A 72,089-nucleotide genomic window follows, 5' to 3' on the forward strand; every position below is an offset into this window, starting at 1 on the left:
CCAGAGAGTTCTTTGCCACGAGGTTGAACTTCCAGTGACCAGTATGAGAGAGAGGGCGATAACACCAGATTTAACACACCTGCTCCCCATTCACACCTGACACCTTGTAACAATAACGAGTCACATGACACCGGGGAGGGAAAATGGCTAATTGGGCCCAATTTGGACATTTTCACTTAAGGGTGTACTCACTTTTGTTGCCAGCGATTTAGACATTAATGCCTGTGTGTTGAGTTATTTTGAGGGGACAGCAAATTTACACTGTTATACAAGCTGTACACTCACTACTTTACATTGTAGCAAAGTGTAGCAAAGCAATACCTCCCAACTTTTTGAGATGGGAACGAGGAACACCTATTAGCAAAAAGTATGTAGGCATAGGACACACCCCCTGCAACGCCCCTTTAAGGGTGAATTAAACAAAAAAAAAATTGTTAAAGCGGAGTTCTGCTTAAAAAAAAATAACGTCAGCAGCTACAAATACTGCAGCTACTGACTTTTAATAATCGGACACTTACCTGTCCCAGGGTCCAGCGATGCGGGGGGGGGGGGCGAAGCCCCGCTTGTCTCTCCCTCTTCTCTGCAGGGCCAGCATTGTAACTGTGCACGCCCGGCTGTGGCTTCACAGCCAGGCACCCACTGCACATGCGCAAGCTGCGCTGCGTGCCGTGACTGGCCGGGCAATCATCTGGGACCTGTGACATGTCCCAGATGATTGCCGAGAGGGAGGGATGAGAGGTGACCTCCCTTCTGGCGTCATGGTGCGCCGGGAAAAAGTGGGATCTGGGACTCTCTAAAAAAGAGGGTATCCGCTCCCCCCCAAAAAAAAGACATGCCAAATGTGGCATGTCAGGGGGTCACCTCCCTTAAAGCGGAAGTTCCATTTTTGGGTGGAACTCCACTTTAAACCCACAAGTGCTTTTTTTTAACCACTACTATTCATTTATACCGGCTTTAAAATTTACAAATGCAGCAATTTAGAAACTGGATGAAAGGTTTAGCACTGGGAAACACTTTTTAAAAGATAAAAAGTGTATTTTTTATAAACTTAATAGATCAGACCAAAATAAGGGACAAAGGGACTTTGTTCCAAATCAGGAACAGTCCCTTGAAATCAGGGACAGTTGGGAGCTATGGCTAAGCCTATTTCTGACATTTGTTGCTTACAAGTTAAAATCCATATTTTTTTGCTAGAAAATTACTTAGAACCCCCAAACATTAACAGTAAAGTTAGCCCAATTTTTTTGTATAATGTGAAAGATGATGTTATGCCGAGTAAATAGATACCTAACATGCCATGCTTTGAAATTGCGCACACTCGTGGAATGGCGTCAAACTATGGTACCTAAAAATCTCCATAGGTGACACTTTAGAAAAAAATAATGGTTACAAGGTTAGAGTTACAGAGGAGGTCTAGTGCTAGAATAATTGCTGATTTGAACACTGTTTACATATAAGGGCACGACTTACGCATGCGTTTGCTTTGCTGTGCGAGCTCGTGGGGACGGGGACGCTTTAAACATTTTTTTTCTTATTTCTTTTATTTTTTTAAATTTTTTTACATTGTCTCTTTAAAAAAAATAAATAAATAAATTGATCACTTTTATTGCTGTCACAAGCAATGTAAACATCCCTTGTGACAGTAATAGGTGGTGACAGGTACTCTTTATGGAGGGATCGGGGGGTTAAAAGACCCCAAATCCCTCCTTTGCACTTCAAAGTATTCAGAGGTTAACGTCATTGACTGCACTGGAGACTTGGAGGGGGTTACCTCTGGCTGGCAGTGGAAGCACCAATCTCTGAATTATGATACACAGACTGGCGCATCAACTGCAAGCCAACCGGGGTATTTTTATGGATAAAATCTTGTAGCGGGTGAGATTAGGCCGGTGGGCTGGAGTTTGGGGCTACTGCTATAATATTAGAGCAACTTTTTTTCGGGCACTGACATGCAAAATCCATGTAAAAATAGGTAGAATAACTCAGCTTGATGTACATTATATATATGCTGGCTTATACAAAAAAGGCACAAAAATGCATGCCCTAATACAAAATGTGAATTTGGTCTTCAAAGGGCCTTATGTTGTGAACTTTGGAGAGATTCTCTGTAATGTAGCACTCACTTGGTCTGTTGCTCACAGTGGTCAGAAATACAATTGTTTGCCTTCCTGGGAATATAATGTGCTGCTATGTATACCAGTCTGTAGAATACTTATGACCTATGACTAGACCATGTTGCTAAATATAACCCATTGTATACATGCCAGGAAATGTACCGTATTTGCAAAAGCTGTCAAATGCCTCTGATTCAACAGAGTTCATACTGTGCCCTCTATTATTGTGGTGAAAGCTTATCTGAATACCAAAAACAAGTGGAAGTTGTATCTATTACTGTTTTCTGTAATGTCAAGTTTTTAAAGGTTGAAAAGATTTTGTTTTAGTTTCCACATGCTGTGTTATAGCGCTTCTAATGATGGCATACTATACAGTGGGGCAAAAAGTATTTAGTCAGCCACCAATTGTGCAAGTTCTCCCACTTAAAAAGATGAGAGAGGCCTGTAATTGTCATCATAGGTATACCTCAACTATGAGAGACAAAATGTTGAAACAAATCCAGACAATCACTTTGTCTGATTTTTGAAATAATTTATTTGCAAATCATGGTGGAAAATAAGTATTTGGTCACAAACAAGCAAGATTTCTGACTCTCACAGACCTGTATCTTCTTCTTTAAGAGTCTCGTCTGTCCTCCACTCATTACCTGTATTAATGGCACCTGTTTGAACTTGTTATCAGTATAAAAGACACCTGTCCACAACCTCAAACAGTCACACTCCAAACTCCACTATGGTGAAGACCAAAGAGCTGTCAAAGGACACCAGAAACAAAACTGTAGACCTGCACCAGGCTGGGAAGACTGAATCTGCAATAGGCAAGCAGCTTGGTGTGAAGAAATCAACTGTAGGAGCAATAATTAGAAAATGGAAGACATACAAGACCACTGATAATCTCTCTCGATCTGGGGCTCCGTGCAAGATCTCACCCCGTGGGGTTAAAATGATCACAAGAACGGTGAGCAAAAATCCCAGAACCACATGGGGGGACCTAGTGAATGACCTGAAGAGAGCTGGGACCAACGTAACAAAGGCTACCATCAGTAACACACTACGCCACCAGGGACTCAGATCCTGCAGTGCCAGACGTGTCCCCCTGCTTAAGCCAGTACATGTCCGGGCCCATCTAAGGTTTGCTAGAGAGCATTTGGATGATCCAGAAGAGGGTTGGGTGAATGTCATATGGTCAGATGAAACCAAAGTAGAACTGTTTGGTAGAAAAACAACTTGTCGTGTTTGGAGGAGAGAGAGTGCTGAGTTGCAACCAAAGAACACCATACCTACTGTGAAGCATGGGGGTGGCAACATCATGCTTTGGGGCTGTTTTTCTGCAAAGGGAACAGGATGACTGATCCATGTACATGAAAGAATGAATGGGGCCATGTATCGTGAGATTTTGAGTGCAAACCTCCTCCCATCAGCAAGGGCATTGAAGATGAAACGTGGCTGGGTCTTTCAGCATGACAATGATCCAAAACACACCGCCCAGGCAACAAAGGAGTGGCTTCGTAAGAAGCATTTCAAAGTCCTGGAGTGGCCTAGCCAGTCTCTAGATCTCAACCCCATAGAAAACCTTTGGAGGGAGTTGAAAGTCTGTGTTGCTCAGCGACAGCCCCAAAACATCACTGCTCTAGAGGAGATCTGCATGGAGGAATGGGCCAACATACTAGCAACAGTGTGTGACAACCTTGTGAAGACTTACAGAAAACGTTTGGCCTCTGTCATTGCCAACAAAGGATATATAACAAAGTATTGAGATTAACTTTTGATATTGACCAAATACTTATTTTCCACCATAATTTGCAAATAAATTCTTTCAAAAATAAGACAATGTGATTGTCTGGAATTGTTTCCACATTTTGTCTCTCATAGTTGAGGTATACCTATGATGACAATTACAGGCCTCTCTCATCTTTTTAAGTGGGAAAACTTGCACAATTGGTGGCTGACTAAATACTTTTTTGCCACTGTATATTATTTAGCTCATGTCCTTGTTGCCAGGTGCTTGGCTAGAAGATAGGACACTGTGCTGCAGATGCTCTCTGTCCTCCTGGGATCATCAGCCTGAATTGGTTAACATTGCACCTCCACTCAGCAGGGGGAGCTGGTGAGTAAAGGAGCTTAAGGGACTTAGATGCTGACCGCATTGAACTGTGGAAGTTGAAGTCCAGGATAGGGGTTGTGTCCTGGGAGTCTATGGACCAGTGGTGGCCCATACATTAAGGGCACAGGGGCTAATCCATGCGTACGGCCCCTAATCTAGGGCCGTAGGACGCTGGATGCATGGATTTCAAGGGGTTTTTTTTTTTTCGAAGCACATGATTAAAGCCTGAAGCTCTAATTGGCTTAAAAAAGGGTGGGCTTGGGGCGCAGAGCACTGCACCCTATGCCCACCCAGTTGTGTGACAATAGTGAATTAATATTCACTATTGTCTTCCTGATTCTCCTCCCAGCCAATCAGGAAGGGGGTCTTAAGACCCGATTGGCCTAGAGGAGAAGCGATCGTATTGGCCGCCAAGGGAAGGCGGAAGGAAGCCACCGAGGACAAAGCTGCCGTGAAGCCGGAGACGCAGGGTGAAGCCACAAAGGAGGAAGATGCCACAGAGGAGGAGGAGACGCAGGAAGGAGCCAAAGCTGCTAGATGGGGTAAGTGCTGATGGTGGAACAGTTGACCGACCGAGGGGGGTGGCAACAGGTGTCTTGTTTGCAGCCCCTCCCCCACAACTCCCAAGAGAGCCAGGCAGAAGGGAGAGGAAAAAGCCGTGCTTTCCCAGCAAACAAAGCGTGGCACCCGGTGATGACGTCACATTAGTGTGACGCGTTTCAGAATCGGCTTGCCATTGATGGTAGAATGGCCGCATTCCTTTATCAAGCATAGGGGATGAGAAAGACTCACTGGGTTTAAATAGTCCGGGGGGGGGCGGGCAGGGGGCGGGCCAGGAAGTCCAAGAGACATGCAGAATATACGTATTGGGCAGCATTTAACAACAGGGGGAATAAAGACCTTACAGCAACATAATAAAAAGACCATTATTACAGCAAGCACCAATAGAGGTGAAAGGATAATCATTATAGAGCAGGGTAAATGGATGAAACAATAAAAAATATATAATCAGTAAAAATAAACATTAATGGGCATGAAAACCAAGTATATAATAAAATAAAAGTATCATGCGATAATTAAAGGGCAACTAGAAAAGAAAATACATGATTCATTAAATGGAAAATCATTATTACTGGTAGGCTGTATATGATATATAATATAGTATGTTTAGACAATAGGTTGACCTTAGAATGTGTAAGTATAATAAATATGCAAATAAATAATAAATAGGGGGGCTTGAACATGAAAAATAAAAAAGGGGGGGGGGGAGGGGGGAGGTTTTAAAGAATTGTATGTTGTGTATCTACACACGCACGGGTGCAAACGCATGCGTGGGCAGGTACGCATGCGTGCGCAGCCATATGAGGAATGTATAAAAGTGCAGAAATTGTGTGTGTGTGTATTCATGCACACACAGACAAATTGAATGGGTGGAAGATAGGGGAGGGGAGGGGGAAGGAGAAAAACAGGGGAAAGGAGGGGTTGGGTCGGGGGGGTAGGGGTAGGGAAGGTAAATGGGGGGAAGGAAAAAGGGGGGGGGACACAGTTGTCAATCGAGCCCACCACCCCCAAGATTAGAATAGAGAAATAGAACCTGCGGTAAACAATAGTGGTAAAGTTATATGAACGTGTATATGTGTGAAAGAAAAAACATCAACAAGGGATATAAAAATGGGTTATTCGTATAAATAGTACCCCTATATTTATATACGAACACGTTAGTAAACAAGCAACAACAATTAAAGGCAGCTACATACGTATGTGTATATGCTCACCAATAAGGTGTGTGAAAATCATGATGACTTTTTATTATTAAGAGGATAGATTTTAAGACAGTGGATATCTCTATCCCTTCGTTTAATCCGCCAGGTGAGAGTACATCGAGGGAATATATCCAAAAAGTCTCTCTGGCGCATAGCTTTTTGAAGCGTTCAGCTTCTGACATGTGTTTGGGGATTTGCTCTATAACCCATACTGATAGGCCCATAGTAGACTTGTTGTGGTGTTCGGCAAAATGCCGAGGGGCGCTATGTTTGTCCTTTCCACCCTCAATGAGCCGTCGATGCTGGCCGAAACGCTGCCTCAGTGGGCAGATGGTTCGCCCAACATAGATTAACCCACAGGGGCAAGTAAGGCAATATATAACAAAATTGGATGAGCAATTGTAGAAATGTTCTAATGTAAAGGTTCTGCCTTTAGTTTGGAAAGATTTTTTGCCGTGTTCGACAAACATACAGGTTTTGCAGCGAACTTTTTTGCACTGATACATACCAATCAGTGGTATCAGGGTGGTGAAATTGGAGATGGACATGTCCACAGGCAGTTTGCTCGGGGCAATCTTATTTTCAAGACTAGGGGCCTTACGATAAGTGATTTTTGGTATAGGTGGGAGGGAGTTTTTGAGAAGTGGGTCCTGCAGTAGAATAGTCCAATGTTTTTTAAGTATATTTTCCATTTTTTTGTACTGGAAATTGAAGGTGGTTAAGAACCTGGTAGAGTGATCTGTTCTCTCTTTTTCTTTTTTGGCTGGTTTGCCTTTGGCATAATAATTAAATGCTTCGTCTACTAAGTCTTCTTCTAATGCAACTTCTCCTACCCTCATGTGAGTGGATATTGCTGTTTTTAATAAAATTTGTTTGTGATATATATTCAGAGGCGCTCCTTTCCTTGTTATTGTTCTAGCTTGCTGGATCCCGCTTTTGGCTCCATCGGTGGCTGCCCTGACTGACCTTCATTCATATACTCCTAACATATATGCATGAACATTTGCATGCATCTTTCCCGTTTATTTTAAGTTTCTGGACTAATCGGTTTTTTTGAAGGTAATTGTGCTCTGCACATTTTTACTTGTTTTATCCTCTTTGTAGAAGCTTTTAGTGCTGCGTGCACAATCACCATAAAATTATACATCTTTGTATTTTTTACCGTGTCCACCACTATAAAATCTGTGTCACTTTGCCATTACTATATATTTTATTTTTTAAACTGTAATTTTAATTATTTTCATCTATGTATGTATCTTCAACAATTGGTTCCTTGTTGTATACCCTATATTGAAACTGCACGTGTATATCTGGTTATAATGTAAACTGCTCTTGTTTTTACTATTATCCCCACAGATATATTTGCAAGTGCTCTTTTTTGTGTTCCCTTCCCCTGTTTCATTGTTCATTTTTCCTTTACATATAAACCTACAGCACTGTCTATAACCGTACACTATGAACCTTCTCAAAGATATAGAGACATACAGACACCATGTTCTAGAGGATATGTACATGATTCTTCCACCTACTATTTTTTCCAACAATGTCAAACTAACAGGCGTTACTAGATATACGCTTTGCGGTAAATTTAAACACCTGGAAAGAATAATAAAAAACCTCAATCAACAATGGTGGGATAAATTTTTCCTGGAAAAATACATCTCGACCAAAATTTCCCCTCGAGGCCTTAGAAACCAAAGATTGCCCTTTTTTAAATACCACCAACAAAAAAGAATGGGAAACAATTTCTGAATTCTGTACGTCCAAATGGATGGAAATACTCATTGAGCATAGACTACATCTCTTTGAGAAACTCAAATCTGAAGCCACCATCTTGGCCACAGAAATCATAGACCGAAAGGCCACAGTCCCACTTTCTTGGCTTGATATCCTCAAAAAGAACACCAAATCTGATGAGGATTATATGATTAAAACCAAACTAGGTAAATTTAAAAGAGACTTAGATGATTTCAATACCAATAAAGTTTTCAATTGGAAACTCAAATCATCACCTCCTTTACCCGAAACTCCATCACCCCATTCCCATCACAAACTCCCACCTCGGTCCACTTCTCACCATCCCCCCTACCCCCGCCCATTACCCCCCATCTTACCCTTCTCTCTACATCATCCGCCCCCACCCCTTATGAGCATTTCCATGCCACATAGGAATTCTTCATCTGGTTCCCTCCCCACGACCCGCTCTAGTCATCCGACTAATAGAATTTCTACTACTAAAACCAATAAATTACTTGGTGATCTTAGTAACTTCTATAACAGACCTTCCTATGCTGGAAGGGGACATGCTAACATCAAAAAGAACACTGCTCTTGTGCCCAAATCAGCTTCCCAACTGACGTTAGCATCCAACTCAGTCATGATACCACATGACCCAACCATGAATGTCCAACCCATTGATAACACCTTTGCCCCCATCCTGGATAACCCTGACTCTACCTGTCCTTCTAGTAGTCATCCCATTGCCATTTCTGACCCCATCATCTTCCCTTCACATACACTTTCCACTGATGCTTCCATATCTAAAGATTCCTCCGCCACCATCAACAACAAACCTTTTTTAGTCTCCAGTCCTCCTCGAGCCAATCGGAGAAAACGAAAATTCACCGGAGAGGCTGCAGAGGAGGACGAAAGAACTCCCGACATCAACCTAACAAAGCTCCGCAAACTGTAAAAATCTTCAATTTATCATCCCTCGAACTTTCCGCTGTGGACATCAGCCTATTAAGTAGAGGTTTGAATTTTGCCCCTATAAATAAGCCCAACCCTTTTCTCTTATTTAAAGATTTAAATAGATACATTCGGAATCTTACTCTCAAAAGGTTTTTCTGTTCCAAACAGAATAAACCTAGTGAAGTTTGCCCAGACCCTTCTTCCATCATCCCTCCCACAGATATGTTTGAATATGATGGTGACATCATAGACATACTAGATACGCTAACTAATGAAGGAGACACTCTAAGTCTCTTTACTCAACATCTTGCCACCTCTCCACCCATTATACACTCATCACTTAAACCCAAGTCTATTTTCTACCCTGCCCAGTCCAAAGGCCCCTACCTTGAAAGTTTCTACAGGGTAGTATATGCCGATTTCTTGAAACTTTGTCAAACATCTACTACGATACCCCCTCACATACACAATCTATCTGCCTCTGAAACTCGTGCCCTTGACTCCTTAATACATTCACCTGAAATTATTATCAAATCAGCGGACAAAAGGGGGTGGTATTGTCCTACAAAACAGGGTGGACTATATCAACGAAGCCCACAGACTCCTCTCGGACGAAACCACCTATAAAAAGCTCTCCAAAGACCCTACCACCGAATTTGTGGCTGAGGTAAACGTTTTGTCCTACATTAGAGATGGCTCACACTTGTTGGAACTACTCGCACCATATAAATGGGAATCCTCCTATCTTTGGTTATCCCTAGATGTCACGTCACTTTACACCTCAATTCCACACTCATTTGGCCTACTCGCGTTAGAATCTTTTCTCGCACAGGACCCCTTGATCAATCCTAGGCAAGCCGCATTCATCTTGGAGGCAACCAAGTTTTGCCTTACTCATAACTATTTTGATTTTAATGGCGACTTTTATTTACAAACTAAGGGAACAGCGATGGGAGCCAACTTCGCTCCATCGTACGCTAATTTGGCCATGGGATACTGGGAGAAGAATTTCATCACACACAACAATCCCTACTGTGCCAACATCATATTTTTTGGTCGCTATATTGATGACATAATCATTATTTGGGATGGCCCCATTGATCTGGTCCCCCGTTTTGTTGAACATTGCAACTCCAACCCATACAGCTTGTCCTTCACTCACGTCTCTGATCATATCAACCTGGCCTTTTTAGATTTAGATCTTGGTCATACAGGCGATACGATTATTGCTAAAAACCATACCAAACCTACTGCCGGCAACTCCTATTTGCATTTTAGAAGTTGCCACTATCCAAAATGGATATAAAAATATACCGAAAGGACAGTTCTGACGCTTACGACAGAATTGTACCCTAGACAGTGACTATGATACCTTAAGTATACAACTGAAAAAGAAATTTGCCGACAAGGATTATCCTGAAGACTTAGTAGACGAAGCATTTAATTATTATGCCAAAGGCAAACCAGCCAAAAAAGAAAAAGAGAGAACAGATCACTCTACCAGGTTCTTAACCACCTTCAATTTCCAGTACAAAAAAATGGAAAATATACTTAAAAAACATTGGACTATTCTACTGCAGGACCCACTTCTCAAAAACTCCCTCCCACCTATACCAAGAATCACTTATCATAAGGCCCCTAGTCTTGAAAATAAGATTGCCCCGAGCAAACTGCCTGTGGACATGCCAATCTCCAATTTTACCACCCTGATACCACTGATTGGTATGTATCAGTGCAAAAAAGTTCACTGCAAAACCTGTATGTTTGTCGAACACGGCCAAAAATCTTTCCAAACTAAAGGCAGAACCTTTACATTAGAACATTTCTACAATTGCTCATCCAATTTTGTTATATATTGCCTTACTTGCCCCTGTGGGTTAATCTATGTTGGGCGAACCATCTGCCCACTGAGGCAGCGTTTTGGCCAGCATCGACGGCTCATCGAGGGTGGAAAGGACAAACATAGCGTCCCTCGGCCGAACACCACAACAAGTCTACTACGGGCCTATCAGTATGGGTTATAGAGCAAATCCCCAAACACATGTCAGAAGCTGAACGCTTCAAAAAGCTATGCGCCAGAGAGACTTTTTGGATATATTCCCTTGATGTACTCTCACCTGGCAGCTTAAACGAAGGGATAGAGATATCCACTGTCTTATAATCTATCCTCTTAACAACAAAAAGTCATCATGATTTTCACACACCTTATTGGTGAGCATATACACATACGTATGTAGCTGCCTTTAATTGCTGTTGCTTGTTTACTAACGTGTTCGTATATAAATATAGGGGTACTATTTATACGAATAACCCATTTTTATATCCCTTGTTGATGTTTTTTTCTTTCACACATATACACGTTCATATAACTTTACCACTATTGTTTACCGCAGGTTCTATTTCTCTATTCTAATCTTGGGGGTGGTGGGCTCGATTGCTCCTGTAGTAAGTATTGACAACTATGTCCCCCCCCTCCCCCCCCCCCCTTTTTCCTTCCCCCCATTTACCTTCCCTACCCCTACCCCCTGACCCAACCCCTCCTTTCTCCTGTTTTTCTCCTTCCCCCTCCCCTATCTTCCGCCCATTCGATTTGTCTGTGTGTGCATGAATACACACACACACAATTTCTGCACTTTTATACATTCCTCATATGGCTGCGCACGCATGCGTACCTGCCCATGCATGCGTTTGCACCCGTGCGTGTGTAGATACACAACATACAATTCTTTAAAACCTCCCCCCTTTCTCTCCCCCCCTTTTTTATTTTTCATGTTCAAGCCCCCCTATTTATTATTTATTTGCATATTTATTATACTTACACATTCTAAGCTCAATCTATTGTCTAAACATACTATATTATATATCATATACAGCCTACCAGTAATAATGATTTTCCATTTAATGAATCATGTATTTTGTTTTCTAGTTGCCCTTTAATTATCGCATGATACTTTTATTTTATTATATACTTGGTTTTCATGCCCATTAATGTTTATTTTTACTGATTATATATTTTTTATTGTTTCATCCATTTACCCTGCTCTATAATGATTATTCTTTCACCTCTATTGGTGCTTGCTGTAATAATGGTCTTTTTATTATGTTGCTGTAAGGTCTTTATTCCCCCTGTTGTTAAATGCTGCCCAATACGTATATTCTGCATGTCTCTTGGACTTCCTGGCCCCGCCCCCTGCCCGCCCCCCCCAGACTATTTAAACCCAGTGAGTCTTTCCCATCCCCTATGCTTGATAAAGGAATGCGGCCATTCTACCATCAATGGCAAACCGATTCTGAAACGCGCTAATGTGACGTCATCACCGGGTGCCACGATTTGTTTGCTCTCCAAGCCTCGCTGCGATCTCCCACATGGCCGGCCGTGTTACAGCTTAGAGGCTCTCCATGCACAGCGGTGAGCGGCAGCGCGGCTGTATGGTTGCTGTGATGTCTCTCCCCCCCCCCCCTGTCTCCTGTCCTTTTTACTTGGAACCCTTATCCTGATATCCAGGAAATCGCCAGGATAAACACAGGATATGTGTTGGACTGATTACTACTAAAGTCTGCATCCGGCTGCACCAGCTTTTTCCCCATCTCTGGATCTCACATCCCCTGCAGGAACTGCTGCGACCTGTAGTTCTACTGCTCAGCCAACTGACCTGAATGCAACTTCTCCTACCCTCATGTGAGTGGATATTGCTGTTTTTAATAAAATTTGTTTGTGATATATATTCAGAGGCGCTCCTTTCCTTGTTATTGTTCTAGCTTGCTGGATCCCGCTTTTGGCTCCATCTGTGGCTGCCCTGACTGACCTTCATTCATATACTCCTAACATATATGCATGAACATTTGCATGCATCTTTCCCGTTTATTTTAAGTTTCTGGACTAATCGTTTTTTTTTAAGGTAATTGTGCTCTGCACCTTTTTACTTGTTTTATCCCATAAGAAATAATAAAAACTTAAAGGATCCCTAAAGATATTTTTTTTTCTTTTTATAAAATAACAAACATGTTATACTTACCTCCACTGTGCAGCTCGTTTTGCACAGAGTGGCCCCAAACCTGGTCTTCTGGGGTCCCTCGGCGGCTGTCTTGGCTCCCCCCAGCAAGGACTCAACACCTTCATGCTAGCTCCCTCGCATGGTGTTGAGTGCTTGCGGGCGCGCTCCCGTGATACAGCCAGCGGCCATAGCCGCTCACTGTATCACTCGGCGGCGTGCCTCGTCATTCAATGTGATTGACAGCAGCGTGAGCCAATGGCTGAGCTGCTTTCAATCCATCCACCCTAGCCAATCAACGGCCAGGCTGAGCGGCGGAGAGGATGTTGGGGGCGAGTGCGGGACTTTCGAGGGGTCAGGTAAGTAAAACGGGGGGGGCTGGGGGGGGGGGGGCGGTATTGTCAGATGTTTTTTCACCTTAATGCATAGAATGCATTAAGGAAAAAAAAAGTTTACCTTTACAACCCCTTTAAATGATTAGTTCCACAGCCATTTATTCAGAAGTCTTTCAGTTTATAGTCCATATAAAAAGATTATAGCAATGTGATAGGTTGTGTAACCATAAAATGTCCATCCACAAATGGAAGCCTTCACAAGGGGATTAGAAGCAAAATCCAGCAGGAGCTACAGAGTATACAAGAAAAGATAGGCTCCTCTAAGTGTAGCAACTCACATGGTTGATAATTAAAAGAGGCACATCTAAGTATGCAGGCATCCGGGGTAAAGCTGTCTGCAATCGTGACCGGGAAGACTACCCTGCAGTAGAGCGATCTGTAAGCGGGGCTTGAACCGCTCGTGGAGCGCAGTGTGGAAGGAACAACGTCAATGGCAGTGAGGAGCATGGTCTATGTGGACATCGTTACCCCGGATGCCTGCATACATAGATGTGCCTGTTTTAATCATCAACCATGTGAGTTGCTAAATGTTGTACCTTCATTAAATGTAACTGTATTTCTACACTTAGAGGTGCCTCTCTTCTCTCTTATACTCAGTTGTGACATGATGCTACTTGTATATCAAGACATCACTTGGATATCAAATCAAAATGTATTAAAAATGTTTGCTTGTCTTGCAAAACACTGTCAAACCAAGGTTTTACTGGAGTAACTTCTTTGTCTATACAGTTATGTTTGACTCACACGCTTCTTGTGTCTTTATGTATATATTGCCATTTACTTTAATTTGTTACAATATAACACATTTGTTCATTTCTTCTAACCAGTCTGATGTTTATTTCATGATATTGAAACAAAGTTGTGTGCAGGGTATTTATATTTGTGCTCTCAACAATATTGCAGTATCTATTTGGTTAACCTGGTGTGTCAGAGGGGCTGAGGTTGTTCACAAAGTTGAGGTAAAGGAACAGAGAAGACAACCTACCAAGCGGCTCCTGTGGGGTAGTGCTACATCATGCTACAGTAATACATATAAAACACTGAGCTTCACATAATCCAGTAGGCGGGCATTGAACTGATGTTGGTTGTCTCACTGTTTGATGCCAGAAGCAACAAGGATTTTGTCACTTCTGAGTTAGGTCTCATGTAAACAAGCAGTTACCGGCTTGTGAAAGCATATGATCGAACTACCTCAGTTTGATTTGATGCTTTGGAGGCCAGAGGAGAGATCGAGGGTCTAATAGACCCCTGATCTCTCCAAAAAGAGGACCTGTCATAGCCCATGCTATCACAAGGGATGTTGTTCATCTCTTGTGATAGTAATAAAGTTGATTTAAAAAAAATGTATTAAAATAAAATTTAAAGCGGAGTTCCACTCAAAAGTGGAACTTGCTCTCATCTGATTCCCCCCCCTCCGGTGCCACAATTAGCACCTTTCGGGGGGGGGGGGGGGGACAGGATACCTGTCTTCGACAGGTATCCTTTCCCACTTCCGGGAGCCTCAGCCACGGCTATTGACGTCACAGCTGGGGCTCCCTCCTGGGCCCCGCGCATGCGCAATAGGGTTCCTGACATGAAGCCGAAAGGCTACACTGCCGGGTACTCTTACCTGCAATGCAGTGCCGACATCGCTGGACTCCAGGACAGGTAAGTGTCCTATTATTAAAAGCCAGCAGCTGCAGTATGTGTAGCTGCTGGTTTTTATTTATTTATTTTTGGGGCAGACCTCCGCTTTAATAAATAAAAGGTACAGTGCAAGAAAATTTAGATAAAAAAATTAAAGCACCCCTCACCCATGCTCATGTGAACGTGCATTTAGGTCCCGCATGCACATGTAAATGGTGATCGCACCACACACATCACTGCGAATATTAAAGTAAGAGCAATCAATTTAGTGCCAGACCTCCTGTGTAACTATTTACTCGGTGTAACATTATCTTGAATGTTTTACCAAAAGTTGGGTATTAAATTGTGTTTTTGTTCACTAAAACTCATTACTTTCTGAAAATTTGCATTTGATAAACTGCTGAGCAAAAATTGTGCAACTATTTTATTCTCCATGGTCTCTGCCTAAGAAATATATACTGTTTGTGGGTTCTAAGTAATTTTTGTAGCAAAAAAAAAAAAAAATCAGATTTTGACATATATGACAGAAATGTTAGACCAGCATTGGAACTGGTATGATGTAGTGGTGGAAGTAGTGGCATGGGAACAGGAGGATGTGGAGGCCACTATTGCAGTGACCAAAAAAGTGAGTCTTTCTACTTGAGAAAGGAGGCCCTAGCCCACTCACCTTTGTGTCAGGACCAGTTAGACCCATCAGAGCTATCCCTGAAAGCAGCCAAAAACTTGCCTATTAGGGTAGAAGGATTCACCTGGGTGAAGATTTGGTTGTTTGACCACATGTTGGAGCAAGTGGGGGTTGTGGTCACATTAAACCCAGTAGTATCCTCGGTACCTATTGTCCTGGGCATGAATGTTATGAAAGGCTTGGACTTATCCCGTTTGTTGACAGAGGTGGAAGAGCTTTGCAGAACCAAGCACAGTTGTGGCTTATGAGCTGTCAGGTTCGAGGCGATACAAACCTACGAGGCCTACCACAAAGGAAGCAAGCACCAGACAGAATGAGTTGGGGTTGTAAGTATGCCCCCTTAGCAAAAACTGCTACTAGCCCCTCACCAATAGGTTATTTGGTCACTCACTACCCATCAGGGCTCACAAGAAACTTTAAGGGGCTATTGTCATGATTGAGTCCCACAGGGACTTGAAGTTACAGGAGAATAGTTAACAGCTCGTATCCAGTGCAAGGTTCACAGGAGTAAAGTTCTGGTCCAGCTAATAAACCTAGGAACCGCTCCCATTCTGTTGCCGAATCATATAATCATCGCAGATCTTTTTGTGGTGCCTAAACATTGCATCGTGGAATACCAAGCAGCGGTCGAAGCCAGCTGCTCCCCACTGCAAGCCACCATGTCATCCCTAGACCAACTGGTTATCCCCTTCTTGGACTATCCATTGTCCCAACAGAGACTACTCCATCAGCTATTGAAAAAGCACTTGTTAGCCTTTGCAGCTGGGCCAAAAGACTATGAATGTACTTGTAGCACCCTGATGTTTAGGCAGGGTTGCTCTTAAATTTATTTGCCAAGTGATAGTTGCCTTGGCCAATTGCTAGGGGGTCAACTGACTTCACCCTAATTCTGGAATTGCTGCACTTCTCTCTTCTGTCGCTAGGTGGCCGGGTACCTAGCGACATTAGATAAGACAAGGGCATTGCAAGGACAGATTAGGAGTATATGGGGTATCTCAGCCAATAGGCAGGGATTTTCTAGAATCCATTGGCCTGCTGCGAGAACCTATTTATTTGGGTGGAGTCAAGTGATAGGGGTTTTGTGCCACCTGGACGGCTGTCTGGGTGGATGTGTGTTGTACTCCCGGGGACATCTGGCTGCTAAGTTGTCTAAGGGCCTATCCAGAAGCAAGAGAGCAGCATAGGGTTGGGACTGCGGCTTGCAGTCCAACCAAAAGTGACAGTTCTGCCGGCCGGAGAACCTGTCGTGGTCGGAGGTAGAGGGGAAGCTGTCGCCACTAAGGGACTATCCACCTTGTTACCAGGGACCACCATAAGTAGCTGAAGCAAGTACCAGAGCAGTATTCTCACGAATCGGGGTCATTGAGGGAAAGTGGGAAACTTCAGCAGGTGTCAAGCCAGGGACCCAGCCAGCAGAGGCAACGCTTGCAGAGCAGTCTTGTGTGCCAAGCCAGGGACCGAGCAGGCCCGTGGGGTGACGCTTGAGTATCTGTGAGTGCCAAGCTAGGGACCCAGCAGGGATGCGGGGGTGACGCTTGAGGAAGATACTGTGTTTGAAGATTGTAAGAGCTCAGGGGATCCAGTGGCAGTGGATCAGAAAGTCTAGTGAGAGAGACTGGGAGCTCAGTTGAGTGAAGATCTAAAAGAGGAGATTGTAGAGGAAGTAAAGGAGTTTGTTACAACTTGTGTTGTAGAAACTGTTATAAGACATATGTTGCCATAGGAGACAGCAATCCTACTCGTGCAGATGTGGTGTCTTGCTGGATGCCTTTCTCTGCATGGCTGTCTGCCAAATTAACATTGCAACTATTAAATGGTGTCCTGGCCCTAACCCTCTCTCCCTCAGTTCTGTTTAAGAGACAATAAATCTCTTTGCATTCAAGCAGTATCTGGCACCCATGAATCTACCTTGCATTACACCCACCATGTCTCGTAACCCACTTCACATAGAAGGATGTCAGCTGTCCCTAACTCTGGAGGTCACCATTAGGCCTAGAGAGGCCTAGACTACATACTGAAGCTATAGACCATACTATACACATAGGGAGCACCCCACCTATTAAGGAAAGATATCATCACATACTGCAAGCCCTGCGTCAAATGGTTAAGGATTTGATCAACAACATGCTGCAAAGTGGAATAATCAAGTAAAGTTGTAGTCCTTGGGCTGCACCCATCGTCTTAGTGCAAAAGAAAGCTGCCACTTTACGTGTGTGACCTATAGCAAACTTAATTCTTGTACCCACAGGGATGCTTACCCATTGCCTTGGGTAGAGGAATTGCTTATGATGTTGGGCCAAGCCCGTTATTTTTTCCCAGTGTGAGAGAAGAAAAAGAAGAGGTAAAACAGCATTCATCACCCCACTAGGACTATATGGGTTTAATTGCATGCTGTTTGGGCTAACAAATGCCCCCAGTGCTTTTCAGAGAATGATGGAACGATGCCTTATAAAAGAGATTATAAGTTTGAATCCTTGTTGATCTATCTAGACGATATTATCATCTTCTCCAGGACTTTTGAAGACCACATTCAGCATCTAGACTGGGTGTTCAGTTGCCTCACCCAGCGTGGGCTGAAACTGAAGTCCAGCAAGAGCCGCCTGATGCGGCAGAAGTTTCAGTACTCAAGGGACGTCGTAGAGGCGGAGATCGGGGGTATCCCCTGATCCCACAAAATAAAGAGCGGTACAAGAATGGCATAATACCCCAAAAACTCTCACTGAGCTGGGTTTCTTTCTGGGATTAGTAGGATGCTACAGATGGTTTATCCCTAAATTCGCACATGTAGTGGCATCCCTCACCTAGCTACTTTGCGGACAACCTCCTCACCCCAAAGGAAGAACCTCACCGTCAATGGAATGACCCGCAGCAACAAGCATTTGGCGCCCTAAAGTAAGCTAGTTTTGATGTCCGCTCCCGTTTTGGCTCAGGCTAAAACTCTAATTTATAAAGCAACCCCCCTGAAGGAGCCTTTGTGCAACCATCCTACATACCCCAGATCAATAGATCACACCCTTTTTTGACCCCAGACTGCAAAGCTGAGGGTCCATTGTTTCTGGTGAGTGGGGTCACCGAAGGGGGAGTGTGGCACCTCACACTTTGCAATTTTGGAGCACTGTTGCACTTTTTTTGTTGCATATTGATTTGTATGGCACAAACATATTGATTTTTATGGCACCAGCCACTATGACACTGAATTGTTTACATTAATATATTCCATCAGCGCTGTTTCATATTTTTCTATCAGACAACCCCCATGGCCATCCTTATCTCAGGACCGTTTGAATTGACAACAATGAACTTTTTGATTGTGGCAGCTTCCTCTTCTTTCAGGTTCCATTATGCATTAGTATTTGTGGACCATTTCTCTAAATTCGTCTTAGTGGTACCCACTAAGATCCAAACGGCTGTAACCACTTGCAAATATTTCTTAAACCATGTGGTTCAGCCCTATGGGTGTTCCAAACACATCCTGTCAGACTAATAGGGCGTACACACGGTCGGACTTTGTTCGGACATTCCGACAACAAAATCCTAGGATTTTTTCCGACGGATGTTGGCTCAAACTTGTCTTGCATACACACGGTCACACAAAGTTGTCGGAAAATCCGATCGTTCTAAACGTGGTGACGTAAAACACGTCGGGTCTATAAACGGGGCAGTGGCCAATAGCTTTCATCTCTTTATTTATTCTGAGCATGCGTGGCACTTTGTCCGTCGGATTTGTGTACACACGATCGGAATTTCCGACAACGGATTTTGTTGTCGGAAAATTTTATCTCCTGCTCTCCAACTTTGTGTGTCGGAAAATCCGATGGAAAATGTCTGATGGAGCCCACACACGGTCGGAATTTCCGACAACACGCTTCGATCGGACATTTTCCATCGGAAAATCCGACCGTGTGTACGGGGCATAAGTCCCTATCCCAGGTGTTTTCTGAGTTGTGTCTCTTAAGTGGCATCTGCAAAACCCACACCACCCCCTATCACCCCCTTGGCAATGGGGTCTGTAAGTGTTTTAATTGCATGTTGTTAAGTCTGCTGCAAACCATGGAACAAGGGCACGGAGGCCATTGGCACCAATATGTGGGAGATGTCATGTGGACTTACAACAACGCAGTGCACCAGGACACACACACAGTTTTTCTCGATGTTTCGGTGCAGTCGGCAGCTCCCGGTGGACTTACTCTTGAACACTCCAGAGCATTTGGCCCCCTGCATACCCAACAAGTGGGTGCAAGAACAGTAGAAATGGCTGAGGAAAGCCACCAAAAAAATAGTCCTCGAGCGTCACCAAGATATGGTTGAAGATGCTGCCCTGGACCTACTCCCGCTGTGACTGGGTGTTAGTGAAAAATCCAAAATATGAAAGGGGAAGTAAGTTGGACCCTCAGTGGGAAACTACCCTGTATCAAGTGGAAAAGCAACTGTTCCCACCATCTCCTGTATATGACGTGGTGTTCAAAGGTTCTGTTGCTAACCTATTGAAGCCTTGTGTGTTGGTGGGGATTGTTTTGTCTGACCCCCAGCTGACTGGAAGGACTCCTATGATACAGGCCTTTCCCCTTTCCTGGAGGTTCCCATGGAATGGTATCTGCATACTGTCAATTGCAATGAAAGTCCCACTAACTCTTGATGACATTGTTATGGACCCGTGTCACTGGCCTAATTATATGTTGCATTGTTATTTCACCAAGACTGCGTCTGTGTTTACTGTAATATGACCAAACATCTCACTTGGTTGTGTTGGTCCTTTTCTACAGGCTATCCTTCCCTGCTTTTTATTCTGTTCTTTCTTCTCTCTGCAGAACCAGAAAGAAAGGAAATATAATCCCCTACCATAACAAGCAATGACTATGTAATCTTCTGTACGTAACAGTATGTATTCTCATACATACAATACTTACCTGCCATTTATGCATATCCTTCACAAGAGTTCTCTAACTGAGCTCAGGTGAGTGTCATCAGAAAAGTGATGAGATGGTCAGGAGCAGAGGTTTCTGTATCTTCTCGAGTGGGTCATGCTGAAGGATCTGTGTTTTTTTACTTTGGACCCTCCATCTTCCTTAAAATTGTTTTAAGCTAAGCTCATTTGTTGGCATCCATATTAAAGATTATAAAACATTACCATATTAAAGTTACCAAAGAATATAAGTGTAGCGCCACTCCCATAAGGGCTGCTGGAAGATGACTGTCCCCAAAGGTTGCCCTGACTTTGCAAACCTCCAAACACCTCTGACACCCTGGGTTCGGACATAATTCAAAGAGTACAACTGCAAAAAACACCAGACTGTAGCAAAGCAAATTAGTATTTTACTATGGATTCTTAAGTCAACAGAAATGAGTGTTATGAGTGAATGCAAATATCTTTCCAATTTCAAACTTTAGTGTTAGCAAGTATACAAAGCATATACAATGCAGGGAAAAAGGCCCTGAAAGAACCTATGACCCCAGGTATAAAAAATAATCCTGGTGCCACGGGCCCAAAAAGTAAACAGCACAAATTATAAGACAAAACATTGTAAAGAATGCAGTAAGCTAATCTGTTCCACATAATGCACACAGATGTTAGGAACTGAGTTCTTTATGTGTGTGGGGGGAGAATGTGTATAGGGGGGAGAAGAAGAGGAGTCCTTGTAGTGTTGATGTTCAGAATCTTCAGCTAGTTAAATAAGGGCCCAGAGAGTTTGCTGTGCCATGGTGACCAGCAATAGTGAATGGCATATACAACGTGTTTCCTGCTAGAAGGTCTTCTTCAAAAGTATCTTTGTAACATTAACTCAGGGAGTGCTTTTTCCCGCTCACCAATCCAGATGATACCAAGGCTCAAGGGAATAGGATGTCCCAGAACAGGCTCTTGAAGAATCTGCAGCCAGTGAAGGGTGCCTGGCCGTGCACCTGGTATCACTGGGATTCAGCTGATTCTGTAACAGTGACAATGAGAGTGACTCCAGATAGACACTCAGCCGACAGGGAGATTTCCCTTTTCCAATTTTGGATCTGCCTGCAGATGTATGCTCCCTGAAGACTCTCCATGCCGTCCTGGCTGCGCCGCCAGCTCACATCCTTCAGAGTGGCTGGGTCCCTGCTCTCAGCTGAAAGCCGTGGTCCCAACAGGAAGAGCTCGTCCCCAGACCAGGCTATTTATGTTCTCACCCAGCATTCTTTTCTCTCCAGCCAGCTGGAACTTGTAGTCTGCAGCAGCATTGGCTCCATGGAAACCACATGTCCCACAATCCCCTGTTTTCACTAGTGGTCACTCTCTCTCTGCCTTCAGGAAATGATGACACAATGTCCAGGCTGAACACTAGAGGGAAATAAACTCAAGGCAGCCCTTGTTAAAGATGACCCCGCGAAGACACAAGCAGACTAGTCAGCGCCTGTCTACACAAGAAATAAGCTTTAATCGTATGGGGCACTTCCATGGCCTTACTTTTTTAATAGCATATTACTTCTGATCATTGTAGCCAGGTGCTTGGTGAAGAGTGAGAGAAACACTGGCTACAGCTGCACTCTGTAGCTGCTGCCCTGCGGTGCTGGACTGGTTAACAGCTATATCAGCAAGAGGATAGAGCTGCTGAGGAAGAAGAGTTCAATAGACTGAGTCAAGCATCAATGCACGGCGGGAACTGTACTGTAGTTTCGAGGAGAAACTCTACTGTGTAATCAAGAGCTTTTGAACCCTATTCCCCCATCGCTTTTCAGTGTGCACTGTCTCTGCTGCATATTGGCGGCCTGAGCAGGATCCGGAGTGCTGAGTTTAGGGGTGCCAACAGCCAGAGTCACGTGGGTGCAGAGCAGAGAGTGGACTAAACACTGTTTATTGCTGGGACTGGTGAGCTGCTGCTGTGGGGATTTGCTATCTGCTGCTAAAGAAAGATAAGCGCTTGTGGTAACTTTCATTCAACCAGGTGTGTCAGATGGGCTGAGGTTGCTCTTGGAGTCGAGGTTCAAAACACAAAACCCAAACTACCAAGTGGCTTCTTCAAGGGTAACACTACTGAATTTTAAAATGATTTCTAGTTAAAAGATTTGTATGTGCAACATACACAGAAACATCTCCACACCATCTAATCTGTTGTTTCTGAAAGTGAAAGCAACTATTCATATGATTTGCGTAATGCAAACCATTTCATTTTATTTAGAAATTACTTCAAAATGATTCAAGAAATCAGTCTTCAACAAAAACTACTTTGTAGTAACTGCTATGCTTCATTTACTCAATAAAAATATGATCTATCCAGTAAAGCAAAAATGCCTCGCAAACAAACTGATTTTCAGGCTTTTGATATTGTATTATGGATTTTTCAGTCCTGTTGTTCTAAAGTTTCTGTGAAAAATCTCTTGCCAATTTAAAGTGCAATGTAAGGATAACTCATACCTGCCCATACTGACTTACTGTATATAGTCCTCAAATCAAAGTGTCAGTTCTTCATTTGCTTTAACCAACATATCCTTGTATTGAGTGTAATGCATACAAGGAACACACCAAACATGCCCAGGACTTCGGTTTACATGCAGGCATTGCTGTAGTGTTCACTAAAGTGTTCTTATGATACCCATGTATCATCCACGTACCTAAATCAATGAGTTGGTGTTGTTTCACTGAATTTGTTCAAGGCCCTACTCTCTACCTTCTTTATTAGCTATAACAGGGGATGCTAGTGATGCAGTTACAGAGTGTTGAATACCAGTGTTTCTCAACCACCAGGCCATGGCTCAGCGCTGGGCCACAGCTTTCCTCGTGCTGGGCCATTCACGGAGCAGTAAAGCCTAAGAGGGATATTCATCACAGGCAGTCATCTTGAGACACCCACTCCTCTGCCTAATACCCCCTAGGGGGTGACGGATTCTGGTGAGTGGGGGAGCACGGGGGGGAGCACTTGGAGTCACCAGCTTCTACATGCACGGAAGTCACCTTTTACCACTCCTTGGGCATTTGTAAATGCATGTCAACCGATCCTGACGTTTTCAATATCCTTGTCTCTAAAAATAAGACATTCTAACCCTGTTTGGGTCCATCACAGGGACTTTTTTCACAGATGTGTATTCATATTCATTACTTTTTATTTTGAGTGTCAATGGTTTGGATTTCTATTTTTATGAATTTTTTATATATGAATTTATTATATATGAATTTTGGGATTGTATCATAGAGGTCTAATGCACTTTGGTTTCACTTTATGCACAGTGCACTTTAGTCACCATATATATTAGGGATATGTGGTAACCTCACACGGATACTGCTAGCCCCCAAATAGTGTGGTTTGTCAGGGACCCCAACAATATTATAGGGGGCTACTTAATATTAATTTTTCAAAAGTTTTGGTTAGTTTGATATGATTTGATATGTTGTAAATGTGTAGTTTGCAATGGAGGTGGGGCAATTTTAACCAAACCCATATATTTTAATATTCACTTACGCAATACAGAGGTATTGCACGCTCACTTTAAAGAATCACACCTTTTCACTAATTTTATTTATCTCTGGCACAAGCGTAGGGGTACATTCACCTAGGGATACACATTTAGCTCTTTTTGTTTTATACATTTATTTATATGTTTCTATGATTTTTAATTAACATCTAATGTTAATAGGGCAGCGCCAATTCCCCAGATCTCTCCTTTTAAAAAGTAAAAAATATTGCTTTTTTTTCAAAATTGGCGCTCATTTTTTGTTTATAGCGCAAAAAATAAAAACCGCAGAGGTGATCAAATACCACCAAATAAATTTGTGGGGAAAAAAAGAAAAGAAAAATTTTGTTTGGGAGCCACGTCGCACAGCGCCATTGTCAGTTAAAGCGACGCAGTGCCGAATCGCAAAAAAATGCTCTGGTCTTTGGCCAGCCAAATGGTCCGGGGCTTAAGTGGTTTTTAAATAGTTCTCTGGGTTTGTAACAGGGCAATTGAAACTTATCCCATAGACTTATCTATTTCAAAGGAATAATACATCCAACCCGACCAGATGTTTTGAAATTTTTCCTGTTTGTCTCGTGTAGACAATATGTACAAAATAATTCTGCGCTGCCAGAGAAGAAACATGCAGCTAACACAACCAACAAGATATAAACAATAGAAAAAACAAGATAAGTGTAGCGCTATGAAATTATGAAAGAGTCCACTGTGGGAAACCTTAAACCAGCAGTTCAAGATATAATTGACAAAGAAGAGTCCTCCTTGGGAATAGAATGGGGAATCTTCAGGAGCCAGACACTTCAAATATATAAACCATCTGGAATGAGAACATGCACAACACCACCAAAAGTGAGGAGGCTTACCAGAATTGATGGACCCAACGGGGCGTACGCCGAGTAGGGTCAGATAGGCTTAGGTGGTGAGTGGCTGCAGATGGCCCGGAAGGGCAATGTTGATGGAATGGCTCACACGTTGCTGTGTCCCTCAAAATGATGCCGGAACCGGGGGGTGTGGAACAAACGACACGTTGGTTGTGTCCCTCAGAGCGATATTAAAAACCTTCCTTGGAAACGGCCTCGCTGCTGATTGGCTCCGCCGCCGTCACGTGACGTTTGTTCCACACCCCCGGTTCCGGCATCGTTTTGAGGGACACAGCAACGTGTGAGCCATTCCATCAACATTGCCCTTCAGGGCCACCTGCAGCCACTCACCACCTAAGCCTATCTGACCCTACTCGGCGTACGCCCCGTTGGGTCCATCGATTCTGGTAAGCCTCCTCACTTTTGGTGGTGTTGTGCATGTTCTCATTCCAGATGGTTTATATATTTGAAGTGTCTGGCTCCTGAAGATTCCCCATTCTATTCCCAAGGAGGACTCTTCTTTGTCAATTATATCTTGAACTGCTGGTTTAATGTTTCCCACAGTGGACTCTTTCATAATTTCATAGCGCTACATTTATCTTGTTTTTTCTATTGTCTCATGTAGACCCTTCGCTCTGATTCCATTATCTTGTCTACTTCTTTTTCCAGTCCTGGATCATAGGACAATGGTCCTGTCTTCAGAACTAGGATGTAGACTTATTGCAATGTTTAAGAGGTGTGGGGTGACAAGGTTTTTGAAAGCTTTAAAAGAGGGGAAGTCATGAAATAGATAATGCAAATGTGTAAGTTGTATAGGTCCGAGGGTAGTTTTTGAATCCATGGTGATAGCACCTTCCAGAACTTGTGTATCTTAGGGCATGATCCCCAGAGATTCACCCAACTTCCACTCCCTACCTTAAGTTCTAAATATTCCTATATCCTCCCCTGGTGGGAACCATGGAGGGGCCAAAGGTGATGTGTGTGGGCATGAGTCTCTAGTTACGTTCAATCTGTCCCATATCCTAAGCATGGCTAATATAAGTGGTCCAGCTCCATAGACATCGCTGTGATGCTGGTATCCACGGCACCTCCACTAAGCTGTGTCCTGCTATCATCTTTTCTAAGGAGAACCAGAATTTATCTGCTTTGTTATAGTGGCAAGTGAGAATTTGAACGATTGCTTTGTAATAAAGGTTAATGTCAGGGAGGCAAGGCCTCCTTTTGTTTTATGCATGCATTAGATAGAATAAGCCGCGGAAGGCTGAAATTAGATATAGATGGGGATTTCCTTTTGGATTAATAGCCACACGAGATGGGAAAACGGTGGTACTCCGTACAAAAGATGATTTAAAAAAGTTTGTGGAGATATTGGACCTCCCGTTAATTGACATTGCAGATTGGAGAAGAAACAATATAAATAGCATAATACCACGTCCTGAACCTTGGTCTCAAGTTCCAGAGAAAAGTCGACAAAGGACTTAAATAAAGAATTTAAATAGAAATGTTCCGAAGCACTGGGGAGGAGATGGAGGGGGGGTGGGGTGGGGGGAACATCCTTTTTTTTTCCCTTTCCCCCTTTTTTTTTTCTTTTTTTTTTACCCCCCCCTTTTTTTTCCCATTTCTTTCCTCCCTTTCCTCTTTCCTCCTCAGTGCCGAGCATAGAAAAATTGTAATAGAATGAAAAGAAAGCAGCTATATAAAAAGAAATTAGAAAGAATGGTCCGAGGTATAAATGAGGGAAAGGGTACCCTCAGTACAAATAGGTAGGTCCTGATGAGGGATTGGATAATCTGCATTAAGCAGAGGGGTGGGAGCATGAAGGTAGGGCAGGGAATGCCTGCAGGGATTACCCTCCTGGTAGATGGTACACCCTAAGGGTTTTATGTTGTGGTAGATGTGGATTTTTAGATTTTAGTACAAATTCCCTAATAGAAAAGGAAAAGATAATAGTTGGCAATGAGTTAAAAAAGCGCAGATTCTGTACATTTTTGGAGAAAATAAATGATGGATAACTCACTGAAGATTATGACATATAATGTAAGGGGGTTGAGTTCACCTCAAAGAAGGGGGCCGCCTATGGCAGGAGGTGCGTCACCAGGCATTGGATATAATCTACATGCAGGAGACGCACTTCATGCCGGGATTGGTTCCTAAGCTACCGTTATCTCACTATAACCAATGGTTCCATACACTATCTCCATTGGCAACAGCACCTGAAAGACCCACATTATCAAACAAAATAGCAATGTTAAACTTAAACCACTCAACGGAACAAACACTCAACTCCTTAAACAAGGCATTACTACAGACTGCGGACTCAGCGGCTCCAAAACGTAGAACACACTTCCACAAAACAACCTCTGGATGGTTTAATGGCACTCTTACTTAAATAAAGCAGGAATGCAGACAAGCTGAAAGAGCCTGGAGAAGAAACTCCACAAAGGAAAAACCACACAAACTACAAAGCACTTACGGAGAAATATCACAAAGCAATCTTCAAAGCAAAAAAGGAACATTTCTCAAACACCATCTCATCAGCCTTAAAACGCCCTCGGGAACTCTTCAAAATAGTCACCAAGACTATGAACCCTACCTGCCTAGAGCCCCCAGGAAACAAAACCCAAGAATTCTGTAACTGAACTATCAGATTTTTTTATCGATAAAATCGACAACATCCGGAAAACAATTCAACAGAAAAAAACAACCAACCAATCTCATTCAACCAAAGCAAAAAGAAAAAATCAATACGATCATCACACAAGCACCGAATTTTTCACTGATCCCAATCACCACTGACACCACCAAAAACATCATCAGAAACCTCAGAGACAGCACATCACCAAACGACATCATTCCCAAAAAACTCCTGAAAGAATGTTCCGACATCTTGGCTCCCACTATAACACACCTCATCAACCAGTCATTCAAAGAAAGGACTGTTCCAATCGCCTTCAAACATGGCATCGTCAAACCCCTCCTAAAGAAACCCAACCTTGACCCTAAGGACCCTAACTATCGCAGACCAATAACAAGCCTCAACACCATCTCCAAGATTATCGAGAAAGCAGTAGTACAACAGCTTCAACACCACCTGGACACGCACAAACTCCTGGACCCTCTGCAATCAGGCTTCCGCCCAGGCCATGGCACAGAAACGGCACTTCTCAAAATATGGGACGACGCCCTCGAAGCAGCTGATGATGGAGAATCATGTCTCCTGGTACTGTTGGACCTCAGTGCAGCGTTCGATACAGTGGACCACAATACTCTACTCATCCGCCTCACAGAAGTAGCAGGAGTCACAGATTCAGATCTACAATGGTTCGCATCGTTCTTAGGAAATCGCTCTCAGACAGTGAAACTAGGAGCTTTCACCTCTGAAACCTGCGCAATCTCTTGTGGAGTCCCTCAAGGTTCACCCTTGTCACCAGTGCTCTTCAACATCTACATCCGCCCACTCCTCAAAATCATCAGAAAATTGGACCTCTGCTTCCACTCATACGCTGATGATACCCAACTCTACCTTCGCATCACCGGAGAAAAAGACCATCATCAGCAACTAGAAAAATGCCTCACTTTGATAGATGACCGGATGACCACTAGCTCTCTTAAACTCAACGGATCAAAAACAGAGCTTCTTCTCCTACACGCAAACCAAAATTCCAAAACTAAGACCCCATGGACACCACCCACCATCTTTGGACAGACCATCTCTCCAAGCACCAAAGCCAAGAGTCTCGGAGTCATCTTTGACTCAGAAATGTCAATGGATGCACAAATAGGATCAGTAGTCCGCCAATCTCACCATCTCCTCCGCCTGCTATGTAGACTCATCCCCTTCGTCCCAGAAGAGGACAAAGCAGCAGTAGTTGGAAAAATCAACAATTCCAGACTCGACTACGCAAACTCCCTCTACATAGGACTACCCCAATATCAGCTTGCGCGCTTGCAACTCATCCAAAACACGGCGGCAAGACTGTTAACAGGAAAAAAACCCTGGGAATCCATCTCCCCTTCCCTGAGGAGCCTACATTGGCTAACCATAAAGAACCAAATCACTTTCAAGACCCTCTGCCTCACCCACAAATGTATACAAGGAAACGCTCCTCAATACCTATGCGAGAACATAAAGCACTACACACCCAATCGCAGTCCTCGATCTTCTAACCAAAACCTCCTCCTTATTCCAAAAGCCCGCTACAAAACAAAAGGAGAACGAAGATTCGCAGTCCAAGGACCACGGTTATGGAACGCTCTACCTACTCACATTCGCATGGAAGAAAACCATCAGGCCTTCAGGAAGAAACTCAAGACTTACCTCTTCTAAGAAGCTGGACAACACAGGACAGATCCAGGGCCTTGAGGCAATTCAGTTCGCATTTGCAGCGCTATACAAATCATTCATTCATTCATTCATATCTCCTATCGCAAGGGCAAGGGGCGTATCTATAGCTTTTGGGAAAACATGTCCATTGATTTACACAGCAGTACAAACAGACCCAGAGGGGAGGTTTTTATTTATTAAAGGAACTTTGTATGGGTTTTGTTATACGTTTGCTTCCTTATATGCCGCAAACAATGGCACGGTAGACTTCCTATTGAAAACATTAAGAAAGTTGGGGAAGTTCAGGGAGGGATGCGTAATTTGGGGGGGGATTTTAATATTATTCTGGACCCTGAATTAGATACTACATCAAGAAAAACAGTTTTCTCATATAAAGCACTTAAACAATTAAAAAAATATTTACGAAGTCTCCACCTGGTGGATGACTGGAGGGTCCTTAATGAGAAGTTGAAAGACTATAGCTACTACTCAAAGACCCATAAAGTATATTCTAGATTGGATCTATTCATGGTGGACCAGTATTATCTGGAATATGTTAGAGCCATGACAATAGAACCAATAACAATTTCCAATCATGCACCAGTGGTGATGAAGTTTCTTCCAGTATCTGTGAGTCAACGGGAGCGAATATGGCGATTAAATGAGTCATTGTTAGATGACGAGCAGATAGCGGAGGATATACGGAAGAAAGTGATAAGTTATTTTGAAAAAAATACAGCAGGAGAGGTATCATAACAAATGATATGGGAAGCCCACAAGGCTGTCATTAGGGGGGAGCTGATAGCTCATGGGTCGCGAGTTAAGAAAAAGAAAAGGAAGGAGATGGAGGATTTATTAAAAAATATACATGAGTTAGAGATCAAACATAAAAAAAGTCTTGACCCTGAGGGAGCTAAACAGCTGGAAACACTTAGAATAAAACTCTCCACATATCTTGATAGAAGGGATAAGGACAAATATAGATTCTTTGCACATAGATTTTATGAACATGGGAACAAATGTGGTAAACTATTAGCCAGACAATTAAAAAAACAACAAGAAATTTCCCACGTTCATAATATACGAATAGGTAATAAACAGGTAATAGACACAAAGTCCATAGCTATGGAATTTGAGCAGTTCTACAAGGGCCTATATAATATCCAACCAAATTCGTCAGGATTAGAAGAAGGGATTCAAGTGGAGGAAATTAGAAATTATAATAAAGAATCTGCATTATCACCCCTCACTTTGGAAGTGATGGAGAGGTTAGAGGAGCAGATTACGGTAGAGGAAATAAAAAATGCAATAAAAAATTTACCAATGGGGAAGAGTCCAGGGCCGGATGGTCTAACAAATGCATATTATAAAAAATGTATTAAAGCGGAAGTAAACCCATCCATAAAACAGTTACCTTTCTGGCATGTGCCGGAAATGTAACACTCCCATTGGTTGTGCTCTAAACCAAACTGTCAAACCATCCAATGGTTGGTGTCATAACTGATCACATGTGCAGCATCATGGCAGTTCTAGATTAAACAGAGGCCAAGATGGCGGCTTCCTTGGCTGAAACCGATAGGAGGGTTTACTTCCACTTTAATATCTTGACTATACCAATTTGCAATTATTTTAACCAACTTACAGATACCAACCTGTTACCCCCAGAATCTTTGCTGGCTTTTGTGACAGTAATACCAAAACCTGGGATAGACCCACAATACTGCCCAAACTATAGACCTATCTCCCTTTTGAATTCAGATACCAAATTACTAGCAAAAATTCTAAAAACTAGATTACAGGATAAAGTAATACATTTGGTACACTCTGATCAAACGGGGTTTATGATGGGACGAGAAACTAAGGATAACACCATCCGGGCCCTTCATGTTCTCCATTGGATACAGAATGGACCTAATAAAACACCAAGGGTGCTATCAATGGATGCCGAAAAGGCTTTTGATAGAGTGAATTGGATATTTATGATGGAAGTACTAAGAGGAATAGGGCTGGGGGAACAGATGATGGGGTGGGTATCAGCACTATATGCTGGACCAAGGGCAAGGGTAAAAGTTAATGGGACCCTATCAGGAGGTCTGGATATATGAAACGGTACAAGGCAAGGGTGTCCACTGTCCCCAATATTATTTGCCCTCGTGTTAGAACCTTTCCTATGCAAAATAAGGGATAATAAAGGAATAAGGGGAGTAGAAATAGGACCTAGAGAGTACAAAATATCAGCTTACGCTGACGATTTGTTATTTTTCCTTTCAAAACCCCAAGAATCCATTAAAGAAGTGATGCAGGAGGTGACAAAATATGGGAAATTATCAAACTTTAACATAAATTTGGAGAAATCGGTATTACTACCCTGTCATATGCCATCACCATTAACCTCCCTGGCGGTATGATTATTCCAGATTTTAGGTGCTGAAAGCGGTACCATTATTTTGCACAGAAATTTGGTGTTTTATATTGTAGGCCTGTAATTCTTAGGAATAATTCATTTAAATCTGTCCAAACAAGAGTCTAGAAGACATCCCGGGTATGATAAAGTTTGAAAAACGAAATAAAAAATTATAATATAATAAATAACTATAAATAATTATACCAAATAATAATATAATAATAATAAAAATTATTCAATAATGTAATCAAATCAAAAACACTGAAATTTGCTCAGTTGCAGAATTGTCGCTTTCGTTACTTTTAGTGTTTGATGACGGATTTCCCCACAAATCACTATCGCTTAATTCTGCAAGTGATTCTAATTTATTATCGCCGTTTTCTAGCTGGTCTAAAGCCACTTTTGATGTAAAGGGACAGTTTTGGTTGCTATGGACAATCTCCAGTTTCCAGTTTTTATAATATAAAACTGCATGCAGGACACTGGACAGACCACTAGGGACACAGGGGATGTGTAATTATTTGATACAGTACTGTAATCTTTAAGATTACAGTATACTGTATCTATACTGTGTGTTTTACTTTTTGAATTTGCCGTCGACCTCCGTCCCCGTGCGTCGTAACGCTCGCAGGGAACGGAGCTCGGCACTGTGAATCGAGCGAGACACGGCGGCTCGCCGATCACAGCGGGGAAACATCGCAGGATCCAGGGGACAAGGTAAGTAAACTCTTCCTGGATCCTGCGATGCAATCCCGAGTCTGGCTCGGGGATACCGCTTTTGTTATTGAAAATCTACCCCGAGCCAGACTCGGGAATACCGCCAGGTGGGTTAACTACATCTCTGCAAAACAAATACCCGTTTATCTGGAACAGGAAATCTTTGTTTTATTTGGGAGTACATATATTTGCGGATGTAAAACTACTATATGAACAAAATTATAGTCCCTTACTTGCCAAAATAACAGAGGATTTGCATAGCTGCAAAGGACATATATGTTAACAATGTTTGGGAGGATCAACACCCTTAAAATGAACATAATACCTAGATTATTATATATACTGTACACAGTACCCATACCACTCCCCCAAGTATTTTTTAAAAAGGTACGTAAAGAATTCCTATCCTTCATATGGAAGAATGGAAAAGCTAGAATAGCATATAACATCTTACGCAGAAGGAAAGAGGAGGGAGGAGTAGGGTTGCCAGACATTGCAATGTATTACAGAGCAATGACTCTAGTACGCATATTAAACTGGTGTCATGACTCTGAAAACAAAGCATGGGTGTTGATTGAAAAAAACATGGCAGAAAGGAATTTAGCGGGGGCACCATGGATACCAGCCAAGGACAGGGGACTATCTAAATGGACATCTCCATTAACTCGAAACACACTGGCAGTATGGGATCGAATAAATAAAACGGGTAAATATGCTCCTAAATTATCTCCTTTAGCCCCATTGGGGGGTTATCCATGGTTCCCCCCTGGAGAAGAAAAGGGAGCGCTAGGTCCATGGGAATCAGGAGGGAACACAATGTGCTTAAGATATGCCCCCGTAGGCACTCTTATGTCCCAAGTAGAACTGATATCATTACAAGGAGACATGAAGATGGCAGGATGGAGATATAACCAAATGCGAAACTTTAAAAAAAAAAATAGAACACCCAATAAGGCCCCAAAATACGTTAACCACATTTGAGAAGATGTGTATGAAGATATCAGAACCCAATCATTTATTGTCACAGATGTATAAACTAATGCTTAGCGAACAAGAAACCACAACACCATATTTTATTAAAGAGTGGGAAAATGAACGAAACTGTACATTTACCCCATCACAAAGAAAAAAATTAATAGAAGTAACACACTCATCATCTGTAAGTTCATTTTTTCAGGAAAATACAAATTTTTGACTAGATGGTACAGAACCCCGATGCGATTAGCACAGATATATCCAAATGCAGATATTCGTTGCCGGAGGGGATGTAAAGAAAAGGGTACATATCTTCATATTTGGTGGTCACGTGCTAAGATCAAGGTATTTTGGGAAGAAATAGCTCCATGGATCAAAAGAATGTCAAATAAATGTATAGAATTAACACCAATACATTTCCTGTTCCATGGGACTATTGGATCCACAAGATCTTATAAAAATAGTCTCACATCACATTTACTAAATGCAGCAAAGAGGTTAATACCCAGGTACTGGAAACAGGCTACATGCCCCACATTAGGAGAATGGAAAAGGGAGGTGGAGGAGATGATGGAGGCAGAAAGGTAGGTTTAGAAGACCAGAAATAAACAGGACAGATTTGAAAAAATATGAGCAAAGAGGGAAAACTGATAAGGTGTTAGACAAAATTAATTAGAAGCCATTGCCAGAAGTCAAGACAAACTCTAAAGGGGAATTTGATAATGGGGAAAAAAAAAGTAGGGAATGATCCACAACATTTCTTTTAAAACTTTTTTTTTCTGTATTTGTTGTTTGCTGATAAGACTATTAAATTAAATTAGTGATTGTGTGGCGTATGCTGATTATACGGGATGGCTCCCTCTGAGGCATTTGCTTACCACTTCCACTCTCCTCCTTCTCCCCCTTCCCTTACCCCTCCCATTTTTGTTTTTTTGTTTTCTCACGTAATAACTTAATAATATACACAAAGCACAAGCAGTTGAAAATTTTTTGAATTATTATAATATACTCATAAATGAGGGGAGGGTTTACCCCCCTATCCACCTCCCCCTTTTTTTTCTCTCACATTTAATAGGTAATAACAGAGGTAGAGCACAAGCACTTGATATTTTTGAATTTTTATATAGCCAACTAATAAATAGGGTAAGTTTTCCCCTCACCCCCTCACCCCCCCCTTCTTTTCTTTTTTTTTACTCTCCTTTTCATGTAATAAGTTAATAAGATACACAAAGCACAAGCAATTTTTTAAATTCATTTATAATTCATTTATAAACGAGGGGAGGGGAGGGTTTACCCCCCCCCCCCCTATCACTCCCCCCCCTTTTTTTTTTCACACATAACAGGTCAATAATATATATAGAGCAATAATACTTGAATAATTTAAATAAGTTTTATAACACTTTCATAAAATTGGAGTTTTTGGTTTTACTTTCTTTCACGTGTAATAAGTTAATGACACATATAGAGCACAGCACTTGAAAGAAGGTCTTTTCCCTTTCTTTCAATTTTTTTTTTTTTTTCCCCTCTCCTTTAACACGTATTAGATCGACAATGCATACAGAGTACAATATTGGAAGATCTTAAATTATTTTTATAGCACTCTTATAAAACTGGGGCTTTTTTTTAGGGTATGGGGGAGGGGGTGTAGAGGGAGCCATCCCTGTTGTTGGCGTGTATATATAAACCAGGATATTGAATATTGTCCTCTGTCTTGGGGAGATGAGCCATGTAAATGTTTATTGTAATAAGAGAAAAATGTTTAACAAAGAATGAATTATAAAAAGATAGAATAAGCCAAGTGAGGTTGCATTCCATGCCAGACAAAAGTCGTTATATATATATACAGTATACAAAATTGTTTAAAGAAGCCCGGTGGCAGTTAAATGAGCGCAGTCTGCAGCAAGTATAGGATTCTTGTTAATATTTCCATTTTAATGGTGTTTATGCAGCCCAGCCACTTGAGAGAGGGTGTTACGCCAGTGTTCAAGGTCTTTCTCTGTATTATGCAGAAGCTGTTCATAGTTACTGGTATGAAGGAGTTTAAGGTCTGCTGAAATGTGCCTAGGTAAGACAGAGTATGCTCCTTCCAAACAAAGGAGAAGTTTTAGTTCAGTTAAGACATTAGGTCAGATGGGATAGTCACTGAGAGGATTTCTGACTTCGTGAAGTTCATTCAGAAATTGGATAGATTACCGAATTGCTGTAATTCAGACATCAATATAAGCAGAGTAGTATTTGGTTGAGATATATAAAAAAGAACATCGTCTACATATGCAGACAGTTTATGTTCTCTAGAGCCCACACAGTTACTCCTGGCATTGGCATTCAATCGAATTATTTCTCAGTAAGGATTCCAATACTAAACGCAAACTTCAGAGGATATATCGGTCGCCTGTGTCTGGTGCCGTTACAAATGGATAAGGGTCCAGAAAGCGTTCCATTAACGTTTGTCCGCTGTAAGGAGATAGGATCCACATCCGCATTTTTCTCCCCAGGCCCAGTCTCCATAAGGTTTCTTCCAGGTATAGCCAGCTAACCCTGTCAAAGGCCTATTTGGTGCCTGTTGATAAGGGAGACTGCCATGATGTGCCCAATGTAGGATATTGAGAGCTTGGATTGTATTGTCTTGGGCCTCTCTGCCTAGGATAAAGCCGGTTTGATCAAGGTGAACCGTAGAAGGTATGTGATCGTGTAGTCCGGAGGCCAACAGTTTGGAGAACATTTTTATGTTGGTATTCAAAAGTAAAATGGGCCTATAGTTCTGACAGAGCGTTGGATCTTTCCCACGGTTTGAGTATCAACACTATGTGTGCCAACAACGCCCCCTGTAGGGAGGGGATTATCTGGGGTAATAGAGTTTAAATATCTACAAAATGACTCAGAGCAGTGACTATAGTAGAAAATTAATGGAGATTAATAGGGCAGTCTAATGCTCCGTACACACGGTCGGACATTGATCGGACATTCCGACAACAAAATCCATGGATTTTTTCAGACGGATGTTTGCTCAAACTTGTTTTGCATACACACAGTTGCACAAAGTTGTCGGAATTTCCCAACGCCAAGAACGCGGTGACGTACACCACGTACGACGAGACTATAAAAGGGCAGTTCGGTACCAAGGGCAGCACCCTTTGGGCTCCTTTTGCTAATCTCGTGTTAGTAAAAGTTTGGTGAGAGACGATTCGCGCTTTTTCAGACTTGTGGTTTTCAGATTGTATTTCTGCTGTTCAGTTTGTGCTTGTGGGTTTGTATCTGGTCTTCAGTGCGTGCAGCGAGTTACCATTGACTTGTCATTGTGTTCTTGTTCGTTCGTTACTGATTTTCAGGTCGCTCTTCACAGGCCTTGCTGTTTTTCAGCGTGTTATGTTACTTCGTTCTGACCAGCCGACCGTTTTCTAGCCATGTTGCATGTACGTACTCATCGTAGAGTTCGTGCTGTGCGGGGCTTGGTGTTGGGGTCCTTACTTTGACACAAGCCCAGTCCATGAACAGGGAGAGGAGGAGTTCATGGACCAAGAATTGGTTGCTCCAGCATTCTGTCACATGCCTTTGCTCTGTGAGATCCGTGAGAATAATCCTGACGATTTCAGGAACTTTCTCCGGATGACGGACCCCATAATTCACGGTTTGTTGGCTTTGTTGACCCCCTATATCAGCAGGCAGGATACCTGCATGAGGCAAGCCATCACTCCGGAGCAGAGGCTAGTTGCCACCCTGCGGTACTTGGCGACGGGGAGTCTGCAGGACCTCAAGTTCTCGACAGGCATCTCCCCCCAGGCTCTGGGGATCATTATCCCAGAGACCTGTTCTGCCATCATCCAGGTCCTGCAAAAGGAGTATATTAAGGTAAGATTTTTATCCTTTAACATCACATTTTATTGTATTTAATGTTTGATAATATATTGCATTTCTTTCCTCATTCCCTAATTACCATGATTGTAATATGCGGTGAATGTCCCCTTTGTCCTCATGCATGCTGGATTTTTATGTAATTTTTTTTGTCCTTCATACATATTTGCCTTCACTTAACTCCCCAGCATGCTCTCCTGGGCCTATATTCACCTTGTGTAGTCACTTAACAATGTATTTTGTCAGCTCCATAGTAGTGCTTTATCCTAAATACCCTCTAAAATTTGTAAAAATTTGATTTGTGCTTTAAATTCAGGCAGAGTGCCAGAGGCTTTTTTTGGGGGTCCCAAAATCATTTTGAACCTTCCCTCCCCCCAACTGCAAACTCAGCTGATACCAATCCTCTATCTGCTGACTTTGACAAACCCATACACACTATACCCACCTCTTTTGTGGTCATATTTATGGATGAATTCCCCAAAGCATGTAGTGCAAGGGCCTGCCTGAATACTTTCAAATGGTAATGTTTAATAGCAGAATGTAAAAATGTGCTAAAATGTGTACAAATATTTTTGTATTATGACACTTCTTACCTGTCCAGTGGGCTGCCAATAGTGTAAGTAACGAGGGGCTGGCCAAAGTAATACACATTTAGGCATTCATCTCTCAATGGAGAGGGTTACCTGTCCAAAACATCTCCCCCCCACATAAAATGTATAAAATGGCCCATGGGGGGGGGGGGGGGAATCTGATGGGTGGACCTTATACCTTTGTCTTTAAATACTCCCTAAAATAAATGTTATACTGATGTTGGCCAAGCATGTTTGTGTCTAATCTGCTTTCCATGTTTATGTGCAAAATGAATATTTTTTTTTTCTTGTTTGACTCCACAGTTTCCTTCCAACCCTCAGGAATGGCAGACTGTGGCCTCCCACTTTGCCCAGCAGTGGGACTTTCCTAACTGTGTTGGGGCAATTGATGGGAAACACGTCCACATCGTGCCACAACCCAACTCGGGGTCATACTATTACAACTACAAGGGGTTCAATAGTATTGTGATGTTGGCGGTGGTGTCGGCTACTTATGAGTTCCTGTATGTGGACATGGGGAAGAATGGCCGGATGTCAGATGGTGGAGTCATCGCCCACACGGAGTTCTACAGGCATCTCCAGAATGGCAGCTTAGGCTTGCCATCTCCAGAAGACAATGCGGAAGGACTCCCATTTGTCTTTGTTGCGGATGGAGCGTTTGCGCTGGGGGACCATATTATGCGGCCATTCCCTATGAGGACCCTCACCCCGGACCAGAGGGTTTTTAATTACCGGCTGGCCAGAGCCAGAAGAGTGGTGGAGAACACGTTTGGAATCATGGCCAGCCGGTTCCGCCTATTTCTTACACCGATACACATGGTGGAATATAAACTCAATCACATCATCCTGTCTTGCTGTGTTCTCCACAACTTTTTAAGGAGAAATTCTGTGAACTATGATGGCTCAGTTGGGCCTGAAGCCGGAATTAATCTCAATGAACCAACCCTGACGGCGCTTGAAGCTGGCAATCCTGGCTTGCCCCCCCGAGTGCCTGTGAGGTCCGTCTAAGATACATGGAATACTTTGCGGGTAGGGGGGCCATCAATATGCCAGACAATGTCTGAGACATTTTTTAAATAAAATAATTTTTAAAACTGAAAAAATATTTGCTTAGATTTACTGCTTGTCTTTCTTTTAGCTGACCCTGACTGAAATTTGGGGAGTCCTGAAAATGGCGTGATTGTGTAAAATTAGAAAGCACTGTTGGTGTTATTTACTAAAGAAAAATAAACTTTGCACTACAAGTGCACTTGAGGCTGCACTGAAACTGCACTTGTAGTGCAAAGTGGATTTGCCTTTAGTAAATAGCCCCCATTGCCACTGAAAACACCAATTTTACAAAAAAAAATGCTTTTGAACATTGAAAGAAAAAGCCTCACATTGTTGATTATCAATCTTTTTAATCCAAGCACAATCACATGTGCATTTATAAAAGGTTTAAAAAAAAAAAACAACATGTTTGTTGTATAACAATTTTTTAGGTCACATTGAAAGTAGAAAGTTCCTTTTAAGGTAAAACAGGCATGTTTAAAACCAACAAGAAATACACAAATCTGGAACTCACAAAGTTTCTCTTTTGTACAAATTGAAGGCAATATCAGACATGGGTATTTATAAACTGTGTTTGATATTGCGTTCAGCAGATGGCGTGAAGTCATCCCTGGAAAAGCCAAATTTTGAAGATGCACACAAATTGCTGAATGTCAACATGTGCTAGCTGCCATCATGGGGGATCAAGGGACGTGTTTTGTGGGTGCAACCCCTTCCTCTCAGCTACTTTATTATTGAGGAAGGGGTTGCACCCCCAAAACGCATACATTGATCTCCCGTGATGGCAGATAGCACATGTTGACACACTATGTACATCTTCAAAATTTGGCTTTTCGAGAATATCTCAAAAAATGTTTCAAACCTGAGCCTGTGGTGGCAGACACTCACCTGTTGTGGTGACAATTTCCACCACGTCTCCCTCCTCCTCCTCTGCTTGGCTTTGGGGGATTTCCACTTTTTCATGAGGTGGGGGGTCTGTTGTCTCCTCTGATGAGTGGTGTCCTCCAAGTCTTTTCTCCCCTATGTAAATAAAAATACGTATACTTAGCACACAGATATTTGATGGCAGAAATAGGAATATGAAACATTGCTTGGAAGTGGGGTACAATTGTCTATTTTGTCAGAGTTCCAAGATGACTAAATATTGTTTTCCTTTGTCAAGCTTGAATACTTACCTGTTTTGTACAAGCTTCACAGATGGAGACACCCCTATAGTATATACTGGAGCCCCTAATAAAAAGGGTGTTCTGGTGTCCCACACTAGTGCTCCAGCGTCCAGATGTGTAAACAGCTGCTGAGTGTCCTCTCCTTACACAGAATCTAGTTTGCATTTCATTCTAGTTACTAACTCATCTAGACACCAAAATTAATTTAAGAGAAGTAGGCCAGAAAAAATGTATTGAAATGCATCTGGACAAAACATGGTGTTTTATTGGCCGAACAAATAATGTGTCCATGAACATGAAAGTTGCAATTTTAAACTGTACAACAGTAAAGAAAAGCACATGGAGCAGCACGAACATTATAAAAATAACGATTAGGAACACAGGACAACTACTCACTTTTTTGAAGCACTCTCCTGATCCTTCTTTACTGATCGTGCGCCCTGATTTTGAGGTCCGACCACCACTTCCTCAGTTGATCCTTGAATCGTCGTACCCCAAAATTACGGTGCAGACTCTTCACAACTTTCGCCATGATCTTGGCCTTTCTGACATTGGGGTTGGGGTAAGGTCCATACTTCCCATCATAGTCGGCCCTCTTCAGTATGTCAACCATCTCCACCATCTCTACAAAGGACATATTTGATGCCTTAAATCGTCTCCTCCGGGATCGTGACGTTTCTGGCTCCGGGCTTTCCTCCTCCTCCTCCTCCTCCTCGTTGCTGTAATTAGCACGCACCTGCTCTGTCTCTGCCATGTGCTCTTCCCCACTGCGCCGAACGAGAAGGGGCGGGGAATAGACTAGAAAGAACGTCAGGGGCGGGCGGAGTTTCAAGCATGCACAGTGTGTATAAAGCGTAACACGCGTGCGTAGTACGTACGATCCGTGAGCGGAGGAAGGAGTATCGGAAGCGCCGATCGTGATAACGAAGGTAACATTTAAACTTGGGCCTATACTGCTTATAGATTGAGGCCTATATTGGAACAAGATTAGGAGACTTTAGCCTGACATTAGGGTTTGTCTTGTGTATTGCAGATAAAATGGATGGCTTCAATGACCACAACTTCCTCTCCCTGTTCATAGACAAGTACAGGGAGCTGCCCTGTCTGTGGCAGGTGAAACATCCTCATTATAATCATAAACAAAAGAGGCAGGCAGCGCTGGAGAAACTGCTGGAGTTGGTGAAGCCGGTGGTCCCCACAGCAACCATCACTTTTTTGAAAAGCCAAAATTGGTGGCCTGAGGAGCACTTATCTTAGGGAGCGCAAGAAGGTCCAGGATTCCCAGAGATCCGGAGCTGCAGAAGATGACATTTATGTCCCCAGGCTCTGGTACGATGAGAGACTGCGATTTCTGTCAGACCAGACTGAAGTCAGGGAATCCCTCTCAACCCTTCCTTCCACTCTTCCTTCCACCCTATATTCCACCCCAGCTGAGGCTTCCGATGTCCAACCTGGGACTTCCAGCCAGGAAGAAGTGGAGGAGCCCAGCTGGAGCAAGGTATAGCATTCTTCTACAGGTTTCTGGTCAATAAATAAATGATGTTTACTAGATGATATTATTGATCACTTATTGCTGATTTAATAAAGTCTTTTACATATCAATAGACAGTAGTGGGCAAAAATAATTGGGACAAGAATGAAAAATGCTGGGCTCAGAATGATAGTCTGTTATATTTATTAACATTCAATTTGCAACAGTCATGAGATGAAAATTGTGTGTGATTGATGATGAAAAATTAAAACTATGTCCCTTTTTCATACACAGGAAGACCTCAGCCAGGAGGAGGCTGGGGAATGTGGTACACAGGAGGAGGCTGTGGAATGTGGCAGCCAGGAGGAGGCGGAGGTTAGTGGCAGCCAGGGGGAGGCCGGGGTAAGTGGTAGCCAGGAGAAGGCCGGGCCCAGTAGGAGCCTCACAGAATCGCAGGTTCCTCCCCTCCGCTTTCCAAACAAAAGACCCAGGAAGGGGAGTAATGTGGAGGAGTCAGTACTCAGGCTGATTCAGGAGGCTTCTGCGTCCCTCAGAACCACCCCCACTCGTGAAGAGGCCTTTGCCTGCATGGTTGCCACAAAACTGCAGGACATGCAGGAGGGCCAACGCTTCATGTGTGAGGGACTCATTTATCAAACATTAAATAAGGGGTTGAGGGGCGAAATCACACCCAATACCCACCTGAGTGAGTTGCATCTTCCTCCTCCTCCTCCTGCCACAACTCCACCACCACAGACACAGCGTGGAAGTAAGCGTGGAAGGAAGACAAGAGAGTGAAGGCCTGGGTTCAGTCTGGTCTGACAAAAGATGCAGGCTCTTGTATGACCACAGCCTGGCGACATACATCACATCTGCTGCTGTTCATGATCTCTTGGACTCCTGGACCAGATTGTACTCCCTTATATATGAACTCCACAGGCCACCAATTTTGCGTGAAAATAATTGATGCGTGCCCTGGGGGCCGAAGGCTTCACCAATTTCTGCTGTTTCTCCAGCGTTGCCTCCCTCTTTCTTTGGTTAGGACCCCTTAATAAATTTTTGCTTTATTTCATTATACTCGCCTATGTGTGTTTTCCTTCAAAAAGGACAGTTTGTTTGTGAGGAGGCAGATAGATTTCAAAACTACAATGTGAAATTAACTTCTGGGAGAATCTAGGATGGAAAAGGACCTGGGGGTCCTAGTAGATGATAGGCTCAGCAAAGACATGAAATGCCAAGCTGCTGCTAACAAAGCAAACAGAATATTGGCATGCATTAAAAAGGGGATCAACTCCAGAGATAAAACGATAATTCTCCCACTCTACAAGACTCTGGTCCGGCCGCACCTGGAGTATGCTGTCCAGTTCTGGCACCAGTCCTCAGGAAGGATGTACTGGAAATGGAGCGAGTACAAAGAAGGGCAACAAAGCTAATAAAGGGTCTGGAGGATCTTAGTTATGAGGAAAGGTTGCGAGCAATGAACTTATTCTCTCTGGAAAAGAGACGCTTGAGAGGGGATACGATTTCAATATACAAATACCATACTCTTGACCCTACAATAGAAATAAAACTTTTTCGCAGAAGAGAGTTTAACAAGACTCGCGGCCACTCATTAAAATTAGAAGAAAAGAGGTTTAACCTTAAATTACATAGAGGGTTCTTTACTGTAAGAGCAGCAAGGATGTGTAATTCCCTTCCACAGACGGTGGTCTCAGCGGGGAGCATTGATAGCTTCAAGAAACATTTAGATAAGCACCTGAATGACCGCAACATACAGGGATATATAATGTAATACTGACACATAATCACACACATAGGATGGACTTGATGGACTTGTCTTTTTTCAACCTCACCTACTATGTAACTATGTAACTATGTAAGAGACACCAACACCAAGCAACCTCCTTGAGATTAAATAATACAAGATAATAATGGTGTTGTGGTAACTTGACACACAAAACACACCCAAAAATATTCTGGAGTTAAAAAAAAGAAAAAAAAGAAAAAGAAAAAGAAAACACAAGATCAGGCTTTAAAAAAATCCAAAAAAAAATTATTTAACCTAAAAACACCAAAGAAAAAATAAAAAATTTCAGCAGATGTGACAAATAAAAATATTATATTGATGAAATCACGATAAATTATAAAGAAAGAAGTTTGTGAGAACTCTGTGTGAATATGAGCAGCAAAACAACTTCATTCTTCTAGCATTATAAAGAAGAACAGAGTGCGCTGCATCAAACAATTTAAAACATTGCAGCCTGACGAAAGTGCTATATCCATTCCGAACGCTAATTTTACCAGACCGAGCAGTTCCGTCTCAGAATTTATTTTGAGCATGCGTGGCACTTTGTGCGTCGGAATTGTCCACACACGGTCGGAATTGACGCGATCGGATTTTGTTGTCGGAAAATTTTATAGCCTGCTCTCAAACTTTGTGTGTCAGAAAATCCAATGGAAAAAGTCCGATGGAGCCCACACATGGTCGGAATTTCCGACAACAAGCTCCAATCGCACATTTTCCGCCAGAAAATCCGACCGTGTGTAAAGGGCATAAGACTTTTAAGGCATTGGGAGGCAGGTGTATTCTACCTCTCATAAGTAATCTTGTATGGCCTCCCTTTTCCTCCCCTCTTCCAAAGGAGAAAGTGGAACCCCTAGATTGCACAAAGAATTGTAGTAATCCCTAAATTTTTGAGCAATGTCAAGGGAGTCCATGACTGGTCTGTAATGGACCATCAATCTGTGAACAAGACACAGGCTTTGTTTTTTTGCGTAAGGATCTCACTAATCATCAATCACACTTGTTACTAAATTCATAGAATGTATGTGCATAGTATCAAAGTTTGTTTAAAGCTTTTCTTTCCAAGCATTCAGCTATTTTGACTTGTAAATCTAATATCTATTTGCATCAGTCAATAACATTTATGTTACTGTTCCAGTTCTCTTATTTTCTCTATGTAGCACTCATCTTCTTGTGATAGCTGATTCTCCACAAATAGTACAGGGGCTGCCTATCCCCATGAGCACCAGTAAATGCACCCTGGCGCCAATAACTCAGTCCAGGGGATGTCTTTAAGATATTCATTGTTTGAAGAACTTTAAACAGGATAGGGGTTTGGCACATTGAATATGCCACAAAGCTTGCACAGTAAAAGCAGGACACTCTTTACTAGGCTCCCACACATAAATTCCACTGAGGACACAGTGGAATGGACAGTATTCTGAGACCCTATGAAAGCTGTTTCAGTCCATAGCTACTGTGACGGAACCGTCCAGCACCCAGCTTGGGTGCTTCCATCAAGATATAGCTTCCTCCAGTCTGGACCCAGGAACTGGGCATTATTGCTGAGCATCCAAGACTAGCCAACAATAGCTTAGGTGCAAACTGGAGCTCTTCATTGTAACCTCACACAGAATTTATATACCACACAAAAAGAGCTTGATCACGTTATGCAAACAGTAAGATAATTAACATAGCTAGAGAACAGCCAACATAAAATCAGTCCAATTAACATGAACTCATAGGCGTGCGCAGGGCCTGTGCCAGGTGTGCTTGGGCACACCCTAATCACCCCCATGCGGGGTAGATTCCCCCTACCGCCCAGGCCCATGTCATTTACTGGCCACTTCTGTTTCTGGATAAGCACAGTAAGTGATTGGTACAGATCACTAAATGTGTTCATTCATAAGTAAGGCCTAGTAAACTGTGTTTACTAGGCTTCAGTTTATGAATGAACAGGAAGCCTCTCAGTACAGAGCATTTCCCATTCATTCACTGTCCAGTGCAGCTGAAGCTGGATATACAAAGTATATTACACATTATCCTAAGGATAAACATATAACATCCCACAATGATTCGCTAACAAGGTACAGTACCTCTGATACTTGCATCCCAGCACACAGTCACCAGGGATCACAATTCAGGATCAGTAATCACAAGTCCCCAAAATAGCTGCACACCTTCCAGTTTCCTCCAGACATGGCCCAGTGAGGGAGACAATCCTTCTCCAGACTAGATCCCTCATGCTGAAGTCCTACAGCCAGCTCCAAGCTCTCAGCTCTGACCTCAAAGAACAGATTCACAATCCATAGGCTGTCACAGGGGGGCAGCAGTCCCCCATATAGCTTGGAACTCTCCTGGGGAGGAAAGAACAATCTGCTCAGGTCACCTGCACATTTATAACCTCCTCATCCACCTCCTGAATACACCTTCTCAGGGATTGGCTGGAGCATAAGGTATCCAATCGAGGGTCAGGCAGGAGGTTAAAATCTCCTCCCAGGGTAAGAAGACCTTCCCAGAAGTCAAGTAGCTTTTTCAATGTAGCAGAAAGAAAGGATCATGTATGGGAGTTAGGAGCACAATCATTCGCCAGATTAAATAGAAAATCCTGGATGGTATCTTTCAAGAAAATAAATATACTGATTGGGTCCAGTAATTGAGCCATCAGTATAAATGGGCATGTTTTGTGAACAGCTATTGCTACCCCTCTTGCCTTTGACACAGGAGACTGACTAAGAAACCATTTGTCATGCAAGGAGTGAGGTAACGTTGGGGTAGATTTTGCCAAAAGGGGGTGTCCTAGAGCATCACTATATGCAGTTTTAGACAGGGAAGTTCTTGCCACAGTCGGCCCTGCTTATGTTATAAGAAAATATTTCACCGCTTACTCCAGGAAATCCACCTGGGCAAAAGCAACATACTGGAACACATATCTGTATTTAATATCTGGCATGTAAAATTTAAAGAACTGTCTACCAATAAAACATAAGCAAGAGAACTATCCATGGAACCAAACATATATTTCCTATGAAGTTATGAGGGGAGAGCGCTAGAAAGTTGAAGCCAGATGTGCAATTTACCCATCTAGGTTCTCCATCAGACTATAAATCACAGTCAGGGCTCTGCCCAGTGAGTCTCATCCAATTGGGGGAAGAGAGGCTGGACAATGTTAAATTTACAGCCAACCCAAGTCAACACATTTGAACATTAATTTATGTAATGGGGAGACACAGACCATCTGCTTTCTGCAGCCCACTTACAGTGTATGCAATAAAGCAAGTAGCAACATAACTAGAGGCTCCTCTCTGAGCTAGCCACACAGGAGGACATACAGTAGAGCACCATGATAAACCTATAAGAAGCATAGCCAGAGTAGACCAATATGTAATAAACAGTGCATTATCCATAAAGCCCCTACTCTAGATCATTCATAGGAGAGGATGACTAGGTGGGAGAAAAACCAGTATAAACCTATACTGGCATAGCCGATGAATAGGTCAGTGATGAATAATCATTCAGCCTTACGGAACATATTTTATCCCATCAAGATTATTAAGTAACCTTAGTCCTTGTAAGTAACAAGTTGGCAGTGTAGTCAGGCTTCTTGTTGCATGCTGTCTGAGCACTGTTCGGCCAGGATTGTCGGTGTCTGCATAATTTTTGGGGAGCTGGGCACCATCTCTCTCGGCCTCTGGGCATAGCAATGTCCCCTGTAAAGTGCCAGTCCAGGAAGTCTGTGGACAGGAGGTCCAGTTATTCCAGAAACTGAAAGAGGCCATCTTAATTGTGTAGAGTAGCATGGTGGGTAAAAGCAAAAAGCTCCCTCAAGACCTTTGCAACCTTATTGTTATGAAACACACTGATGGCATTGGTTACCGAAGAATTTCTAAACCTCTGAATGTTCCAGTAAGCACCGTTGGGACCATAATCCAGAAGTGGAAAGAACATAATTTCACCATAAACCGGCCGCAACCAAGTGATCCTCGCAAGATTTCTGACAGAGGAGTGAAAAGAATTATCAGAAGAGTTGTCCAAGAGCCAATGACCACTTGTGCAGAGCTTCAGAAAGACCTGGAAGTAGCAGGTACAATTATTTCAAAGAAAACAATAAGTGATGCACTCAATCACCATGGCCTGTATGCACGCTCACCACGCAACTTCATTGCTCAAGAAAAAGCATATTAAAGCTTGTTTAAAGTTTGCTGCACAACATTTAGACAAGCCTGTGAAATACTGGGAGAATACAGCCTGGTCAGATGAGACCGAAATTGAACTCTTCGGATGCAGTGGCGTCTCCAGCTTTCATATTGGGGGGGGGGGGGACATGGGGGGACAGGGACAAAAGTAGGGGGGCCAACTATAAAAATGTATATATATATATATATATATATATACATATATACACACACACACACATACATTCCCTTGAAAAAGTATTCACACCCCTTGAAATTTCCCACATTTTGTCATGTTACAACCAAAAATGTAAATGTATTTTATTGGGATTTTATGTGATAGACCAACACAAAGTGGCACATAATTGTGAAGTGGAAGGAAAATGATAAATGGTTTTCAAAATTGGCACCTGGGGCGGATCCTATATCTGACAGCCCTCCCGCCAGGCGGACAGGCAGCGCACCGTACGTTGACGTCAAGTCATGTTAGGGTAGTATACTGGCAGATTGGGGTGATATAGTGCCAGGTTAGGGTGATATACAATAGTGTCAGGTTAGGTGGTAGTGGCAGGCTAGGTGGTAGTGCCAGGTTAGGTGATACACAATAGTGCCAGGTTACGTGGTAGTGCTAGTTTAGGTTATATACAATAGTGCCAGGTTAGGTGGTAGTGGCAGGCTAGGTGGCAGTGCCAGGTTAGGTGGTAGTGCCAGGTAGAGTGGTAGTGCCAGAGTAAATACATGACAACATGAATAGATAAGAGTCCTGTTCCCCTCTTCCTCCATCACTTGCACTAAAAGCATGAATCTATGACTGTCCCTGCTGCTGCTGCAGAACCTCCTTCTCCGCCTCCCTGAAGTAAAAAAAAAAACTCACATGGGTGCTGGCAATCTGAGGATTGATTCTGGCTTCTTCCTGGAACTGTAATCAAAATGTGGCGGGTGGGAGGGGAAGAGGGAGGGGCTGCAGTATGGACAAAGCATTCCAGCCTCACCCTGCCCGTCTCATTGCCGCCTTACTGTGCCCTCATTGCAGCCTCACAGTGCCCATCTCATTGCCGCCTTACTGTGCCCTCATTGCAGCCTTACTGTGCCCTCATTGCAGCCTCACCGTGCCGTCATTGCAGCCTCACCGTGCCGTCATTGCAGCCTTACTGTGTCCATCATTGCCGCCTTACCGTGCCCTCATTGCAGCCTTACTGTGCCCATCATTGCAGCCTCACCGTGCCCATCATTGCAGCCTCACCGTGCCCATCATTGCAGCCTCACCGTGCCCATCATTGCCGCCTTACTGTTCCCATCATTGCTGCCTTACGGTGCCCATCATTGCCGCCTTACTGTGCCCTCATTGCAGCCTTACTTTGCCCATCATTGCCACCTTACCGTGCCCTCATTGCAGCCTTACCATCGTTGAAGCCTTACTGTGCCCATCATTGCAGCTTCACATACCCATCATTGCCACCTTACTGTGCACTCATTGCAGCCTCACCATGCCCTCATTGCAGTCTCACTGTGCCCATCTCATTGCAGCCTTACTGTGCCCTCATTGCAGCCTCACCGTGCCCTCATTGCAGCCTCACCATGCCCATCTCATTGCAGCCTCACCGTGCCCTCATTCATTGCAGCCTTACTGTGCCCTCATTGTAGCCTCACCACCGTTGCAGCCTTAGCGCTTTGTGTGTCACGTAGCTGAGTGTGAAATCATGTTCTGCCGCACTATGACAAAAGTCCCGCCCTCCTCCTAGATCAGCTCGTGTGATAGACAGAACATTGCGTCTATCACAGGAGCTGGTCTAGGAGGAGGGCGGGACTTTTGTCATAGTGCGGCTCCGTGTCACAGCGTAAGAAGGAGGGAGGGGAGCGCCGCATGGCATAGATCCAAAGCGGCTCCAGGTTAGGCAGCCTACCGGGAAATGTCCTGGTATCCCGGTAGGCCAGTCCGTTGGGGGGGCACAGTATGATGTTGGGGGTCAGGGCCCCCTGTGACCCCAGGCTGGTGATGCCTCTGTTCGGATGCCATAATAGAAACCATGTTTGGAAGTCAAATGGCACTGCACATCACTCCAAAAACACCCCCATACCAACAGTAAAGTTTGGAGGTGGGAACATTATGGTGTGAGGCTGTTTTTCAGCATACAGTACTGGCAAACTTCATATCATTGAAGGAAGGATGAATGGAAAGATGTACCAAGACATTCTTGATAAAAATCTGCTGCCATCTACCAGGGTGATGAAGATGAAATGAGGGTGGACATTTCAGCAAGACAATGATCTCAAACACAAAGCCAAGGAGACTCTCAATTGATTTCAAAGAAAGAAAATAAAGTTGCTAAAATGGCCCAGCCAATCACCTGACTTGAATCCAAAAGAAAATCTATGGAAAGAACTAAAGATCAGAGTTCATAGAAGAGGCTCACTGAACCTTCAAGATTTGAAGAATGTGTGGAAGAATGGGCCAAAATCACACCTGAGTAATGCATGCGACTAGTTTCTCCATACAGGAGGCATCTTGAAGCTGTCATTACCAACAAAGGATATTGTACAAAGTATTAAATACATTTCTGTTCGCGTGTTCAATACTTTTTCCCTGTGTCATTACATTTTATTATACATAACTTAATTTCTGAACTTATTTGTTTTGGCTTCTTTGTATGTATGGATTGCAGAAGTTGTTACCGTGGTGAAAATTTTATGTCAATAGCACCTTTAGAAATATATATTTACCTAGAAAAATGGTGACATGTTCAATACTTATTTTATCCACTATATGTTGTCTGTGCCAGGGATTCGGGCAATGGATGATGGACAGAATGTCAGCAGTGAGTTTAGCTGCAAGTCCAGTAATCTCTTTCTGTGCTTTGACAGTCCATGGCCTGTAACTTGCCTGAGAGTTATTGTAGCCTATACATATAATGTGCTGGTAGGTTAATTGGATCCCGTCTAAATTGTCCCTAGTATGTATGAATGTGAGTTAGGGACCTTAGATTGTAAGCTCCTTGAGGGTAGGGACTGATGTGAATGTACAATGTATATGTAAAGCGCTGCGTAAATTGATGGCGCTATATAAGTACTTAAAATAAATAAATAAATAATGTAGCTATCATTACATGGGCATCTCACATTATGTTATTTCTAATTTTGCAAACGCATAGTAAATGTTAAGGGATATTGCTAAAAATTAATAATAGATTCATTATTTAAAGAAATGAGAACTCTAAGATACTATAATCATCAAGGATTACCAGTTTCTGTTAGTGATTACTAGCCCCACCCCCTTCCTGCCTCCTGCTTATGCATACTGGCCAATAAAGTAGCCTGCTATAATGCTGAACCAAAAGGACATTTCAGGAAGGGTTGGGCAGCAATTGACACTGCATTTTAAAGACCAATGAAACATTTACAAAGATTTCATTTCAGACACAAATGTTCTTTTTTTGTGCTTGGATCAACACCTCTAAACTAGTCTTTTTAGGGGGTTTTCTCTGTAAATTCCCAGCTAACTGAATTGTATGTTTTTGTTTTTTTTTTTTGTTTCAATTTCTTGTAATGTATACTTTGTCCAATATAGTATGTTAAAGATATTTGAAAGAAAGACATGTGAAACCAGGAAATATTCTCTTCTGAAGCATGTACAATAGCAAGCTTCACGTGGGAAAGTCCTACATATTAGAGTTATCTGAGCTTACAAAACTGTCTGGGTATCTGATGTTTTTACTGAAAAATAACTTCTTTGAAAGGCATTATAACAGATATCATAAATGCTCAATTATAGAGGTGCAGGTGCATGTAAATCCAACAAATCGTTTTTTTATGAGTGTAGGTTAGAACAATCTTGAGCATTTTAGTCACATTTTTAAGCAATTGCTGAGCAGTTGATTGATTTGTGTCCTGCTGGACACCATAATATGATGAATTACAGATAAAGCCCACCTTGCTGCAGGGAAATGCTGGACAGAGCTTCAAGCCCCTCTACTGGAAGAAAGTGACGTGATGTCACTTTCACCTCTAAAGTAAGAACAATGTTGAAGCATTGTGTTTTGAGTGTTGTGCTTCAAGAGCTTCTATGGAATGCTGTTTAGCAGGATATGAAAACCCCAAAGTTGATCATTATAGGTCATGGGCTCAGTGCTGGATGCCAGTTGTCACTGAAAGTCAGCGGTTCCAGTCTGCACCAGCACATAGATCTGAGTGACTGATTTTTAGCACCATTTAAAACAATTCTGGGATAATTAGCTGCCATCTCTGTGCCATTTTTAACCACTTCAGCCACAGAAGAATTTACCCCCTTCCTGACCAGAGCACTTTTTGCGATTCAGCACTGCGTCGCTTTAACTGACAATTGCGACCTTGCACCCAAACAAAATTGACGTCCTTTTTTTCCCCACAGATAGAGCTTTCTTTTGGTGGTATTTGATCGCCTTTGCGGTTTTTATTTTTTGCGCTATAAACAAAAAAAGGGCGACAATTTTGAAAAAAAAAAAAACACAATATTTTGTACTTTTTGCTATAATAAATATCCCCATTTTTTTTTTAAAAAAAGCTATTTTTTTTCAGTATAGGCTGATATGTATTCTACATATTTTTGGTTAAAAAAAAAAAAAAAAAAAAAAATCGCAATAAGCGTATATTGATTGGTTTGCGCAAAAGTTATAGCGTCTACAAAATAGGGGATAGATTTATAGCATTTTGATTATTATTATTATTTTTTACTAGTAATGGCGGCGATCTGTGATTTTTATCGTGACTGTGACATTATGGCGGACACATTGGACAATTTTGACACATTTTTAGGACCATTGGCATTAATACAGTGATCAGTACTATAAAAATGCATTGATTACTGTAAAAATGTCACTGGCAGTGAAGGGGTTAACACTAGGGAGCGATCAAGGGGTTAACTGTGTTCCTTGGGAGGTGATTCTAACTGAAGGGGGAGGGGACTGACTAGAGGAAGTGACGGATCGTGGTTCCTAACTGATAGGAACACACGATCTGTCACTCCTTTCAGAACAGAACAGGGAAGTGTGTGTTTGCACACACTCATCCTTGTTCTGTGTCTCCTGCTCACGATCGCTTGTGGCCGGCGTTCATCGTGACCATTGGCCACACGCGCGCCTGCTATCTCGACCCCGCAAGCCGACATATAGCTACGACGGCTCGCGCAGAGGAGCCAACCTGCCGCAGTATAACTGTGGTGGCTGGTCGGGAAGCGGTTAAGCAACAGCTGGGACTCAAGTGGTCAATGGTGCACAGTTCCATTTAAACACATGGTGGTGGCTAGTGTTAAATGCTCAGTTAACCTGCACCAGTATGTTGGTGCTTCTATATTGTTGTCTTGCAGCAGTAAAATGTCTGCACAGGCTAAAACTAAAGGATCCTACACATGATACGAAAATCGAATGGAAAAATTCGTACAACAAGCTTTCTGGCGATATTCGAATCGTTAGTACTGTACTTTTGACAGCCGATTTAGCTTTTTAACCTGCACCAGTCTGTTGGTGCTTATATTGTTGTCTTGCAGCAGGAAAATGTCTGCACAGGCTGAGACTAAAGCCTCGTACACATGGTACGATTGTTGACCAACAGAGCGTCTGATTTTTGTCAAAAGGGCGTGTGCCACCCTTTCGTGTTTGGTGAGCATTGATTCCGAGCATGCGTGTTTGTACTTTCGACTTTTGTGTGACGGATTTGTGTACTGACCATACGAAAATCTGACGTGGAGCCGATGTGCGCCGAAAGTTTACTAGCCTGCCATCCAATATTTGTTGGCCAAAAATTGGACAACAATTGTCAAAAGGAGCGTACTAACAGTAAGAATTTAGGACAACAGTCTATCAACAGACAAACAAATTGAACCGTGTGTACGAAGCTTAAGACCCCATATACACTATTAGATTTTCTGCAGATTTTTGTCTTCAGATTTACCAAAACCATATATTATGAGGTCAAACCTTAAGACCCCTTTCACACTGGGGCGGTTTGCAGGCGGTATTGCGCTAAAAATACCGCCTGCAAACCGCCCCTAAACAGCCTCCGCTGTTTGTTCAGTGTGAAAGCCCGAGGGCTTTCACACTGAAGCGGTGCGCAGGCAGGACGGTGAAAAAAGTCCTGCAAACCGCTTTTTTGGAGCGGTGAAGGAGCGGTGTATTCACCGCTCCTTCACCGCTCCTGCCCATTGAAATCAATGGGACAGCGCGGCTATACCGCGGCAATACCGCGGCTATAGCCGCGCTGTACGAGGGATTTTAACCCTTTTTCGGCCGCCAGCGAGGGTTAAAACCGCCCCGCTAGCGGCCGAATACAGCTGCAAGAACGATGGTACAGCAGCGCTAAAAATAGCGCTGTTGTACCGCCGACGCCCCCACCGCCCCAGTGTGAAAGGGGCCTTAGAGTTTCAATTTGTATGAAAAAACTATTAGACCCCCGCGCTTATGGTGAAAATGAAAAATGAGGAGCTGCAGCCTCTATCAATAAATTCACCCTAAGGTGAATTTAGAAGAAATGTGAAAAAAGAGGGGATAGGTATGGCGCTGCTCTTATTAAGAGGTGACCTACAACCTCTAAATACTTGAGGGGTGTGTGTCACGGGTGCATTTAGTGCAAAAAGTGACAATAAAAGTGCAGAAAATAAATATTTGTATATTCACAAAAAAATCCTACTGTGTAAACTACCTAACCACTTATATATAATGCATATTGTTCAAACGAAAACACAATCCTGTGCAAAACCTGCAATTCAAAGTGACATTTCTGTGCAAAAAAATCCAACATATATGACTGGTGTATATTGTTGCTGTGAAACTGGGTTCAGAAATATGCATATATCGTCCTTAAACCTTGGTGTATAAAAAAGTCCAATAAAGTGACAATGTGTTCCTTCAAATTGTTCTGTGCTTCTAGGAAAATAGTGCACCATAAGAAATGCACTCACTGCTATTATTCACCCCACAAGGAGGTATTTCACCTTCACAGTATGAGCCACTGTGCAGCCTGTGGAGTGGGAGGAAACTTCCTGTCCTGTGTTCTCCAAGTGCCTCCTTGTCTGCAATGTAAGTGGTCTCACTGTTAACCTCTTAGATGTTGCCCACATGTAGAGAGGAAAAAGACTCCATAGTGTGATACCGTACAAATATCCAAACATTTATTAATAATACTGATGGGTACTCCTATTTATTAAAAATCATTAAAAGCGAAAACAGTATTTAAAAACAGGAGACTGGAGCGATCTGCGCTCCACGACTCAAAACCGGAAGTGATGCAATGACGCTGTGTAGTCCCGCCCTACGCGTTTCGTCAATGGGACATCATCTGGAGCGATCATTGACCGATCCAGACGACTTCCCAAAGCGTGTGTACAAGGCTTAAGTGTTTGTAAAAGTGACAAGGTATTTCTTGGACAGAGGTGATCATGTTATAAATGTATGTTTATATGGAGATATATAAAAAGTTGGCGCTAACTCAAATATAAATAGAACTTAAACATTTAGTGCATAATAAATAACCACACAAAAACAAAAATCTATAAAAAAAAAAGTTCTCAAAAGAAAACCAAACACCAAAGAAAAAGTCTGTCTAATGACAGGTACTCTTAATTAGCCGTGCTTCACTTCACTCTGGTGGGAGAAATACAGACTCACCAGATGGCTAAGACATGGGAGACTTCATATGCTCAAATCATTTGGAAGGTATAATGCATCCCTTGATATATCCTTGTGCTCATAGGAAAATATGGCTCGGTTAAAGCAAAAAGATTCACATAGCACAATATGCTTTAATGTAAACCAAGTGCCAATAGTGGTAAAGTGCTCACTTATATTATAAGGTGCTAATGTGCTAGCACCAACAGGTACAGAGACACAGTTGACCCACATCTCAGCGTGCGCTCCACCACAGCCGTACCGGAAATGACGTCAGCATAGGCGAGCGCGCAGCCTCAATGCATTTCGTGATCAACACGTCATCAGGAAGCTTGGTTATTCACTTGTAAAAGGGACAAATCTACTCACCACTCATGATTTTTACTGTTTGGCATCTTGTTTATTTAAAAATCACATCATGTATGTTTATATGTAAGCGGTAAAGGCGAGACAGAAGTGGAAAAACCAAACAGGGAAGCAAATACAGAGAGTCCTGATGGTATTACTTCTTTTTTATAAATTTTTTCTGGTCTGCCAATACGATGTATTTTTTCCTGTTCCTTAAACCATGTCTAAGTTCTGCTAATGAAAGAAGAACTAAATTCTCTCAATCAACATTAACTATTTTTAATTCCTTATGCTGCTAGCATTAGTAAATAGATAGGAAGGTATATTATATTTACTAGTTTTAAACTTGTTTTTTTTTTACATTTCTTGAGTTTCTACCTGGTTTCTTGCCTAGGCCAAAATGATGTCATAGGCCTGGCTGGCTGTTACATGTAAGTGGATGTGTACTCGTGAGCTCCTGCATGAAATCCTGCTAAATCCTGTCACAGGACCCACTGCTGGCATCAGACCAAGAGCCCTGCACTCTCAGAGAGCATTCCCCTGCCTGCATTACCAGGCTCCTTCCCTCCGGCGAACACAACCAGATGAAAAGAGGGAGCCGGAATTGCTGAGCACAGCTCCCAAGATGGTGGCTACAGCATGCAGACTCCTCGTCCCGGGCCAGGAAGAGAGCTGGGAAGGCAGCCGCAGCGCACCTGGAGCACTTTGCCCAAGCCTCTTAAGACCCCCAGAGTACTCAGGCTACACTTACTATGTACTCAACATATCTGTGACCAAACTGCAGCATTGTCAGATGGAGGAGCCCGCCCACTAGCATTGGTGAAACCGTTTTATACCATTATTTATACCACGTACCCTGAATGTCTAAGTTGACAGTGTGTACTTCCTGGGAAGACATTTCCTGTTCGCTTCTCTCAAGGACTTTCGCTGAGTTGCTGTACATCCATGGTAGGTTGTGCTGAAATTGGAATTCCTCTTGTCATGTCTCTCTTGGCAAATTCATCTCCACTTAACACTCCAGTAGATAGATCCACATTTTCTCGAGTGGCTATGAGCTAACACTGACTGCCTGGAACTCATTGCCCCCTGTTTTATCCCGCAAGAAGCCTGTTTTTCATTTGTCATGGGCTCTTTTGGGCCATTGGAGGTTTCATGTGCATTTGGCCCATATGCTGTTTGACTCTGCCTTTTCTTTTGTGCCTTAACAGTTTTATGGTTCCCTCTTTTTCTCTGGTTTCTTTTCTTTTGTTTGTCCAAACAGCTCCACAAGAGTTATCTTTCCATACACACCCCAACCTGGCCTGGCATCACTGATCTGCCCTGGTAATTACTCAAAAGCATTTCTACATCTCCTGTCAACAAGATGTCAGACTATTTCTCATCACCAGTCAACTGGTTAGCTGGTCTTGTTGAATATTAAGGGACTGAATGACTCCCCTAAACGTCAGTGTGTTTTTGACCATGTAATGTCTCTTCATCCTGTTTTGATCTACTTGCAGAAGACTTACAGCACTTGAGAGGAGATTTATTCAAGTGGTGTATAGAGCTGCACAATTAATCGTCAAGAATCGTTATCGCGATCTTGACTAAAGTGTTTCACAATTCTTTCTATGCAAAGAATTCTCTCTGCTCTTCTAAAGCCACAGCCCTCAAAAGAAAGGAAGAGAAAAATGGGCAGTCTGCCAAGAAACAAAACATTCTTTATCAGTTGAACTTAAGTATAAACATTGTAACAATTTGTCAATGGAATAGACTTCATGTGTAAGTGAAAAAAGTTTAACCACTTATACACTAAACTTTTTTCTGACATTTGTTGGTTTTAAGTTAAAATTATTTTGTTTTTGCTAGAAAATTACCCCCAAACATATATATTTTTTTAGTAGACACCCTAGAGAATAAAATGGTGGTTGTTGCAATATTTTATGTCACACTGTATTTGCGCAGCGGTCTTTCAAATGCAATCTTTTTGGAAAAAATTACTTTAATTAAAAAAAAAAATCTAACCAGTAAAGTTAGCCCTTTTTTTTTTTTTTTTTTTTTTTGTGTAATGTAAAAGATTTTACGTCACGAGAATCGTGAGAGAATCGTGATCTTAAGCAAAAAAATCATGATTCTCATTTTGGCCAGAATCGTGCAGCTCTAGTGGTGTATTACTCACACTACTCATCATACTGTATGCCTATGGCACCTCAGTGTTAGTTTATTGTGGTGCTGTATTCTCCTGTTGGCAAACCGAAACAGACATCAAGGGTGTGTTTGTTTTCTTGCACTGTAGAATGTTTGACTCAGACTGTGCGATAGCCAGCGTCTACTTGCCTCCTCCTTATTCCCTAGAGGTCCTTCATCTCCTGACCCGTTTAATTCCAGATCTCCCTCTGCTCCCTGTGTTAGTAGTGGGGGATTTTACCATTACCTATGTAGCACTGTCCCCGTAGAGCTTGCTGAGTGTTTACTTCATAGGACCCTCTCTGGTTACCTGAGGCTGGTTGCCAATGGTTCCCGTTTAGTTGCTGAGGATTCCCACTTAGGTGCAGGGGGTTCCTACTTATTTGCTGAGGGTTTCCCACTGTGTTGCTAAGGGTTGCCGCTTGGTTGCTGAGGATTTCACACTTCTGTTGCTAGGGGCTTCCACTGTCCCACCCTTACTCCCGCTTGCTCGTTACTCAATTACCAGTTCAGGGTATTTGGGTTTTTGTATTTTATTTGTAACTTGGATGGGAGAAGGGATGAGTGGGATACTCCAACTGGAACTATTCACAATGGATGAGGACAACTCTCTTTTGACCTCACTGGATTATCTGTGGAAGCAGACACACTGCTTTAACTACTTCCCGTCCATGCTATAGCCGAAAGACGGCTGCAGCGCGGACCTAATTTGCTGGGAGGGCCAAAAAGTTCAATTTGGGACTCATCAGACCAGAGCACCTTCTTCCACATGTTTGCTGTGTCCCCCACATGGCTTCTCACAAACTGCAAACGGGACTTATTATGGCTTTCTTTCAGCAATGGCTTTCTTCTTGCCACTCTTCCATAAAGGCCAGATTTGTGGAGTTCACAACTTATAGTTTTCCTGTGGACAGATTCTCACACCTAAGCTGTGAATCTCTGCAGCTCCTCCAGAGTTACCATGGGCCTCTTGACTGCTTCTCTGATTAATGCATTCCTTGCCCGGCCTGTCAGTTTAGGTGGACAGCCATGTCTTGGTAAGTTTGCAGTTGTGCCATACTCTTTCCATTTTCAGATGATGGATTGAACAATGCTCAGCGAGATGTTCAAAGCTTGGGATATTTTTTTATAACCTAACCCTGCTTTAAACTTCTTCACAACTTTATCCCTGACCTGTCTGGTGTGTTCCTTGGCCTTCATGATGCTGTTTGTTCACTAAGGTCCTATAACAAACCTCTGAGGGCTTCAGAGAACAGCTGTATTTATACTGAGATTATATTACACACAGGTGGACTCTATTTAATAATTAGGTGACTTCTGAAGGCAATTGGTTCAACTAGATTTTAGTTAGGGGTATCGGAGTAAAGGGGGCTGAACACAAATACATGCCACATTTCTTAGGTATTTGTAAAAAAAAAAAAAATTGAAAACCGTTTATAATTTTCCTTCCACTTCACAATTATGTGCCACTTTGTGTTAGTCTATCACATAAAATCCCAATTTTGTATCTTTGGTTGTAACCACTTAAGGACTAGCCTCGTTTTGAGATTTTGGTGTTTACATGTTTAAAACAGTTTTTTTTGCTAGAAAATTACTTAGAACCCCCAAACATTATATATTGCTTTTTTTCTAACACCCTAGAGAATAAAATGGCGGCCATTGTAATACTTTTTTTTGCACCATATTTTTTTGGGAAAAAATTCACTTTTTTGAATAAAAAAATAAGACATCAGTAAAGTTAGTCCAATTTTTTTTTATATTGTAAAAGATAATGTTACACCGAGTAAATTGATACCCAACAGGTCACGCTTCAAAATTGCGCCTGCTCGTGGAATGGCGTCAAACTTTTACCCTCAAAAATCTCCATAGGCGATGTTTAAAAATTCTACAGGTTGCATGTTTTGTGTTATAGAGGAGGTCTAGAGCTAGAATTATTGCTCTCGCTCTACCGATCGTGGCGATACCTTACATGTGTGGTTTGACCACCGTTTTTATATGTGGGCGCTACTCACGTGTGCGTTCGCTTCTGTGCGCGAGCTCGTCGGGACGGGGCGCTTTAAAAAAATATTTTTTCTTATTTATTTTACTTTTGAGTTTCTTTATTTTTTCACCGTTTAAAAAAAAAAAAAAAAATTGGGTCACTTTTATTCCTATTACAAGGAATGTAAACAAAAAAGCATGACAGGACCTCTTTGAAAAAATGACAACAGAAAAATGTGCCTTTAAGACGTATGGGCGGAAGTGACTTTTTGACGTCGCTTCCGCCCTCCTATGGTATGGAGACGGGTGGGGGCCATCTTAGCCTCACTCATCTCCATACCACAGATGTGAAAGGACCCGATCGCCTCCGTCGCTACCGACGGCTCCGGTAATCGGTGGAGGGCGCGGGAGAGATGCGGGAGGGGGGTGGCACCTTTCCCGCCGCTGATAACGGTTATTTTGCAGTGAATACGCCGCAGAGACCACCGTTATCGTAAACAGAACCGCCGGCTCTAAAGATGGATACCTCGGTTGTGGCAGCAGCTGCTGCCGTTACCAAGATATCCATCTTCAAACTGCCGACGTAAATGTACATGAGCTGGTCGGTAAGTGTTAACATGACAATATGTGTAAAGTTTCAAGGGGTATGAATACTTTTTCAATGCACTGTACCCGCTCTGTGAAATTGTTTGTGCAGAGCAGCCCCAATGCTATTCTTTTTGGGTCCCCCCCCCCCCCGGCGGTCCTCGCTCCTCCCCCCTGCTGAGTGCCTCCAATAGCAAACCTTTTGCTATGGGGGCACTCGTTCACGAGCCACGATCCTATGAATGGACAGTGCACACACAGCGCATACCTCATCCTCACCCCCAGCTCTCTCCTCATTGGCTCACTGGCTGTAATTAACAGTAGCGGGAGCTAATGGCTCCTGATGCTGTCTCAGCCAATGAGGAGGAAGAGACCCGGGAGAGCTGCTGCTCTCATGCACATCGCTGGATAGAAATTGGGCTCAGGTAAGTATTAGGAGGGGCTGGGGGGGGGCGTGGGGGACTGCAGCCAAAACGTTTTTTACCTTAATGCATAGCGATTGTAAAGGCTTGTTTTTTTCCATAAAAATGCTAAATTATATATATTATACTCACCTGCTTTGTTGCAGTGGATTTGCACAGAGCAGACCGGATCCTCCTCTTCTCGGGTCCCTCGCCTGCTCTCCTGGCCCCTCCCTCCTGTTCAGTGTCTCCATAGCAATCAGCTTGCTATGTAGGCACCCGAGCTGAGTAACAGCTCCCTGTGTCCATTCAGACATGGAGCCCCGACCTGTCCTGCACCTTCTCTCCTCTGATTGGCTAGCTGACTTTGATTGACAGCAGCAGGAGCCAATGGCGCCGCTGCTGTGTCTGAGCCAATCAGGAAGGAGAATCTTGGACGGCAGAGGGACTTGCATTAAGATAAAAAACCTTCTGCCTTTAGAACCACTGTAAAAGTATCTAGAGAGGTCAAGGATGGCTTGTTTTCACATTCTTTTACAGCTTGTTAAAGTGGATCCTTAGTCAGAAAATAAAGTCCTGATAGATCACTTCATGCTGGCAACTTTTGCAGGAGCTATGTCAAATATTAAAAATGAGTGCCTATACTTCAAATCTAGTAAGGCACTATCTCACCCTGCTCTGCACATGCTCAGTTGCTCTCTATTCTTGGCACTGTACCCAGACTTAGAGCCACTAGAGGCAAATCTGCTGTCAGTTTACTGTTGCTGAAGGGAGAATAAAGCAACACGAATTACAAAGACTGTGCTAAGGGAACAAAGGGAGGAAGAAAAGAAAAGCTGGAAAGATGAGAGAGAAAACTTTGCTGCCAGGGAGACACAAAAGAGTTAAACTTACAAGGATAGTGACTTATCTTATCTACCACAGAAAAAAAAACTAAATAATTTTGCTAAAGTGTTATAATATTCCACAAGAGCTGCACCCATATACCATCCGAATACCCTAAAATGGTTTTAAAACACTGTTAGAATATTATTCCAAATTTATAATTCGGCACTTATAGGTGTTATATTATATTCATGGCAAGCTTGCAAAACATATTTGGTTTTATGATTAATCATAATAAATAGAGTATGTGTGAATGACCTTGATCAATAGATTTGACATGATTCTTCTTCTAAAGCTGAGCATTGCTGGATTTTTCTGGTGTAGCCAATTTGAGTATGACATTTAAGGTATCTTGGTGTAGAATGTCATGAGAAGACGAAAATAGACACGTGTCCACGTAGCTAAAGGAATATACATTGTGGATTATATTCTGTTAAGTTAAGTTAGTTTGTAGTTCCAGTCATATTAATAAGTACTAGTATATAGTTACTTAATGTAGTTAAAGTTGGTTATATGTGTTCATATTATATTGATGTTTGGTTATATGACATTACATGATCAGCATATTACTTCAAGTATGGAGTGTTACATGTGGGCTTGTCAATCGTATGCCATATATGACTATGAGTGCATACTGAAGCTAGCAGAAATGAATATGTGCCATACAAGGTTCTAAGTTGGAGTGAGGATATGACGTTCACATGTAACATATAAAGCCAATGCTTCCATATTGAAGGGCACACAGATACACACACAGACACACACACACAGTTACTAGGATAGATACTGACATGTTCACATGACACTTTGATAAGTTGGGACAGCTGTCAATTCTGCCAGAAGACTAAGAACGTCATTTCCTGTTTCTTCTTGGAGGACACACAAGACAGCATGGAGACAGGAGGGCAGCAGCCATGAAGCACACATGCTATCATAAGCTTATTACAGCTTTATAATTTTTTATTCTATTTCATATATTTTTACCCACACTGAACTGAACTATTATACTTTTTACATTGTATTTATGATGCCAACTGTGTGACAATAAACTCACACTTTGTTTTAAGTCAGTTTGGCTATCAATGCTATTTCCTCCGGAAGCGCCTCTGAGATACAAGAATATTAGATATTAATAATATTCTTCAAACACACACACACACACACAATTAAAAGTCTGTTTGTCACCGACAATTGTGACATATGTAGCGGTACCCCTGTAGGAGCTGCTGAATGTAGTAGTCAGTCACCCTGCCCAGCCAGGCACACACTTTGCACTTGCTCAGAGATATGAAAGCAGTCCTTGCACTTGTTTTTTATTTTTATCAAGGGGAATTCAACTTGGATAGGGCTGGGGAACTTATGAGATGCACAGGTAATCAACAGTGAGTATGGGACCAAACTATATATACCACGGTATATACAATCTCCTCTTCTCCTCCTGCACTTCCTTGCTTGCAGAATATCACTCCTCTAGCACATCATTGCTGCATTTCCTAGACTAGCTAGCACTGTAGGCCTGATACTGGCTCAGCCAGGCCTAAAGCAGATGCCCTTTACAGACAGGGACCGCGGGCCCCCATGGTGTTGCAATATAGAAAGTTCCAGTGCTAGCTGTCCCTGTGGCCACTGCTCGCAGCAATACCTCTTCAGGTACTGCCAGCCCTCCTAGCTGCAGCTGCCCCTTTCCTCTGCCTATGCCACCACCATCCTCCAGACTGGCTGTGCACCCATCCCATACTGCTGCATCTCAGTCCTCTCAGGCGTGCCTCCCAGTCTTCCCAACTGTGTGAACACTAACCAGCCCTCTTGGATGCCTCTGTGGAACTCCTGGAGAATTCCCCAGCAGAGTTCTCCCGCTGTCTTCCCTTGCTCCTCCTGTACCTCCTGGCCAGGACACCTCTGTGGGTTGTAAGAGGGTCCGCACCCAAGCCCAGGCCCAAGGTCACCCCCCCCAGACTGGGGAGCTCCATCAAAGGCCCGACAGCCTAACACTCCATCTTCCACCCAATCAACTCCTCCCCAGCAGGGGCTGACCCTGAGTATTTAAGAATATCCCAGGTGGCTCCACCTCCCCTCTCCACCTCTCTTTCCAGAAAGCACCAGAAGATTCTGGAAAGAAGTGGGAGGTCCTAGTGACACCACCTGTGAGTCACCCAGCTCTATTCTAGGTCACTCCCAACCCAGATCACAAAAACGCACCCAGGCTTGGCTGATAGAAATTTACCTGTTCTCAATGTAACGGGTACTGCCCCGCAATATCCTTTGGGCTGGCCAAGCTGGCAGAGATTCTTCTGTGAAGGAGAAAGTGCCTGTCAGTTTCTGCGGAGGAATTTCCCTCCTCCCTTTTTTCTCTTCACTGACACACACACACACAGCTGCTCACTCTGCACCCTCCCCTACGTCCCTATTGGCAGGAGGAGGAGAGCCAATTACAGGAGCGATTACTGGAGCAAATCAGAAGGACTTTAACAAGCAACAGCTGCTAACAATTCTGGTGTAGCCAAGTCCCGGGCCCCCTTTGGTCTAATGAGAACCTCCAGAGTTAGGGACAGCTGCCATTCTTCAGTGTAGAGTGGGTTACAAGGCATGGTGGGTGTAATGCAAGGTAGATTCATGGGCGCCAGACACTTCTTGAATGCAAAGAAATTTATTGTCTCTTGAACAGAACTGTGGGAGAGAGGGTTTAGGGCCAGGACACCCTTTAGTAGTTGCAATGTTAATTGGAAGACTCCGAGACTTCTATAGACAGCCATGTAGGGAAAGGCATCCAGCCGGGTACCACATCTGCATGCGTACACACGCTGTCTCCTATGGCAACAATCATGGAACAGTTCCTAACAAAGGTTACAATGAGCTCCTTCACTTCCTCTACAATACCTCTTGTAGATCTCCACTCAACCAAGCTCCCAGTTTCTTTCACTAGACTTGCTGATCCACTGCCACTGGATCTCCTGAGCTCTTCCAATCTCTTCACCGAGTATCTTCCTCAAGCGTCACCCCCGTGTCCCTGCTGGTTCCATAGTTTGGAATTCAGGATACTCCTCAAGCATCACCCCACTGGCCTGCTCAGTCCCTGGCTTGACACACAAGGCTGCTCTGCAAGCGTCACTTCCGCTGGCTGGGTCCCTGGCTTGACACCTGCTGAAGTTTCCCATTTCTTCACCATCCCCGGTTGGTGAGTATACTGCACTGGTACTTGCTTCAGCTACTTACTGTGGCCCCTGGTAATAAAGTTGATGGTCCCTTAGTGGCGACAGCTTCCCTTCTACCTTCGACCACGACAGGTTTTCCAGCTGGCAGAACCGCTACTTCTGGTTGGACTGCAAGCTGCAGTCCCAACCCTACGCTGCTCTCTTGCTTCTGGATAGGCCCTCAGACAGCCTAGCAGCCAGATGTCCCCAGGATAGGCCTCAGACGCTTGCCTAGCAGCCCGGGGAAGCACAACACACATCCACCCAGACAGCCGTCCAGGTGGCACAGAACCCTGATCACCTGACCTCACCCAAATAAATAGGCTCTACCAGCAGGCAAGGGACCAAAGAAGATCCCTGCCCATTGGCTGAGAAACCCCATCTATTTCTAATCTGTCCTTGCAATGCCCTTGTCTTATATAATGCCACCAGACACCCGGACAGAAGAGAGAAGTGCAGCAATTCCAGAATTAGGGTGGGATCAATTTATCTCATATCAATTGGCCAAGGCAACTATACCTGGCAAGTAAATTTACTAGCAACCCTGCCTAAACATCAGGGTGCTACACTGGTATATGTAGTCCCCATCTAAAACTGTGCCATAGCTTTCTATGGAGACAGAACTACAATAGCCAGTCTGCTCTGGAGGCAAAGGAACTAGAGACTCCATCATGCTGATCTGAGGAGATTTCTTAGACTACACGAGGCAGAGGAAGAGATTAGACCTAGGGGAGAGGTGCTGCCACCCAGGTCAGTCCACAGCATGATTTCAGGCATCCATAGCTAGTCAGGACATCCAGCCTGAGAGAGGGGGATTCCAGGTGTATATCCAGACGCACCTGATGGTTTGAAGCGTTCCAGTGTGAGGTGACCAGTCGGGTCACTAGAAGAACCTGCCTGTTCTAGGATGTTTGTTTGGACCTTGACCAGGGTTAGGTGAGATGGGTTTTGCCCATTAGCAGGAAACAAGGACACTGCACACAGACAGAGTTAAATGGACACTGTATACAGACATCATTGTTGTTAGTCATCTTGCTGACACTTGTAGTGCCACAGGGCTAAAGGATAAGGCCACCCAGTCACAGAGACACTGTATAAGGACACGATTGTCCTTTCACCTTGCTGAGAAAGATCCTGCATTCTTTACCTGATAATCCGGGCCAGTTGTGTTGTTTGGCCCTGCTTTTCAGGAGTTTAAGTACACCAACAAGAGTGGCTATCTGAAGATACGAAGCCTCATCGTTCTTCAAAGGTACTGAAGTTACTAGTGCCATACAGGCTTTCTGGGAAGCTAAGCCATTAAAAATTGAATTGAATACAGTGTTTGTAGTTGAGCCTGTGGCGCTAGGAGACAGAAGAGAGAGGTCTGACATAAAGAGGGCCAGTCTTCTGCTCTCCTCCTGCTTGGACGCATAGAGCCAGATTTGAGTAAAGGTAACCAATCTTTGAATCCCCTAAAAGCAGCCTGAATATAGTATTGAGCTGTATTGCTCGTAATCGCAGTTATTGCTCTCCAGATGATTACTTGAATACATATACTGTTACTGTTTGTTACTTTCCCACAGAAATATTGCAGTAAAGACAATTTCTGTGTTTTATCATAACGTGTGTGTTTCTCATTGGCCCTTGCACTTACACTATTGCCAGGTGTGTACGGAACCAAATATACTTAAGCAGCTCCTCCGGGGGTAGCGCTACATCTAAAACAAATGTACTACTTTTCTAGCACAATAGAGGGTGCTAGACATATATGTGTTCAAAAACAGGTGAGACAATAGTCCATATCTTCTCAAAAGAAGTGGTGCCCTCACCACGTGAAGAATATTAGGAATTTCACCATGCACATGTGACCACCACCACATAGAAAGCCACTCACTGGATCAATATGATCCCCAATATGTACTTTTGAACACATATATATCAAAATTGTCAGTGACACACAGACTATTAATTGTTTATTGACTTGTCTTAGCTCCCTGATTGTCATCAGGGAGAAGGGAGAGACTATCTGTAAATGTCAGCACTGTAAATGCTTCTGTCAGCCTTCCTATCTAGCTAAGCCAAGATATCTAATCAAGGCTGGAAATGTACATATTTTAATTGAAGAAACTGACATATAGTTTTTGAGACCAAGGAGAGGGGGGAGGGAGAGTTTCCAATAAAGAAGTGACTGCTCTGGGCTTCAACAAAGTGGCAGCCTCCAGCAAAAAGAAACCAGAGCAATTTACAGCACACACTCATTTTGGTAGCATAATTACTGATGTGAAATGTATGTTCCTTTGTTAAAAAACATTAATTGTTATCAAACTGTTATGGGTAAAGTTCTAAGATTATATAAATAGCTTATTGTGTATAGTCTGGGTACAGGTGCACTTTAATGTTGCAGATAAACAATCTTCTATAGCAGATTCAGCAAGAACAATAAATTATTTATTTGTTTTTAGGATTAATTTGGTTTTTAGGTCCTGCCCCAGGTGACATGTATCAATGCAAAAAAAAGTTTTAAAAACAACCGTTTTTTTCAGGAGCAGTGATTTTATTAATGCTTAAAGTGAAACAATAAAAGTGTAATATGCCTTTAAATTTCGTACCTGGGGGGTGTCTATAGTATGCCTGTAAAGTGGCGCATGTTTCCCGTGTTTACAACAGTCCGAGAGCAAAATGACATTTCTAAAAGGAAAAAAAGTCATTTAAAAGTACTCACGGCTATAATGAATTATCGGTCCTGACTCCCGGCAATACACATAAAAGTTCATTGATAAAAATGGCATGGGATTCTCCCACAGTGGAACCCCGCGCCAGACCCTTATCCGAGCACGCAACCTGGCAGGCCGCAAGAAAAGAGGGGGGGACGAGAGAGCGGGAGAGGGCTACCCCAAAGCACCCTCCCAATGTTAAGGGCATGTGGCCTGGTACGGTTCAGGAGGGGGGGCGCTCTCTCCCCCCCCCTCTTTTCCTGCGGTTGCTCGGTTAAGGGTCTGGTATGGATTTTTGGGGGCCCCACGCCATTTTTTTTTTAAATTTTGGTTCGGGGTTTCCCCTGTGGGGGAATCCCATACTGTTTTTATCAATGAACTTTTATGTGTATTGCCGGGAGTCGGAGCCGACAATTCATAATAGCTGCGAGTACTTTTAAATTACTTTTTTTCCTTTAGAAATGTAATTTTTCTCTCGGACTGCTGTAAACACGGGAAACATGCGCCACTTTACAGGCATACTATAGACACCCCCCAGGTACGAAATTTAAAGTAATATTACAATTTTATTTTTTCACTTTAAGCATTATTAAAATCACTGCTCCCAAAAAAACGGCCATTTTTAAAACTTTTTTTTGCATTGATACATGTCCCCTGGGGCAGGACCCAGGTCCCCAAACACTTTTTATTACAATACCATGCATAAAAGCCTTAAAAATTAGCACTTTTGATTTCTCCCATAGACTTACGTTCAACTCAAACATCGGGACCATCCCTAGGATTAATTACCTAATCTACAGAAATATAGCAGTGTCAAGATTTTCACCAACATGCTATTTCTGCGAATGCCTCTGCCAGAAAAAAACTGGTTTGTTATGCTCTGTGCTATAACCTGTGGTATGCATGACTCATACCCATACTTGGTTGTTTATTGTTACATTGCGACTCTGGAACTAGTTTTCCCTGTTTCTACACCACTGCTGGGACCTGTTTATAGTTCTTAAACTTCTACTACACACTTGTCTGTATACCTGATACAACTTTTACCTTGGGGCATGAAACTTTCATAGTTTGTAGCAGGGCTCGACAAATCCCAGGAGCCAGGTCATCATGGTGACAATAAATTGCATCCTGGTGCCTGGGCTGTAGCACAAATGCTTCCACACACCCAGTGCATGTCCCCCAATTATGTATACTGGGCTCCACTTGTCCATTTGTAGGCCCAGGATGGCATAGCAGGTGCCATCGGGAAGAGGGGAGGGAGGAGAGTGGACACACATCCGCTCTCATCACCTGTCAAGCCCTAGTTTATAGAATGATCTCTTGTAGTCTTGACATTTAGGAGAATTTTCCTCGTCCTTTGTGAAATAACACCATTGTAGAACTTTGGAATTTGTGTGCTTTTACCATTATGCGTGCATCTTCCCCACTGAACAAAAAAACATAACCTTTACACTTGTTTCCAGAGCTCTTATTCTCTTTTTAAAGTGTTACTAAACCCAGGACCCTGCATTCACTATATCTGGTTTCCCGCAGTACACAGAACATGGAAATGCAATTATTTTAGTAAATATAAACTGCTAAATATTTTTTCTCATCAGCAGTATATAGCAGTCTTGTGATTCCTATCAGTTTCTGGTGAAGCTTGTAGGAGGAGTTTTCATACTGCACTGAGCTGTCCTATGAGGCTGCAAGGCTGCTGACCCTCTGTCTGGCACTGTGCTGATCACATGCACTCTCCTAAGAAAAAAAGACCTCACTAGCAATACACACTAAACTGAGCATGTGCAACCTGACTCCAGTAACTCTGTCTTATCCGGGCATGTTATGGTGACAATGCAAGAAGAGGAGGTTCTGTGCATACAAGATCAAACAGTCTTTTTACACAATGCAGAGTATTAACCCCTTAGGTTCCACAGTGAGTATAACAAGCATCATTTACTACATATACAGACTGATTTTATTGTTGTGGGTTTAGCAACACTTTAAATCAAGCAATTTTTAAAGTATAAAGTATAAACATTTGTTTTTTTTCCAAATAGTGATACATGCATTAAAGCAAGGAATTACAATAGCACCATTGTAGTAAATAACATTTTAATATCCAGTGTCACATGCAACCTATAGGAGCAAAATAAAGATAGTAAAGATTAAACAACACTATCTGAAGCATAATATTTTGTGCAATACGGAAGATATTAGCCCAAAGGGGCATGGGGAACCATGACATTTAGTATCTGGCCAGGGATCTGTCTTTTTTGATGGGAGAAGATTGTTAAGGCACATTTTGTTGTCTTGTTTGGGCATCTTTCATCATGACCAGTGTTGGATCTACCTCACTGGATGATATGATTGATGTTGGATTTATATCTGGAGGCCCCCTTATTCTAAAGAGGGCTTTCAGATTCCATCCTGCAAAGTACATTCCCTATTGTAGCGTTACCCCCATAAGGGGCTGCTGAAAGTTATGGTCCACCTGTCACCCTGCCCAGCCCAGCATTCACTTGCCAATCACCTTGGAGACAATGAACAGTCCATGAGCTTGTTTTTGTATTTTTATTGAGGGATTTGAACTTGGATAGGGATGGGAATATATGGGATGCCCAGTAGATTGAACAATTGGTTGATTGTTTCTCAATCAGTTGGGACAACTATACACACTTTACAGCTCCAGTCTCCACCAGCACAGCACTTGCTTGCAGACTGCTTCTCTCTCTCTCTTCCTCTCTCCTGCACAACACTTCACATCCAAGTACAGCTAGCACATGGTTAGGCCCAACACTGACTCAGTCAGGCCCCCGAAATTGCCATTTGTAGGCAGGGACCGCAGGTCCCTTTTAATGTAGCAAAAATAGAATAGGAAGTCTCTTAGTGCTAGCTGACCTACGGTGGACTACTGCTCCCAGCAATCCCTCTTCAGGCCCTGCCAGCCCTCATGGCTGCAGCTGCCTGACTTCACTGCCTGTGACATTGCAATCCTCACTTGCTCCACACCCAACTCTGACTGTTTCCTCTCAGTCCTCTCTAGCATGCCTCTCAGGTCCTCCTGATAGCACGTCACTCACCAGCCCTCCCGGCTGCACAAACTCCGGTGGTTCCCTCCTGAAGACTTGCCCGGCAGTACTAGCTCCTGCTGTCCTCTCTGACTCCTCTCTGTGCCTCCTGTCCAGATCCTTATTGTGTTCTCGAAGGGATCCTTCCTGCACTCGAGTCCCAAGCCCAAGGTCACCCCTCCAGAATGAGAAGTGCCCTAAAAGGCCCAGACAGCTGGGCACTCCATCCTCAGTTCTTCCACCTGACAACTCCTCCCCAGCTGGGCTGACTCTAGGTATTGAAGGAGGCCTGCCCCCTGCCAATCCTAAATCATAAGTTGGGGATTGGTCAGGGCTCCTTAGAACACCCCAGGTAGCTCCACCTCGCTTCCCCTCCTCTCTTCTAGAATCCTCTAGAAGCCAAAGGGAGGTAACCAGGAAGTAATGCTATCTGTGAGTCACCAGCCTACTCTGAGCCACTCCCAGCCCACACAGATCAAAACAAACAGGCCTAGCTTTCAGCTAGGCCTGCCTAAATGTACCTGCACTCACCAAAAATCTCACCTCTAGCACCTACCTAAGTAGAGGGTTCTACACAATGTTGAGGGTGTGTGGCCTGGAAGTGTGTGTACTTGCTCGCTGTTCCCTCTCCCGGGCAACCAAAAGATTTGGGTTGGGAACCAAGCTTTTTTTTCAATCATGATGAACGATGCACTGACGACATGATGACCTGCCGCTACCCCTGCCTCTTCTCTGACTGCTACTCATAGTTACATAGTTAGTCTAGTCTAGAGAAGAGACAAGTCCATCCAGTTCAACCAATAAAGTGGGGGGGAAATTATACAATCCTACATACACAATCCTATACCCACAGTTGATCCAGAGGAAGGCAAAAAACCCAGCAAAGCATGATCCAATTTGCTCCAGCAAGGGAAAAAATTCCTTCCTGATCCCCTGAGAGGCATTTAGATTTTCCCAGGATCAACTTTACCTATAATACCCCTTTTACACTGAGGAGCTTTTCAGGCGTGTTAGCACTAAAAATAGCGCTTGTAAAGCGCCTGAAAAGCGCCTCTCATGTTTCCCCAGTGTGAAAGCCCGAGTGCTTTCACATTGGGGCGGTGCGCTTGCGGGACGTTCTGAAAAGTCCTGCAAGCAGCATCTTTGGGGCGGTTTGGGAGCGGTGTATATACTGCTCCCAAAACGCCTTGCCCATTGAAATGAATGGGCAGCGCTGCCGAAAGCGCCTGCAGAGCGCTTTGGCAGCGCCACAACATGGGTGCTTTTAACCCTTTTTTCGTCCGCTAGCGGGGGTTAAAAGCGCCCCGCTGTCGACCAAAAAGTGACGCTAAACAACAGTAAAGCATCGCTAAAACTAGCTGCACTTTATCGCTAATGGACCCCCGCCCCGTGAAAGTACCCTTAATGTTAGTATCCAGTTGGAGCACCCTCTAGTTAGGTAGTTGCTAGAGTGAGGATTTTTCTATAGGGTAGGAAAATTTAGGCAGGCCTTAGCTGGTGGCTAGGTATGTTTGTTTTCATTCTGGGCTGGGAGTGGCTCAGGGCAGGGCTGGGTGACTCACAGGTAGCATCACTATCACCTCCCTCTTCTTTCTAGAAGGTGCTAGAAAGAGAGGAGGAGAGGGGGAGCTGCCTGGGGTATTCTGAGGAGCCTTGACCAATCCCCAACTTAGATTGGCAGGTGGCAGGACTCCTTAAATACCTGGGGTCAGCCCAGCCAGGGAGGAGTTGTCGGGTGGAAGAGCTGGAGTGAGTATGGAGGCTGTCAGCTCTCCAGTCTGGGGGGGGGGGGGGGACCTTGGACCGGGGCTCAGGTGCATCCAAGAGGAGAGAAGAGATCCTGGGAGAGAGGCACATGAGAGAGAAAGGAGAGGACAGCGGGAGAGGACACTGCTAAGAGACTCCAGGAAAGACAACTGTTCGCAGCCTGGAGGGCTGGTGAGTGAAGCACAGTCGGGAGGACTGGGGAGGCACGCCTGAGAGAACTGGGAGTTTGCA

The sequence above is a fragment of the Aquarana catesbeiana genome, linkage group LG08 (genome assembly GCF_042186555.1).
Source record: "Aquarana catesbeiana isolate 2022-GZ linkage group LG08, ASM4218655v1, whole genome shotgun sequence".
In the NCBI taxonomy this organism is placed as follows: Eukaryota; Metazoa; Chordata; class Amphibia; order Anura; family Ranidae; genus Aquarana; species Aquarana catesbeiana.